General features: G+C 40.9%; 3 protein-coding genes across 3 annotated transcripts; all 3 read left to right on the plus strand.

Moving 5' to 3' along the window:
* The first annotated feature begins 18908 nt into the window (after positions 1 to 18908).
* LOC128735737 (proton-coupled amino acid transporter-like protein pathetic) lies at positions 18909 to 20578 on the plus strand. The gene is made up of 7 exons (XM_053830226.1): positions 18909 to 18940; positions 18994 to 19050; positions 19108 to 19258; positions 19320 to 19441; positions 19504 to 19830; positions 19893 to 20105; positions 20167 to 20578. The coding sequence occupies exons 1-7, from the start codon at positions 18909 to 18911 to the stop codon at positions 20576 to 20578; spliced, it is 1314 nt and encodes a 437-aa protein (XP_053686201.1).
* Positions 20579 to 27361: 6783 nt separating this feature from the next.
* Positions 27362 to 35218, plus strand: LOC128735739 (proton-coupled amino acid transporter-like protein CG1139). Its single transcript, XM_053830227.1, has 8 exons — positions 27362 to 27447; positions 27534 to 27629; positions 33621 to 33677; positions 33736 to 33886; positions 33959 to 34080; positions 34141 to 34467; positions 34532 to 34744; positions 34804 to 35218. Exons 1-8 carry the CDS (start codon positions 27362 to 27364, stop codon positions 35216 to 35218), a joined length of 1467 nt encoding a protein of 488 aa, XP_053686202.1.
* A 7946-nt stretch (positions 35219 to 43164) lies between these two features.
* LOC128735740 (proton-coupled amino acid transporter-like protein CG1139) lies at positions 43165 to 44840 on the plus strand. The gene is made up of 7 exons (XM_053830228.1): positions 43165 to 43190; positions 43256 to 43312; positions 43368 to 43518; positions 43583 to 43704; positions 43764 to 44090; positions 44157 to 44369; positions 44426 to 44840. The coding sequence occupies exons 1-7, from the start codon at positions 43165 to 43167 to the stop codon at positions 44838 to 44840; spliced, it is 1311 nt and encodes a 436-aa protein (XP_053686203.1).
* Positions 44841 to 72089: the final 27249 nt, after the last annotated feature.

Consider the following 72089-nt stretch of genomic DNA (forward strand, 5'->3'; position numbering starts at 1 on the left):
AAATTAACCCTAATAATAATGGCGGAAAACAACTTCATCATGCGGTTGCTTTTTCCAATTACACTTCTCATCAAGAAACCAGCAAACATCGCCCAAGGCGCCACAACGACAATGCGTGTGATGCATGATGCAATATTCAATTTGAAACTCTTGTAATTGATGAAATAAATTACCGAAATTTCTGCATCCGTACAAAATTACAAATCATTACAGACAGACGCGCAAGGCAGTATTTGTTTCAAGCGTTCAGCTAAACCGCGAGCGCCGAACGCCTCCGCTTTACATGGTAGCATAATTACCTTTGAGCAACAATAGCTGACAATTATCTATTCGGATGCCTACAAATTGGTTCATTAGCATAAACGTTGGTTTTTGAAGCTTCATTGGAAGATTGATGAAACTCAACCTTGTTTTATAGTGTATTGCAAAGTTAGGCAACACGTAACAATTCTTGTCTATAAAACACCTCATCACCGCATAATCGTTTTTTTGCAAATCAAAAACTGACCATTCCATACTGGTTGTCAACTTGCCAACCATTTCTCGTTAACTTTTTCATTCAATTAAAAGAATCTTGTGTTTCGAAAGACTAGTGCTTCGAACGATCTTCGAAGGCGAACAGGAGAACGGAGTATGAAGGCGGAGGATAAACGATAAACTCGTACAGTCCTATGGCGAACCCAGTAAAGCTGGCTAAAGCTGGACGGATACAATGGGCAGGGCATGTTGTCAGAATGCCGGACAGCTACCCTGCAAAGATGGTGTTTGCCTGAGGCACAGCGAGCGAGATGGTTAAACCAGGTGGAGTGAGGAATTGGAGAGCGGTAGCCCACAACCGAGTAAATTGAAGAAACTTTGTTCAACGGCCTTTGTCTTAGGAGGTAAGCCAACTAAGTAAATAAGTAAGGAATCTTGTGAAATGGTTACCAAGTTTACGTCCAAATGTCCTAGTAATTCTCCTAGTGTTGTGTGTCTCACAAAGTACCCTACTAGCAAAATTGTTACAAAGTTGTTGTGGTAACCGAAATATGACTAATTTTAGTCGTAATCCAGTTGCTTCAACTAAATGGACCTAAAGTGTGCTAGTTGGGCAACAGCCTAGCTACTTGGAACCGGCTTTGGAGCACTTCTAGGCGAATAGACGCCGCCTTTAGTTTTAGCTCAAAAAATTGATGCGCCTGTTCGCCATTCGAAGAACGGATCAGACAGCGTAAAACACGGGATGGTATTCATAGTATGCTTCTAATTATTTGGCCCACATTCGAGTAATTCACTCGTCTGACACATGATTTCCCATCCCATCCAGCGTCGCACGAATCAGCGTAACTTGTTTCATCGGAAAACTTCTAGCTATATCTACCCCGCTCATTACGTTTGACTGAATCGTACACCACTTTAAAGTTCGCAAACAGATAATGAGCATCTGAGTTGTACTCCCAAAACTCATCTGGTAACTGACGCGAGATAAAGATCCATCGTGGAGCGACGCTCACGAAAACCAGCGTCATACTAGCTAACAGTCTCAGTCTACAGAACAGGCTACGAGAGAGCACATTAGAGTAGGACGGGGCACTGCAATGTTTGAAGTTGTCATCAATTTTCACGAGATATAAACCCGGAAAAAAATAACCATAACACGAAGATAAAAATTATTGTAACAGTAGGATACAAAATACAGTAAAAAAAATAACATTTATCGTCAAAAATATAACCAAACCATCAAACTAATTGTAGTCTACTGTAACTTTCATGATTTTGAAAGATTCTACCATAAAAATAACGGGTTGTTAAGTATCTTAACAATAAAAAAAACATCTATTTTTCGCGAACAATGTTCATTTACCGTAAATGTTATCGTCCTTTTATGGTAATTTTCTGACGGGAAAAAAATAAAATACAATTGAAAAAGGCAGTAAATTTGAAATATGGTCAATTCTATTCCATAAAATAAGAAATAAAAATGTAAATAAAATTTAAATTTGATACACTTTTACAATAAATTTACCATAAATTTCATTGTCCACAATAAAAACTGTTGTAGACGCATTGTTTATACTATAAAATTTATTGTAAATTTTTTTACGGGAAGAAGCTCAGCAATAAAATATATTTCATATTGATGCAATAACTCAATATCCTCACATTATACTACAAATCTTCTGAAGTAATAGTGTTATGTAAAATAAATTCTTCATTTTTCTGATCAAGTGCCGAATCGCACTTTTGCCCCACTAGCGGGGTAAAAGTGCGAATACCACGGGGCAAAAGTTTGAATTCATGAAATTAGCACAGCACTACCATAATTTCTACAATCTGTGATATGTTTTGGTAAGCAATATTCTCAATTTGCACCTTTCCTATTTTCTGCTGATGTACTGCAGCCTCCGTCAGATCGAAACTTTACTAAATGTTTTGTTTTGTTTCACCAGCGAACAGACTGTTCTCCATCAACCAGCATCTGCAGAGCACACAGTTTGCGACAGATCTTCCATTTCTAGTATCTGTAATATAGTACCTAAAACTGTAAATAATTACCCATGCACTTTTGCCCCTTCCGTGAATTGCACTTCTGCTGCCCCGCTAGGCGCTTGACGGGGTTCGATCAAATTTATCGCCATCGCACTTTTGCCCCTCCTTACCCTATTGGCAGATTCGAGCAATACGTCAGTCGAGTCAATGTCTTTTGACGTAGAACTACGTCTTACCGCAGGGTGTCAAATCAAAATTGGGATTCAAGCCAGCGTCACGAATGGATGAAAGATTTTGAACACTAATAGTTCTTCCAATTTAGAACGGATTTTGATGGTTCGCGTACGATTTGATTCATTAAAGATGCAGCAATTGTATGGTATGAAAATCAACGGAAGCTTTCAAGTTAAAATTTCCCCATACATTTTGTATGTCGACGGACGACGATTCACCAAGCTTGTAGTTGTGGCCGGTGCTACTGCTTCAAGATAGAGAAGCAGAATAAACTTGCGGCGGTTGCGTAGTCCTGCGTTCTTGACATGTATAGACTATTGAAGTAACATAAAAAGAAAAGCAAAGCCATCATCGTTTGGCTTTTTGCTAGCTGCATAACGCTGCAAACAGGCGACATGTAGTCATGGATTGGCTAATGTAAATCAATTTTCGTGCCTTGGCAGTTGCGGCAATGGAATGAAAGAGCAGATAAGAGCGAATATGTCCAGATGACAAAGAATAAAATTCAATGGCATCTGCACGGCAAGCTTGCTTTTTGATAATTGTCAGCGCAGAAAAACGTACGCTAAATATAGTATTCTTTGAATTTGGTTGAAGTCAGATCAAGAGTCATATTATTTTAAAAATTTAATTTTTTTCCTAGAATTTTGTTAATAGCTGGGTACATGAGGGAGATTAATATTCTAAAATCCAGCAATGATTCGCTAATTGAAGGTTGGCTAATTGGACGATTCGTTGATTGGGTGTTCGTTAGTTGGGTCATGCCATGAATGTTAAAATTCTATTGAACTTTTGAGTTTAGAAATTTCTAACAACTGTCAGTCGGCCCAATTAGCGAATCAGCTGGAGTGCGTCGTGACCCAATTTACCCAAAAATACAAAATACATACGAAAAATAAGATGCAATTATTTAGCACTATTATTTACTTTACGCTATTTTACACCACACATAGGTCAATTTGGTGTAAAAAGTTTCCTTCAATATTCGAGGTCTCTTCGCAAAATCCCGCCTAACGTAGTTCTACGCCAGCTACGCGATTGTGTGTGGAATACAACCTTTCTGATTTTTTTAAATAAGGAAAATGAGGCCATCCAACCACTTAACCGTCATTTTTTCTTCTGACAACGCTGATGCTGAGCCGGTTGCATACACACCAACCATAAACATGTCGATCAGCTTTTGTAATTCGATACAATCAGCAACTGAGCGAACTGCAAGATAGTTGTTGAGGTCATCAGCGTACACGAGGTAGTATCTTGCAGATATCGTTATAATATAATGATGGGGTTTTATGCTAATTTGAGAATGGTTATAATGCTAATATCAACTCAAATTGGTTTTCCCATTCGCCTCAATAAGACAATGAGTCATATATCAATGACAATAAATAAGTAAATAAACAAGTAAACAAATATAGCGAAAACAGCAAAGGTCCGACGTTGCTGCCCTGAGGTACGCCTGACATACTCCGGAAGTCGCAAGAATCAGTGATCCCAAGTTTCACAGAAAGACAGCAAGGAAGCATCTCAACTATGGCCGGGTTGGTTGTAATCACGAAACAGTAGGTAAAAGTCTAATTGCAGAATCTAATTGACGCTCAACGCACTTCGGGGAAGTAGAAAAAAGAGGGGGAATATAGACAACGTCTAGACAGATAGTTCGGTTACCTCAAGTCACATTAACTCAAAGTTGTTCAATCTCACGATCATCGATGATTGTGGATTCAGAAGAACTGTATCGTTTAGAGACTACCATAAGCAATCCTAGACCTCTGATTTGCTCGAGCCAATGGGATCGCGGCTATTGCGGTAAACATTATATACCGTTCCAAACGGCCATTGAGCCAGGTCTCGATGAGAATCAACACGTCAATTTCAGCATCGCTAATCGAGCTGAAGAAGTTGTCGACTTTAATGCAAAGTCCTCTAACATTTTGATAGTATACGCTGATAGTCAGATTTTAGAATCTCGATAATTTCGAGTTCATTGTCACATATTACCCAGGTAGTCAAAAGCATTACTAATGCAATTCAAATGCAAGCCAATAAGCATTTCAGTCAGCTTACATGCTGCTAAAAACTATACTTACTTTGCTTTAGCGGGGACAATCCGTTATCGTTATCGAGACCTAACTGAATACGGTAACTGGCGTGGCATCACGTTGCTCTGTACTACTCTCAAAGTACTCTGTAAGATAATCCTCAACCGGATCCAGCAGAAGATCGACGCTACTCTCCGGCGGCAGCAAACTGGATTCTGTGCTGACCGATCATGTGTAGACCATATCACAACGCTCCGCATCATATTGGAGCAGATCAACAAATTCCACGACTCTCTTCTGCTTTTGTTTGTTGACTTCGAAAAGGCGTTCGACCGACTCAACCACGAAAACATCTGGGGCGCACTTAGGCGTAGAGGAGTTCCAGATTAGCTACTCCATCTCATCGAGGCTCAGTACGAGGCGTTCTCGTGCAAGGTTTTGCACGACGGCGTCCTGTACGTCCCCATAAGGGTTACTGCTGGCGTGAGACAGAGCTGCATTTTATCACTGCTTTTGTTTCTCATCATTATGGATGAGATATTAGTTGGAGCAATTATATAACATTCGTGCCTGGTGGCCTGACAACTGGATATCCAACGAGGAACTCCATCGTCGGTGTCATCAACGGCCAATAGCAACATAAATTCGTGAACGTAGGTGGAAGTGGATCGGACACACCTTGAAGAAAGGAGCGAACGAGATTTGCAGAGCAGCACTCGACTGGAATCCACAAGGACAGCGTAGAAGAGGCAGATCCAGAGGCTCATGGCGACGCAACTTAGCCAACGACATCCGGGCTGTAGACGAGAACCTGTCCTCCCTGGCGACAGGTAAAAGCCCTGACGGCGACGGGTAATCGTCAGCAGTGGAGATCTCTGATTTCATCCCTTTGTTCTGCCGGACCGGCGGACATGGACACATCAGTGAGTAAGTAAGTATACAATCGAAAAGTTGCAGTACAAATGCCAATCAGTGTTACCAGGTCGATTGCCCATTTTCCCGCTGCCCAGAGGTTGATGTCCCGCTGAAATCCCGCTATCTAGAGTCAATTTCCCGTAAGAAATCCCGCTAAATCAAAAGTCATATTATTCTTTCGTTTCTGGTGCAGAATAAAAAAAATATTCATTTCAGTAAGGCTTGCATTTGAAATTAAGATGGTCTGCTGAAATTGAGAGGTTGCAATTAAATTAATATTATGCAAATTTGCTGCATTCATGTTGACGAAGTTTTTGGCTTCAGGAAACAGAAAAAGAAATATATTGTTATTCCTTATATAATGACAGTTTACTACGAAATTTCGCAAGAATTATAAGATTAAGGAGTCTAAGAACACAGGCGAAAATGTCGAAAGAAACTTTTAGCACAAATTCTTTTTCTATGTCTATGATAGCTAATCATAAAAATCATGCAAAATTTTAGCAACGTTGGCAAATGGTTACAGTTTTTGGTGACATCTTTATAAGCACCCAAAAATCAAAAATATTTGTAAAGCTCATCGGCTCTTTGTTCTCGCTTATATTTTGTTTTAGCACCGATTTGTTTTGGTTTTGTTATCATACAAATGCTGAGGTATATAGCAAACTATGATGTATATAGATACATAAGTGTTCTTTTGTTTCTGTTAGGTACATGCAGAAGATCTTTTTGAACACCTCAATTTAGTACAATTCGAGAGACAGACTTCTCGTTCGATCATCTGATATGCATTTCTTTCCTTATCTTGTATTTGATAGTGTAAGCGAAAGATCACAAAAGCCCTTTTGTTAGCCTTCTTCAGTTTTGTCCTGAGCAGATTATAAATTGAGCTTATCATTGCCAGTCGAATCAGTCTAAATAAAACAATCGAACCATCCGTATCAAACCGTTTTATCGTGTGATAAAAGGCAGAACGAAATCATCCGTATAATATAGTTTCAAACCCTAACACTTTGACTGACCAATTCTAAGAAAAGAAATACAACAGTTTCCAATTCATGAATCAGTTGGATTTTGTCATTGGCATCGAATTAGTTTGTGGAAAAATTAAGAAAAATACGCAAAACGGATTGGTTTGGTAGTCTTCTTTTTTAGTAAGTTCTAATGAGTATTAGTCAGAACTCATCCCATTCTAGACAGAATTTTGTAATCAACAGAATGTACTGAATCATTTGCCAATGCATGAGCAGACATTGGAATGTCAATAAACGAAGTGTTTTGCTGTCAACCTCTCTTTCAGCACGCTTTTCGCCTACCAAATATCGCTAAATGGAGATCCCGCTAAAATCCCGCTGATGCCAATTAAGGGTTGAATTAAGGCTAATGGTAATGCTTATTGGTTAACTAGGTGGATTGAGATAAGGATTCAAGAGTGTAGTGAACAGAAGTATCGGCATGATCTACTGCTGAAAGGTTTAATTTCAAGGAATAGTTTCATAGAATGATACTCAGGCGATCAACGAGTTCACATATTTGGGATTAATGATGACTGCCAACCACAACACTAGCAAGGGGACAACAGGATCCGAACGCCATTGTAGTTTTCGAACGAAAGTTGGTGCAGTGGAATGTAGACGGAAGATGATGAATGGCGAAGATGTATGCACACGTGTTGTTTGGGGAGAGCCCCTTTGCACATATGGCAAAAAATTAACACCGTAAAGTAACCCTAAATCTAGTTAATTGGATATAACTTCTCGGAACAGCTCGAATTACCTCAGTTCTCGCTCACTATGTAAGGCACGCATCTGGAGGAATTCTGCAGCCGCAAAGTTACCCAATCTTGTTTTACAAGCGAGTGGTTGGGTTTGAATCTTAACAGAATCAGACCAGTCGATGTAATTATCAACACCTTACCGTGGCTAGTTAAAAGGTACTAGATTGAGCAGTATATTGGAACCTCTTATTACGCTGGTAAACGCCGCCTACAAGGTACTCTCCCAGATCCTGTTACGCCGGCTGTCAAAGATAGCACAAGGTTTCGTAGGGAATTATCAGGCGGGTTTCATGGGGGCTCGCGCAACTACGGACCAAATTTTTACTATCCGACAGATCTTGCAGAAATGTCGGGAGTACAACGTGCCCACGCATCACATCTTTATTGATTTCAAAGCAGCATACGATACAGTCGATCGAGACAAGCTATGGCAGATAATGCACGAATACGGTTTTCCGGACAAACTGACGCGACTGATCAGAGCTACATTGGATCGAGCGATGTGTTTCGTACGCATCTGTGGGACACTCTCGAGTCCCTTCGAGACGCGACGAGGGTTGAGACAAGGTGACGGTCTATCCTGCATGCTGTTCAACATCGCTCTTGAGGGGGTGATCCGACGAGCGGGCATCGAAACGAGAGGCTCGATTTATACCAAGAGTAGCCAACTTCCAGGCTTTGCAGATGACTTCGATATCATTGTCAGGAACTTTGCGACGGCGGAGGCAATCTACGCCAGACTGAAAGCGGAGTCTAGGAGAATTGGGCTAAAAATAAATGCGTCGAATACCAAATACATGAAAGGAAGAGGCTCAAAGGAAACAAATGCGCGCCTCCCACGGACGGTAACCGTTGACGGCGGCGAACTAGAAGTGGTAGAGGAGTTCGTGTATTTGGGATCGCTGGTGACCGCGGACAACAACACTAGTAAGGAGATCCAGCGGCGCATCCAAGCGGGAAATCGGGCCTACTTTGCCCTTCGTAAAACGCTACGATCAGGAAGCATACGCCGCCGCACGAAGCTAACAATGTACAAAACCATTATTAGACCGGTAGTTCTTTATGGACTTGAAGCCGTGACGCTGCTTACGGAAGACATACGCGCCCTTGTCGTGTTTGAGCGGAAAGTGCTGCGGACGATATTTGGCGGAGAACAAACTGACAGCGGAGAGTGGCGGAGGCGTATGAATCACGACCTACAGGCACTGCTTGGGGAGACTCCATCGTACATCTAGCGAAAGTTAGCAGGCTACGATGGGCCGGACACGTCGTAAGGATGTCGGACGACAGTGCGACGAAAATAGTCCTCTTCAACAACCCCACCGGCACCAGGAACAGGGGGGCACAACGTGCACGATGGCTCGACCAGGTCGAAAGCAATTTGCGACTTCTGAGACGACTAGGAAATTGGCGACGAGTGACCCAAGACCGAATTGAATGGAGACGAGTGCTTGAAACAGCACGAGCCACCCCGGCTCTATGCTGCTGAAGAAGAAGATTGGAACCTCTTGTGTAAAGGCTACATAAATAGTTTCCGGATTCTCTGGCTTTAAGAACAAGATAAATATTGGTAAGTAGCAAAATTATGAGGCAAAAAGGGTGAACACTTTAAGCATGGATAATAAACAGTTCACTTACTCAATAGCGATAGCAAAGAATGAAGTGCGGAATACAGGAAACATCCAATTGATGGCAAAGAGATTAAAAAACTGGTCGCAGTGATTATGTTAAGGAGAACAAAACAAAGAAATAAACGAACAAAAATTTAATTAAGTCACCTTCTTATTTTTATTTATTTCAGTAGAAAGTCGCAAATCGATAAACCTTGTGCCAACCTAGAACAAACGGTCTGCTGGTGACTACACCCAATTCTTTTTTTGCACGATTTTTTTTTACACGGATTTTTTTGCACGACTTTGTTTCCACGGTTTCTCGAAATAACACGGTTTTTCTAAAATTTCGCCAATAACAGTTGTACACCCAATTCTTCTTTTACACGGATTCTTTTACGCGAATTTTTTTTTCACGACATTTTTTGCGCGGTTTTTCGAAATAACACGGATTTTTTTTACACGGTTTCTCTAAATAACATGGTTTATTTTTACACGGTTTTGTTTTACACGGGACGCATCTCCCGTGTAAAAAAAGAATTGGGTGTACTTCTATGCACGGTAGTCATAAGAAACACATGGAAGCTTTAGGAAGAAGTTAAAACTTTATGAATATTGATTTAGTACTTCATTTGGAATGAGATTAATTTTGATACATGTTCACACTGAAGTTAATCGTACTTATCTGCGTTGGAATAAATGGGCCATATTGAGTTGCACACTACCCTGCAGGGTAGCAGAACTATTTTTCTTTTGACCTGTGACTATCAGGACCCGAGAGCGTCACCTTTAGTTAAAAATCGTTACACAACGATGAAGCAATAGCGCTTTAAATTCAATTGAAGCGGTTCAATTCCATTCAAAGCTGAGCCCCGCCTGCGGCAAGGCAATAAGCTTTAATTCATTTTGACGAGTTTTTATCGTTTCGTTTGAATTTTTCTGTCAAATATCTAATCAACAGCTTTGAGTGGAATTAAATTAAAGCTGAATAAGAACCGCCGCAAAGAAACGCATGTTTGAATTAATCAATTTAACATAGATAAATCGAGCGGAATTTTAAATTGTTGTCACATGAAACAGTCATCAATTTCATCTCAAGCTAACTTGTTTCTGTGAAGTCAACTGATGTGACAGTTTTAGGTACCTATCCTCTAGATGCGGAGGTTATGAATGATCGAATAGTCCTAAGAGATTTTTCAGAACCGCATATGCGATTGTTGAACTAATCGATTCTTCGGATGTTACATTATTGACGGATTTGACGCGCAAGTATAAAATATTGTGCGAAGTATAAAACGAAGTAGCCTAAACTCATTCACCGTGTTCATCTTATTTCCACTATGTTCTATTTACCACATCATAGGGGCTGAGTCGCGATAATTGTTTTCCCTGTTCCCAAAATAACGCCAAGTGAATCGAAAAACACCCAACCTTTCCTCACCTTCATCTTTTGGCACTAAGTCAAACATTCCACGAATGCTTTGAACGCAAAACAATCACACACTACGACACTACCGACCGTCATGGAACGTTACCCATTGCTTCGTGCGTTGGATTGAAGAGGATTGTCGGTTGAAGCGAACGCTAAGCTAAGTGCCAAATTTCGTGAGAAAACTCATCATTAGCCCTGATGGAAACTATCATCAACCGACCTCTGGACCTTCTTCTATTCATTTCATCGGGTGGCGAATGAAACCGAGATTTGTGTCAACGATAGACCCATCCATCACAGATTGCGTGATGATGATATTTTAGGCATAACAAACGTAGGTAGAAGGCAATTTGAACCGGAAGAACATAACGTGTTTACCGTGCATTAGTATCACTTCCAGATTTATGAGAAATAACATCAGTTAAATGTTATAAACACTTTCACACACACACACAACTTTCCGGTAATTTAACAACTGTGCATTAAGAAACTTCAGAGAAGAAAACCAACACAATGAACTCGTGACAGACACTTAACTTACAATTGCATAATTAAACGTTTTAGTGTTTGTTCAGTGGATCTGTTTTGGTTATTAGTTTCACAAGGTATGTACATTACATATGTTCAAAATATGTTTTTATGTTTTTTTTTTCAACTTCGATGTTTCCAACATAAATTGCAATCTTACGATGGTAATCGCAAAAAAACTACTCATAATTAAAAGCGGTTTCCTCTGAAGACTCGGGCGCTCCAGTTCTCAGTCCATTACCGGGCGTTTGCATTGTCAGCATGGTTGAATTGGATTGCGAGAGTATAAGCATAGAGCTATTATTTACCACTTTTGTTTTCCACCCACACCGGCCTTGCGGTTTGCGCCCAGACAATCATGGGCATCACCAATTAAGAACAAAGAAAAAAAAACACCGTAACAAAGCTACAACGAAAGCCGGTAGGTAGGAAACTGCAGAAAAAATGTTAATGACCATTTCGAAGCTGAATAAAATTAGCGAAAAGGGACCGTAAAATTAATTTAACTGCTCGGGTGTCATATGCTTTGAATGTTTCAGTTTTCCCAGTCGGAAATATACCGCTCTATTACTTTCAAGTAGGTACCTACTAACTAAATCCGAATAAACACAAAACTAAATAATTGAATCTGAGAAATGAATTTCATACGTGAAGAGCTATGCAAAATAACTGCATTGTTATGGATAACTGCAAATGCGCCCAGACTGGTTCCTTTCACTTATAATAAATATGAAAATTTTACTTTCAGCATAACACAGACAAAGTGAATGACACAACTGGAAACTTTTTTTCATTACGGAACATCGCGTTTTGTGTTGTGGAACAGTAATTGGAGCATGGCAGCAAGCAGTCACTCCGAAGATAATTTGGTTCAATACCGTGTGTAAGCTTATCCAAATGTTTCCAATCCTTACCTTCTTCGGTTTGATACTGAAACAAATCGAAACATTCGAGAATAACGGAGCAACAGCTGGGAGCACTCGAACAACTGTTTACCGAAAGTATAATGCTTAAATAATTTTGCGGCTTTTGAAGTCGCCATAAACTACGATTCTAGACCATGTCATCTGATTTAACTTGGCCGCTCTATTTGGGTTGGAAGCATTGCAGCATCTGGTAGGTACTTTTACCTCAGAAGACCTCTCATAATCGTGTTGTAATTGTAACTATTTTTGTGTGGGATGAAATTCTTCGTTCTATTAAACAAAATATTTAAGCAATAGATTTCAAAATTCATAGCATCACTTGAATCGTTGCTATTGGACTCGAAGAAAAGCTATATTCATCAACAAAAAATCGGTTTGATTTTAAATTGCCAACCCCTAACCGACAACCACCATCGATGAAGCTATTTTGCACCACAATTAACTCTCCATTGCCCTTCGCCAGTAATTTTGTATAGTTTAGATTCTACGCTGCAGTAGAGTAGATTTTTAAAAAGCCGCGAGTTTTCTTTGGCGTTGCCTTGCGTTGCCACTATTTCCTCATCTCATCTTTCACAAAACTGACCGCAACGATAATTCAATTAATCTCAATTGAATAAACGAAGCGATGAGCAGCTGCGGCTCGTGCAGAAAATAAGTAATGCACCATACGGAGGCTATCCAATCCATACATATAGGCTCCGAATTGCGCATTTATAAAACAATTAGAGAATGAAAATCAGTACGGCAGGCAATAAATAATTGTATGTTTTTCGCGCTAGAGCTCTTAACCGATGTGGAGCAATACGTTCGAGAAACGGGTTAACAGGCTTGGGGTTGTGTGACAATTCAGGTTAAGTGAAAGGAGTATGAACCGAAATTGAGGGAAAATTGTGCTCCTTCCGTATTGGAAGTCTATATTCGGCAATGATGGAGCTAATGTGTTTGTTTTTTACAGAAAAACCTATATCATGAATTAAACCACTTTCATGGGTTATTGAACTGATTATAACCACTGATCTACCATCATTACAACATAGTTTATGGCATTACATTTAATTCAAGCTGTCTAAAGACTTGCGGCTAGGGACACGTGTAAGCAAGTCCATTGCAGAAAAGATAAACGTTGGAAATTACATGAGTTACTGCTAAAATAACGGGTGGCAACTAAAATTTTGGAATTTTTTCGCGGCCCCTATACTCAACAACAAACGAGCTCAGAGATAAATGAGAATATGTAGGTGTTAGCTCTCTCTTCTCTTTTTGTCAATATTTTTTGTTTTGTTTGTGCTTACCCAGTTTTGCCGTCGGCGTCGAAACAAGAAGCATGTCGGGAGCGCGTTTTACACTTCTACGAACTGCCACAGAAATCTCGGCAAAAAGTATGCGGTACAACATTTAAAAAGCGAAAATGTTGCGGCTTCAACTTACCATGTCCTAAGATCCCCGATAACTGTTTGCAAGCAAGGTAGAGAAAGACCAGCCAAAATTATGGACGCAGAAGGACATCGTTCTCTTTCTCGTTTCTTCAACAACAAGCCCCCGGGTTTGGCTATCAATGGATGTGCACCAGCGAATGTTTGAAAAAAATTTTGATTCCGTTTCTACGAAAACATCATGTAGTTAGACAATACGTGTTTTGGCCGGATAGTGCATCATCGCATAACGCCATAAAAACACAATCGTTCCTGAATACCCATTCGATCCCGTTTGTACCCAAAAAGCACGTCCCGACAAATCTGTCTCAGTGCGTCCAATCGAGGATTTCTTCGGGATATTGAGTTCCTTGGTGTTATGTTACCGTTCGCAGGGGTAACCCGTTCTTTTTCGTAGAATAAAAATAAACCGACGTAATTACTCTCACTACCGACCAGACGGGTCGGCGTGTCAAAGCGACATCTCCTAATTTATTCAACTTATTTTACAAAGTTATTTCTTACTTGCTAAAAACGCTCTTCGCCCTAAGGAAACTCCTCCTCACGCTGTCCGTCGAGCTTCTCTCTCACGCATACATTTTGGCCCGTGGTTTTAGTACCGAACAGTTCAGCGCTCTATTGTTTACCTTAGTCGGCAAAAATGCAACGGCGCAATTGTTTTGGAAGCTGTTCGTTGCCGCAGGTTAAGAAACATGCGCGTTCGTTCACCTAGAATGTGGTGCAAACGCGACGTTTTTTTTTTCATTTAAGTATTTTGCCCTACCGGCGCCGTCGCTTGATCGAGTCGCCGACCGGCGCGGGCAATCGAATTGAATGTTAAATTTATGTTCTGAGCTGCCCGGGGTTGAGTCGTCCGGGTTCAGCCAAATAAAAATGCGTGCATGCAATGTTACGAGGAAGTGAGGGTCGCTTCAGTGTACAAAATTTACTGGAGAGCCACGAATTGCAGACAGTTGATTGGTAGAATCAAGAGATGCATTTACAAAGTTGACATGACGGCCGTACAACGCTCCTGTTCGGACATCAAACGGAAGCTTCGCCGAACAGCCGATTATGGACCGTTTTCAAATGTTCACTAATTTTTTTTTCAACAATGGCGAATGTATCTTTAATTTTGCTAAATCAGATCTTCTTCATGTATCTTTGTCTTTTTTTGACAGCTTGAGAAAAAAATTCCAAAATTTTAGTTGTCACCCGTTACGAAAACTTTGCATATTGTTCGAATGGAAACCAGCGACGGTTGCTGCGTCAATCTCTCTTTAGGGCAACACAAAACTGAATATCGCAAACAATGTCCATAATTTCTAATGGAAATTTCGTCAGTTGTTGGACCTTACTATCTAACTAACTCGTTTTAACTCTCATAGAAGAGCGAAAAAGTGCCAGGAAAATTAGAGCTAGAAGAAACCACGAAAAGTGTAAATTCCGCTACAATGCAATGAGGAAGTTATTGCCTAGCTCACTATATGGTTGTGCGATGTTCGCTGAGTCTCTTCCGCAGAGATTCTCGTGAAAAAGCTTCGCTCCAAATATATGAGGTGGCACTTGCGGATGGCTACATCTTAAGCAAATTGCGGAGAGAAATAAATTTTCCAGGAACGACCGGAGCCTGCATGGACCCAGAACACCCTGTCCCGTAACCTAAACGGGCTCTGATTGGTTAATTTTTACTTGTTGCAGCAGTAGCATATGAAGAGGAGGACGATAATATAAAAACGTACCGAGAGAAACATCAGAGGGGGTGTCATATGAACTTTTGAGGAACTCCATCGTCGATGTCATCAACGGCCGATAGCAACAGAAATCCGTGAATGTATGTGGAAGTGGATCGGATACAGCTTAAGGAAAGTGTAGAGAAGCACTCGATTGGAACCCGCGAGGGCAGCCTAAAAGAGGACGCATCTTAGCCAACGACATCCGGGTCACCGGATCACACATTTAATAGCAATACAGGACGGTCTGGACAGCCTAGGAAAATATAATACGAAAATAAAATGACGACGCAACGAGATCTTGGAGCACACTTTGAAGGCGGTAGCGTAAGGTCACGGTAATTACAGCAATCGAACTCTTTCGCTGGTTTCTCCGATTCGCAAATCCTAGAAATTATTCAATGAGGTTCCAGGAATAAGTACTTCCGGCGACAGCGCGAATTCTCACCGAATCTCTATGAGATCGGGATTATCACTCCCAGATTTACTTCCGTTATGCTGCCTGCTCTTATATCGCCATTGAAATGCTCATCGAAGAGCTTTTTTCCGTTCCTAAACATATCAGGCTTCGGTAACTTGAGATTTCTTCATCTAGCACCACAGATGTAGTCTCATTAACGGTCGAGCGTATCCTGCTCTATCCGTCGAAGCGACACAGAGGAAAATAGAGCCTCATCCAAGAGGCGTGTGTAGTTCTCAGTAACTCCGAATGTTTAACCAAGGAGCACGACTTTGTCGCGAGTTTTATACCGTCGACAGCTTTGAGAACACTGCTGCTGGTATAATAATCAGAGTCGACATCGCAGTCGCAGCTAAGGGAGAGGGAATCAGAGGTACCCATCGTAACGTAATTTTCTATAATTTCTGGAAGCAAACGCGGCTTTGATGTAATAATCTAGATTCACTATAACAGAGATAACTGGAGTGTACGACCAAACTGTCTAAATGTGCCTCTAATGCTATGTAACTCTGTGAGATGGAACTACGTTCCTGTCTTGGACGTACTTGGTGTACTTGGACGTACTTGTCTTGGATACAATCATGGTAATTGTTTGGGTCTCTGCCTACATTTATATACTAATTTACCATGTCAACATTTACTCATCGACTTCAAATCGGCGTATGACACGATCGATCGAGATCAGCTATAGCAGATTATGCAATGCACTACTACGGATTTCCGGATAAACTAACGCGATTGGTCAAGGCAACGATGGATCGAATAATATGTGTTGTTCGAGTATCAGGGGCAGACTCGAGTCCCTTTGAATCTCGAAGAGGGTTACGGCAAGGTGATGGGCTTTCATGTTTGCTGTTCAACATCGCTTTGGAGGGTGTGATAAGAAGAGCGGGGATAGACACGAGTGGCACGATATTCATGAAGTCCGTCCAGCTTCTTGGTTTCGCTGACGACGTTGACATCATTACACGTACCCTTGAGAGGATGGCGGAAACGTACATCGGACTGAAAGCTGAAGCCAAACGGATCTAAAACAAAATACATGAAAGGAAGAGGTTCTAGAGAAGTGAATGCTGACCTCCCTCCCCGGATTCATTTAGACGGTGATGAAATCGAGGTGGTAGAAGAGTCCGTGTATCTGGGCTCACTGGTTAACGCAGACAACGACACCAGCAGAGAAAAAACAAAGACGCATTATGGCAGGAAATCGCACCTTGGACTCCGTAGGATGCTGCGATCGAAAAATAAATTCGCCACCGCACGAAGTTAACAATCTACAAGACGCTGATTAGACCGGTAGTCCTTTACGGCCATGAGGCATGGACTATGCTCATGGAGGACCAACGCGCATTTAGTGTTTTCGAACGGGCCATCTACGGCGGAGTGCAGATGGAAGACGGAACGTGGAGGAGGCGAACGAACCATGAATTGCATCAGCTGCTTAGGGAACCACCCATCGCTCACACCGCAAAAATCGGTCACCTGCGATGAATTGGGCACGTCGTGAGGATGTCGGACGACAGCCCGGTTAAAAAAGTTCTCAATAATGATCCGACTGGAACCTGACGGCGGGGTGCGCAGCTAGCAAGATGGATCGATCAAGTGCGCAGACTACGTGGCTGGCAAATGGCGGCCATGGACCGAGTGTAATGGAGACGACTTCTTCGTAAAGCAAAGGAAACTACGGCCTGGAGCTGATTAAGTAGTAGTGCCATGTTAACTCGGCGCTAGGTATTTAACCAGGGCACTGACATCTGTACATCGTAATCCCACGAATATTGTTATGTTGTTTGCAGCACAAATTCTGTGTACCTTCTCTTACGGGTTCACAACACATCCTGCCCCTGATGCCAGAGTGTTCATGAGGTACTCGCATGTATTAGTTTAAAGTTTGAATAAAGCATATAGGGAACGAGCTACGATTCTTACCACGACAATATGGGATCCTGTTAGTGGCCTGGTTTTCGTTACAGACAGAAAAAGGTGGTTATAATTATGATGATTAACTTCTTTCCTTCATGCCGAATTCTACATTACCTAGATGAAGCCTGCTTGACAGTGCAAAAGTCGCTTTTATAGTTGTATGTATTAGTCAACCACGTCAGGGATGGCGACTGGAGACAGTACTGGCATCAGGAACGGGGTGAGTAAAATAGAACAAGTAGTGAAGAAACGTTAAATCCAAATACACACAAGCACGCAAAAAGAAATTAAGTAAATCGCTCATTCAATAGCGATTATAGTTAGAATAAATGCAGTACAGGTTGCAGCAAACACCTGGGCGATATAACAATAGATCTACAGTTGGTCGCAGTGATGAGTTCATATAAGAAAAAGATGTTCCAAGTCGAATTATCTTGATTTTTATTAGTAGTTTGGTTTGGGCAGGTTGCTTCAGTAGGGCCACGTTAGGGAGTCTCGCAATGGGGCTGCCATCTTAACCGAAACAACACATTTCTTAATTCAACCGACAACTTCGGATCAAACGCTGTCGTGAGCCGCTCCTAAACTGGAGAACAACCGCTCACCAGGTTGAGGAATCGTCATGCCATCAGAAGCCCATGTCGGTTATACGACCTCAGTTTCCACCGAGGTTGGTTATCTGATCTCCTCTTAGGTCTGACCTCCTCGTATCCTGGCTGGTACCACGAAGAGGCAAGGATAGGAGGTCCTAGATAAGTGGCTGAGAACCACTGTGGGCTTTAATTTAGGTGCGATACGGATAATTCAGTCAAATAGTCAAATTCTGCTTTACGTTATAAATGGAAGATAATGAATGATAACTGACGTAATAGAGGCAATGAGGTACTGTAAGGCTTAATCTTATTGCCACTGATAAGCAGATGTCTAATGTATGCGAAGGCATTAAATTTATCAGCATGTGGAGAGCCAAGGTAAGTAGAGATTGCACAGCTACCTGAAAGTAGACTGTATACAATTACAAGCATTTTTGGGTAAAATGTGTCTGCATTTTCAAAAATTTCCTTAAATTTTTTATTTTTAATTTTTTAATTTGTGTGTATCGTACATGCTATTAGCATTTTAGCTTGCTTAGTTAAAAAAAATTGTTTATTATAAAAAGTTAGTGATGCCCTTAACATGACACTTCGAAGTCGTTCAAAAAAGTTGTACACAATAGTTAGAATAGTAAGAAGGTAGGGATCTGAAAATCTCCACAAACAATCTTTCTCTCAACCAATGACAGTCATCAATTTCAAACGCTGTTTTATGGTCTTTTGTACCATTGTGTTATGATAACGCTTGATAGGCTGCTACTGGTGAACAAGTATAATACATATTTCCAAACAGTATAGCTTCTAGGTTCGAGTTAAGATTGAAATTGCTTTAATAATCCCGGAAGCTGGTCAAAATGACAAACCATCTGGAACTAGTAGACAAAAGGTCTGAGCAAAATTAGTAAACACTTGAGAAATAATTATCACGAAATATTTCAGAGACGACGACGATGAATACGATCCATTTCTCGACCGCAAAATAGCAAAGCCAAATTCGTAAGTATAGAAAACTGATGTAAGCCGCACAGCATTAATGGACACCTTCTTTGCAAGAACGACAGGAACCTTAATTCACTTGATTAAAGGATCCTTGGGAACGGGAATTTTGGCGATGCCATTGGCATTCAAAAACGGTGGACTAGTTTTTGGCTTAATTGGAACCATCGCAATTTGCTTCATTTACGTTCACTGCGTCCAACTGCTGGTACGTTCCTGACTGTACATTACACACGTAATGGAATATAACTTCCATTATTACTTTCAAGGTCGGAACATCACAGAAAGCTTGTAAACGCTGTCGGCTTGCTGTTCTTGGATTCGCCGAAACCGCAGAAGCCGTCTTTGCCAATGGTCCGCCACTATTGAGATCGTACTCAAATTTTGCAAGGTAAAACAATGCATTTAAATTGCTAGTTAAAATATGTTACAAACGCGTTCCTTTCCAACCAGAAACTACATCGATTTTATGATCCTGATCCAAAGTCTGCTGACGTTGTGCCTGTTTCAAATTTTCGTCGCCAGTTCGCTGCGTGACGTTGTCAATAATCAGCAGCAGATAGAATGGAGTACACTTGCCTATATCGCATTAGTAACGATTCCAATTGCCTTCATTACTCAGATACGGGTCTTGAAATATTTGGTACCTTTCTCGGCACTGGCTAATGCACTAATGATAACAGCATTCGGTATCACACTGTACTTCCTGCTGAGCGAACGAATCTCGATAGGCGATAAGAATTTCTGGCCCGAATGGAATAAGTTGCCATTTTTTATGAGGTACATACTTTACTGTCAGCTGTGAATCGATTCATTTTCTGCTATCTTTGTGCTTCTTTTAGCACCGTGCTCTATGCAATCCAAGGGATCCGGTATGTCCTACCCATCGAAAACAACATGAAACATCCGGAGCACTTTTTAGGCATTTGCGGGGTGTTATCGAAGGCGATTGGATTTTTAACCGTCCTTTATGTCGTGACTGGATTTTTCGGTTATGCATGTTATGGTGAAGATACGAAAGGATCTGTTACTTTGAATCTTCCCAAACAGAATGGGTAATTAATGTGAAAGTTGGTTTTTGGAATCGTCCATGTATATAAATTGTATCATTTTTAGATTAGCAGAATCGACTCGCCTATTGGCGGGCATTGCCGCGATGTTTTCGATGGGTCTCAGCTACTATGTCCCGATGGATATCATTTGGCGCCGGATTGAAAATCGGATTCCCAAAGAGCGGAGAAACCTCATACAGATAGCGTTGAGGTTCATCGTGTTAATTCTATTGACTGGTGTAACGATTGGAGTTCCCGAGCTGGAACCGTTTGTCGGACTTGTGGGATCGTTTTGCTCTGGAAATCTGGTAGTTCTGGTACCAGTTGCACTTGATGTCGTTTTTAGATGGCCTGATAATTTCGGAAAATATCAGTGGCGACTGGTTAAGAATTGTCTTTTGGGTTTGTTTGGGCTAGTCGTTTTAGTTTCCGGGACTATTTCAAGCATACAAAATATTATTGCTATATATAAATAGATTAGTTTAGCAAAAGTTAGTCAGGCACTACTGATTGGTGTGATTGTATGTCAAGTAAAAACAAATTAGAGAATAATTTTATGCATTGCAACAAGAAGGAGAAAAATGCAGTACAATTGAATACAAATCGTAGAATACAAAAAGTTGACATTTAATCTCTGCCCATTTTTTAAATGAAAATAGCACATTAGAGATGTAATCATTCTTATTTCCAATGATAATTTAATGTAAAATCTTCTGAAATATTGAAGCTTAAAAATTAAATTCAGAAAGGTGCATTACGCAAAAACATAAATAGGTGCTTTATCGAACAGTAACACAAAAGTATAATTAGTTTAATCGGCATGTTCTCGTCGTGGAGCTATTTGTTGTGGAAATAATATGAGCATGTTGGGAGAAGTAATTCGCCCAGTAAATATTCAAATTATGAATAACGGCTAGTGGTGCATCCACATTGCAGCTGATAATCAGAAGCACTTATTTCCCAGGCAATCAGATGCACAAGCAGGGCTTCGACCGATCCTTTTTACCTTTGTTATACTATAACAAAGGTTTAAAAATTGGTCGAAAAACACGAAATTGATCCGAGGCCCGGAGGGCCAAGTCACATATACCAATCGATAGGGTTCGACGATTTGAGCAATGTCTGTGTGTGTGTGTGTGTGTATGTATGTAATGATTTTTTCTATCGCCTGTTTCTCAGAGATGGCTGAACCGAATGGTTCGCTATTACTTTTGTTTGAAAGGTGTTATTGTCTAGTAGATCACTATTGAGTTGTTTCGTGATACAACGTTTCGTTTAAAAGTTATAAGCAAAAATGTGAAAAATACGTGACACGGGTTTCTTCGGAACTACATGACGGATTTCAACGATCTTAGTTTCAAATGAAAGCCCTTATTAATGCTAAATTGTTCAGAAATTTTTAATTGAAAACAAACAAGTAGTTTAAAAGTAATGCTTAAAAAACCTGTTTTGACAAGGTAATAATTATCGCCTGTTTCTTAGAGATGGCCAAACCGATTTATGCGCTATTAGTCTGATTTGAAAGATAATATATCCTAATAGATCACTATTGAATGGTTTTTTAATTGGACGTTTAATTTGAAAGTTATGAGCAACCGTATACATCACACCAAAATTAACAATAATTTATAATGATTTTAACCAAGATAATTTACCTAATTTCAATTATTTTAATATCAAACGAGAGGTTTTGACACTACGAATATATATGCAAAATTGCATAAAAATTGGTTTCACCGGTTAAAAGAAATTAACCCTCGAACACTCGCGCCAACTTTTATAACACAATTACTCGCGCGCACAATAGCCCCAAACCAAAGAAAACGTGTGCACTAGAGTTTTGACTGGGAAAACTTGGTTTTAGGTTTATCGAATCTTTGGAAGAGTTTCTTGAAATTGAAAGCTCTATGGTCTGGTGGAATTTATATTTTGATTAATCCCCCTAAAAGTGAAATAAAAAAAATATTTTTCTTCAGTGTCAATATAACACATTGATGTGTTCTGCAAAGTTATAGAGCATATTATTACAAGAAATTTTGCTAAAGACAGTAACCTTCTATCTCTGCAGAGAAGATAGAAATATCTTATTTATTGTATATGAATTTGTAAAATCAATTTTTCTATTTTTGCTGTTTTTGTAATTGTTGTATGACTTTTTCATGTACTACAAAATTGTACAAATAGTAAAAATACACAACTTTGCTGAAAATAGTATACCTCTATGTTTGCTTGTTTAGGATCTGTGGAACTTTGATTATAAAAAATACCCTAATTTTGACTCCGCATTACTCGACTACCAGCAGACGGATACATTTTAAACATTTTACATTTGATGATAGTTTTGCTGCATTAATTTTCCCAACAATTTAAATTATTAATGCATTGAATAATTATGATATTTTGCTCACAGTAAGTTTGTTGAAGAATATACGTTAGTTAAACTACGATTTGTAACTTTATAACAATATGGCGTTGAAAAACCTACACGTGTTGTATAAAATACAACAGCGTGAGTTTATAAAAATTGATGAAAATTATTTAAGAATACTCTATTGATGTGATACAAATAGAATGGCATTACAGGAAACTATGCATAGTTCAAAAACCTATAAACTAGATCTTTACTAGACAATGTATATGCTAAAGGATAAGATTTTCACTTACAACTTACTTTTATTTGCATTTACTCAGATTAATAACAACTTACTTATCCTTACTCGGCAATTTCATGAAAAAAGGATCTATCAATATCAAAATCAAAAGTGTTCCTATTTTGTTCAAATTTTGTAAACTTATTCAATTTTCAAAAATTTTATGTAAACCAACGCACTACGCAACGATAACCAATAGATGAATTATGTTTCGAAGACGTGTCGATTTCTATCTCAAATAGCAAGTAAGACCGTATAACAAAGGTTCCTTTCACCACTAGGTGGATTAAATCGGGTTTTTTCTACCGCAGTCACACCAACGCGCATTCAAGTTCACACCGTCCGTTTAATGGAGGAATACGAATGCTATGCATAACACAACTGGCAGTTTGCTCAGTCAAACGCCGATTGCACGCAGTAGAACGAACGCGTTCTAAAGCTTTTTAACATTTTCGTTTCGATCAAGTTGCCTTTACCGTTTGTAACAGTGAATGACTGCAAAACAGTCAAATGACTGGCAGTCACCACGCTAACGAAAAGCAACAGCACAATCGTATGATTTAATAGTACAAAAAAAAAACAACCACTACATGTGCATGGAAGAAGTCGGGCGGACTCCGTCCTATATAAACGAATATTTTGCTTGCGTTGGACCGACGTCCGGGTGACAAACTATTACTGTGAGCAGCCGATTTGGAGACAAAAAGAGAAACGAAAAAATACGTCACCGTATGCTTCCAGTCAGTTTGCAGTTTATATTCTCAAAGCGCAATAAGCAAAACGGGAGATTGACTGTTTGTTTTTACTGAGATGCCGCATGAATTGTAAGACGGCAGCAGCGCAAGCGGCAGATTGACTGGATTCAAAAAACAGTCAAATGATCGTTCAAAAAGCGGAGTTTGAATGCGGAAAGTTCGCATTCACGGCAGTCACATTCAACTTGCGATCCCTTTTCAAGCCCTGTCCACAAGGCCATCTGGAGATTACCTAAACAACGAACAACGGTCCGAATCGATCGCGACTGCTAACAGACCTTAACACACATGGTATAAAAACAGTAGTAGTGCCAATTTATTAAATAATTCTCAGGATTTGAGAGGAGTAAAAACCTCCCAAGGAATAGACGGAAAGAATGGTTTGTAGATGGGACAAACAGACAAACAAGCCAAAAAATCTTTCAGATAGCCCGGGACTATAACGTGTCCACACATCAGTTTCGTCGATTTCAAGGCAGCATACGATTCAATAGAACGGTAACGGCTATGGAAGGTAATGCACGAGTACGAATTTCCAGATATACTGACGCGGCTGACCAAAGCTATTCTCATCAGACTAACAGATGTAACAGTATGAAGTAATTTTCCAGCAAACCAACGTTTGAACGATAGTCCTAAATCTTACAAAATACACTAGCATACCCTATTGCAGTAGAATGGTAGTTTAAATTCAGCTATGCTATAAATTTACCCTTATATTATCTTATGGCAGCACAGGAAAACGCTACGTGCGTGTTTCGAGTACACTCTCGATCTTGTGTCCTTTAGAGTGCTGTAGCAAGGGAACGGACTATCCTGTATATTCAGCAAATAGACATAGAAACTGAGAAACTAGAAACTAACTCCTAGACAAAAGAGCGATCGGTTCGAAAGGATATAAATATCTCGGCATTACGTTGATCAACACCGCCAACAAGGTGCTCTCTCAGATCTTATTACGTCGTCTACCCTGAAAGATTTCGTGGGGCAGTACCAGGCGGGCTTTAGAGGAGCCCGTGGCCGTGCTACTACGAATCAAATTTTCGCACTGGGCCAAATGATCCAGAATTGTGGGCAATACAGCGTGCCCACATGTGATCCGGTGAGTGGCCATTGAAACGAAAGAAACGACTGCTAGCCATCGCAGACGGCCTTGACATTATTACCAGACACCTTGGGACAACGAAGGCAATCTACGCCAGAGTAATACCGGAGGCTAGGCTGATTGGGTTACAAATCGTTGCGTCGAAAACTAAACATATGGAAGAGTCTGCTACGACAATACTACGTGTAAGGTGATTCAACGACGCGTTCAAGCTGACAGTCGGGCCTACTTTTCCCTCCGCAAACACAGTGTATGAACGAGATGCAGCAACTACTTGGCACCAGAAATAGAGGGGCCTAACGGGCTAGATGGGTGAATTGAATTGAAGTCGACTTGCGTGTCGAGACGCTCGCCGATTTGTCGACGAGTAGCCCAAGACCGAGTACAGTGAAGAGAAGTTCTTTATACAGGGATACCTCGATATAAGACAACCTCGTTATAAAACAACCTCAATATAAGACAATTCGATATAAGACAATTTTTACCTCGATATAAGACAAATTGCTTTGACATAGTTGGTAACGACACCTGATCCAATTTTCCAATCCAAAACCGGCGCCATAAAAATGTTCATTTTTTCTAAATAATGCTAAAAATTGTAAAAAACTAATAGTTCAAATAATAAAAAATAGTTCAAAAAATGTAAACACACAACACAGAACAAAATTGGCGACTGCTAATGCAAAAACGTTTGAAAAAATCATGTTTCGATATAAGACAATTTCGATATAAGACAACTTTTTAAAATTATAAATTGTCTTATATCGAGGTATCCCTGTACAGCACAAGCTAGACCGGTTCTATGGTGCTAGAAGAGGAGGAGGCGCTAATACCTTAGATTCACGAATGACTTTGACATTATCACTAGCAATTCTATGACGTTGGAAGCAATCTACGGTAGTTTTAAAACGAAGGCTACAAGGATTGAAAATGTAAGAGAAGTGGAGACTTAAGAGAAGACAATGCCTTCCACGGACGGTACAGACGGAAAGTGAAGACTGTCGCAAGTTCATGAACTTCTTTGAGACAGGCACTTCTTAGAGAGATATCCTCCGTACAACGGAAGGCATGACGTTACGACCACGTCGCGAGGATGGTAGACGACGCAATTCGTTCTCTTCAAGGGCCCCGCCGGCACTAGGAATAGAGGTGCCAAATGTACTAGATAACTAGATGGTTAGACCAGATCGAAGCTGACTTGTGCTCAAGGAATTGATGACGGGCAGCTTATGACCGGGTGGAACGGAGACGAGCTCTTGATTCGCAATGAGCTATTCCGACTATAAGCTGCTGAAGAAGGTGACCGCGTAGGCGTAGCAGCCTCAATCCCTATGAAACCAAGTGGGAGATTCGTACATTGATGCCGTGACTGCCGATAATATGCCCGGTAATGGGATCCTAAGACATTGACTTTGACGTTGATTGTATGACATTACGTCAACCTTTCATGTCGAAAAACACTAAAATCGACTCAAGTGTGGTGCCGCAATTGATGCAATCCTACTGCTCGTTGAGGACTTGGTAGCCCTGGAGAAGTTTTCGAGAGGAACTATCTACGGTGTAGTACAGATTGTAGACCATGAACCATATTCTGTGCATACTGCTTGAAGGAAACCACAGTGCGTATCTGATAAAAATCAACAAACTCAATGAGTCCGGCACTATGCATCCAGGGATCCTGACGACAGACAGTCGAAAAACCGAGTTAAGGGGGCATAGTACTTTTTACACCATATTTTTTGCCTAATTTCAAATATTTTATTCTCGATAACGCGACAAGCGAATCGATTCGGATTTTTTGCATTCCAAACATTGCATTTTATACTAATATTTACAATTTTGTTTGCATACGTGAACCTCTTCCCCTCTCCCCTACGGCTCCTTGAACATGATCGTTCGAAAAAAATATGATTTGCGGTACCATGGATTGGCGCTGGGGGTCTTATCCGAATTGAAAAATTCCAAAACGACATGAAAGTATATTAAATTATCTCGTGTTTGACCCATCCTTTTTTTTTTTTAATTCGAACGCATAACAAAATGGCGGACACTCAAACATAAAAGATAGGTTTTTAGTCGAAAAAATTGACTTTAAACATTTCTAAAAAATACAAAAATAGTAATATCAAAAAAAGGATGGGTCAAACACTAGATAATTTTGTTGGCTTTAAAACAAAAAAAGAATCATGAGTATTGCTTGAGCCGTTCTTGAGATATTTATGGTACCGACTTTCAAAACCTGGTTTCGAGAAAAACGACGTTGAACTTTTTATTCGCCGTGTAATCGCTCCAGACATGCGCGGTACAAATAGCTGTAACTTTGTCAATTTTTGGAATTCATTGAAATGACTTGAAACACATATGGTCAAAATGTTAATCTTTCGAAATAATCAATAAAAAAAAGTTCGATTTTTTTAAGTTGAAAAAGTACTATGCCCCCTTAAAGGAATACGACTTTTTGATACAGTTCGGAGTAAGTGATGGTAAAGCTAAACTGAGATGCGTTCGAGACCGATTTTTGCCGACTGGTGTGACTACACTCTTTATCACTGCTGTACCAAAAGTTACACTATTCACCACCTTCTTGCCGTCCAATGATGGTGTGCAGAACGCTAACGTATGCATTAAAAATGGACTGATTTAAGCAATGAGATTATCCTGTCACCTGGTGGCCTGCATGGCCAATCGTAGCAACTCTGTTGTGTACAGAAAAAAATTGACAGTGTCCTCAGTTGATCTGCAAAAGCAATGGCAAAAAGCGTCAAGCAACTACGCTCGATGCTTAGTTCGTACTGTCAGCATCACCCCGGAGTGAAGAAGCTGGGCATCGTGAGGTATTTCGTGTCCGCCGAATATAGCCAATCTGGCATTTACAACATTATCTTCCTTCTGTTCTGTGGTGTTGAAAAACATCTTTCAGGCGAAGTGTGATGTCATCATCGTGGTCATCGATGTCGTACGTGGTCGTACTCATAACGAATGACGAGACGTTCTTGACACTGGACGTCAACGACTGGTAGGGGACCGCGTACTCTACGTCCCCCACCAAGGTGGAAAGAGATTACGTCAAATATGTCCCCCACGCCATGTTCCCCTTTTGTGCCTAACGATCAGCGAGAACGGTATATCCAAGCCGCTATTCTTTTCTTCGGGGCTTACGGTGAATACCGAAAATATACAGAAGTTGCCGCCTATATTAACAAGTATCACACGAAGAGGATGTAGTATTTTGGCTGGACCTGGCCTCGACGCTTCATGCTAAGAGGTTGCTGGAAAAGATGGATCGGTTAAACTTTGTACCGAAGCCCTCCGATACTTCCAACATCTCCCAGCAGCGACCGATAGACAATTTTTGCGCGAACCTCAAACGGAGGATTTACTTCAAAAATTTCGTTCCCAAAAAGGAGAACCAGCTGATGGCCAAGGCCACGAAAGAGCACAAGAACAAGCTGACATCTATCGTTTCATCGACCGTAAGGCCGCTCGGCAGGGCTTTGAAGCACTGTAGAAGGTTTAATAAACGTAGGATTGAAGAGGATTTGATCCACTGAATTTTGTAGTTTTTCATCGTCATCCGAAAATGGGCCATTGTTAATGCACATCGCCATTTGCATGGGATTGGATCTCTTTCCTTCAACAGCTCGTACATTGCCGAAAAAAATCCCTCAAAATTGAATTTAATCAGCTATAAACAAATCCTAAATAATTATTCAAACCTCCCCTGCCATATCAGTAAAATCATAATAGCTATTCCGATCCATCTTTTTTTTTTTTCTGGAGAGCCCAAATAGCCCAAACACCAAAAATGGTGATAGCAAACCCAGAAATAAACTGACCACGAATATGGAGAAGCTTCCCAGAGACTACTGTCTTCTTAACGCAGCGCACTCTATGGGTAAATCAAAAACTCCCACATAGACGGCTGCTGAATATTATGGGTGTTGTGTAGAGCTACTGAAAACATTCAAATGTTTTCCCTGCTCTAGAGTACGTATGGCGTTTATTAGAATCAAACGAAAACTAGGTTTACTGTGTGGTGCTCCAACGTTCCGCTCCATGCTAACCTAAAGGTTCGTAAAGTAAAGAAGTAATCGTAATTGTTCTGACGGCACTGGCCATCCAGCGCAATTGCGAGTGGGTAAATACAACCCTGCGCGAGATGACAGATTATGATGATGATGATGATGATAGTGGTAGTTTATGTGAAACGTAAACAAAACAGGAATCGAAAGTAAAAATAGCGAGATTGAATAGAAGAAACAAATTGAAGTTGAAAATTACTAGCGAGGTGTTTTTAGAAGTACAGAAGTGAAGAAATAGAAAGTTCGCGATAGTGAAATTAAGTGAGAGTAAACATTCTGCTAAAGTGAACAAAGTTGCTTTGCGGAGAGCTGTTTAGTCACTGTTTCATTGATGAGAAAGGACAACCGAAATTAATAACCAGAGGTACGATTATACTTACCATTGCTAAAAATAACCTGTAAAAATGTAAAACATTATACTTACCGTTGTTATAAAACTTACCCGTAGATTTGCCACACGTTCGTTAGTTGATTGTGGATTATTTCGGATAGTTAAGAAATACGGGAAAAGACTAAAAGTGAGTAATACAATTCCTAAAATATTATAAGAATCTTAAGTTTAAAATAAATATTTCTAGCTTTGAGCTACACAGTAAAAGCTGCAGAGAATCTGTGTACCGCATCGAAAACTATCCGAACAGTAATAAAGATGCGATAAATTTGCAAGCCCTACACATTTGCGGCCTTTTGCAAAATTGCGTGTTTTGAGTGGTTTAATAATTATTTAGAACAATGTATTCTTGTAAAATGCAACTAACAAAAGTTAAGCACGAAAAACTAATTTTACAAACTATCTGTAACTTCGTACCTGATAGAGATAGAAATGTAATTTCTTCAGTAAAATTGTTTGCTTTTACATTTTCTTCACCTTTGTTGACTTTTATCATAGAAAGTCATGACTAAAAAGCTAAAATGAAGGCAAAACGCTTGGAAAAAAGTTCCACTTTTTGCTCATATGGATCGCAATAGTCTTCGGTTCGAGTCCTAATCAGAGCCTTAAATTATCACCGAATTTCAAACAAAACACAAAATCTTTTTTCTCAGCATTGTTTTTTATACCTCTGAGTTTCATATGTACAACTGCACAGTGATTTTCATCATAGTATACAAGTTCAAGATATCGTGAAAATAGAACAGGAGAAAGTGATTTTCAAATCCAGAAGGTGATATTCACTTCAGGTAAAAAATAATTTTAAATGCAGTTAATGAAAAGAAAATTCTTATGCCCAACAGCTGAACGCAATAGATGCTAAACCACAACATAAATTTTTTTTCATTGATTTTCACTGCTCAAACGTGAATATCAGTTTGTTAGAATATCACAGGGCGCTGATATTCTATATTCTCGTGCATGAAGTTCCTGCTTGCTGCTTTTAATTATTATGTACGTTTGATCAAAGCAAGCAGATTTTCAAATCAAGGTAGACTGATAATCCAGAAGTTTGAACGTTATGCTGATGAATATTAACAGCACTGGTCCTAATAAACAAACAACATCTTCGGTTCGAGCTACTTATACAATCATTTAATTTACTAAATCTGTTATTTTATTTCCGGTATCGCTGTCCTTTATTATTTTTTTTGTTTATAGGAGACTAGACCACTGCGACCAGCATTTAAATCTATTGTGGTATGCTCCATCCTTAATCTATGTGCACTGCCTGACATACCACCAGTAATCCGAGCAGTTGTCAGTACTCAGTATGCACAGTTGTCCCAATTAGGCACAGCACTTCTTATGAAGTTGATTACCTTGTTGGGACTTTCAGTCCAAATATTCAAAGGCTCCAATGTTCCTTTACCGAGGACTCTTAATCTGTGTTGTTTTAACGCACCACAGTCGCACAGTAGATGTGCTGATGTTTCAGTGTCGTATCCGCAAAAGAGGCGCGAATCTTCACTGAGAATGCCCATATTCGTGAGATGGTATTTACACGGGCAATGTCCTGTAAGGAATCCTGTCATTATGCTTAGTTCTTTTTTATTTAAGCTAAGCAGCTCCAGGCTTTTCTTACCACTAGGTATAATAAACATCTTCGACTGCCGCAGTCCAGTTGCGGCAAGCCAGTTTTCTTTTATAGTAATGTTTTCCCACTCTTTGAATTCCATTTGGTGGGCACTTGGTGAGACCCCGCAAAATGGTTCTGGACCAATAAAGTTAGTGGATGAACCTTGTCTTGCTAATGTATCAGCTTTCTCGTTTCCTTCTACCCCGCAGTGTCCTGGAACCCAGTACAAATTTATTTGGTTCATTTCAGCCAGCTGTCGAAGAGAACGGGCACATTCCCATACTAATTTGGAACGACATGTGGGTGAACTTAGAGCATTCAGTGCTGCCTGACTATCTGAGAAAATGCAGATATTTGCATACCTATATTGCCTACGTAGACAGATGTATGAGCACTCTAAAATCGCATATATTTCCGCTTGGAACACTGTCGGCCAGTGACCCATAGCTATTGATCTGTTTATTCCTGGTGCAGTAATACCGGCTCCAGTACACCGGTCCATGTTTGAGCCGTCGGTATAGAAAATTACTGACCCTGGACGCACAGGAGGGCCACCGTGTTCCCAGGTTGAGCGTTCGGGCAAGATGATTTTATAAGGAATTTCGAAGTTTGGCGTCGTGCTCCAATGATAATAAAGCACAGGTTAGGCAGATCGTGCAAGCGTATTGGTACCCCGCCTGTATCATACAGTACAAGCAATCGAAGCGCTCGGGAACTACGTCACAACGTTCAATTCGTTGCTGTAGATTGCATTGAAATTTTTCAACCACGTGGTGTAGTTGCCATGAGCACATAGTTTGTTGTATCAGTTTTCCTCACTAATATAATCAAACACGTCTTTCCTCCTAACCTGTCTATTTATTATCATTGGTCGTGCTCACCCAGTCTTCTATTCCGGTAGTTATTTCATTTATACGGACTTCCTTCAAGATCGAAAGATGTCCTGTTAAGTTTCCCTCCAGCAAGGATTTGTTTTGGTTTAATCGCAATGCTGTTTTCTTTGCTTCTAACTGTATCACTTGATGGAGAGGGAGGAGGTGTAACATTGCCTCCAAAGGTTTTAATGTGGTGCTTCGCATGGCTCCTGTTATTGATCCACACGCAAGTCTTTGCAATTTGTTTAGCTTTTTTTTTGGGTTGATGTCTCTCTCGTTTTAGGCCACCAAATAAGCGAGGCATAAGTTATCCTCGGCTTCACTATTGTTACGTAAACCCAGTGGACCATACTAGGTCTAAGCCCCCAATTGTTGCCGATTGTTTTATTGCACAACCAAATAGCACATGTTGCTTTATTTATAACTTGTTCTACGTGGGCGTTCCAGCTTAGCTATGACACCTAAATATTTCACTTCATTGGATAATTGTATTTCGATTCCATCCAGCAAGAGCTTCTGAATAGTATATTTCCTATTACGGGTGAACGGAACTATAATTGTCTTTGAGGGATTAACGTTTAGCCCCTCTTTTTTACACCATGTCAGTGTGTGATTTAATGCTGATTGCATTCGATTTAAAATGACATCGAGGACAACCTTTTGTTGTTTTCATCGATTGAGTTGCATTCCCAAGCGAGGAAGTAATTTCACGATTTACTAGCATCGCCTTTATCCATTTTGTTGTGTAGATGTCAATCCCATGTTTCCTCATAGCTTCTTGCATTGATCTATGAGAAGCGTTGTCAAAAGCTCCCTCTATATCAAGGAAGGCTACCAGTGAGATTTCTTTTGTATCTATAGAACTCTCAAGCTTGCCAACTAACAGGTTTAATGCATCTACTGTAGATTTATTGCTCTGAAATGCGAATTGAAATTTACTCAATGGAGCTTTCTCTAAATATATTGCTTTAATGTAATAGTCGACAATTTTCTCCATAGTTTTTAAGAATATGGAAGTCAGACTGATTGGCCTAAACGCTTTCGGGTGTTTTATCACGCTTTTCAGCTTTCGGTATGAATATTACCCTTGTTTGTCTCCAAGCGGTTGGTACATGATTTAATTTTACCTTTATTAATTTAATTAATTTTACCTTAATTGGAGAAATAATGTAAAACAAAATGTTATGAAATTATCATTGAAGGACATGCAAGAATAGAAGATAAAGACAAGTAAGTTAGAAACAAATGTGAGATCAAATTCAAGTGAAATTAATGTAAAACTTAAACGGCACGGAGATAAAAATTGGTATATCGGTACATAAATGAAATAAATAAATGAAAACAAGGTAAGACCTATAGCTAATTTTGCAACGCCATGTAAGAATTTAACAAAATTCCTCGAAACTAGGCCAAGTTCACAAATTACTCAATCAAAACAAAGATTTCAAAACAGCTAGCGAAAATATATGAAACAAAAAGAATTGAATCTTTCTGAACATAACTGGTTTTACATATATTCTAAATATAACTTAACTAACTAAATTTCCATTTTCAACGATTTTTTTTTCTATTTTTGACACTTTTAATATTGGTAACTTTCTTAACTACTGTTGCAGCTTAATGTGGTTTAATTTGTGCAATTTTTTTTGTCCCGATTATTCTTCAATTTTTAGTAAATTCTCAAAGCAAAGATTGTTGATTCACTAATAAGTGACCACTGCTCGTATCTCTAAGGGTTGAACATCAGCCTGCCAGATCAATAGATACTGTCATATCAAGAACATCCGTTATCAGGACAGCTGATTGTTTCCAAATGGTTCCAATACAACTATTGTACCTACTTTAGCAAGCAATCAAAACAATTTTCCCAAGCAAAGTGCCAACGTTTAGTCCGCATTGTCACGCTGAAGAAGCGAAATAAAAGTTTTTATTAACCAGCCAATCGAGATGGCCTCGAAATCATCTGCACAAGTGTAACTTCACTCAACTGCTGAGCAAATTAAGAAAAATTGCGCTATTAAATAATTTTGTGCATTTTTAGGAAGGACGACAATGACTACGAACCATACAGAAATCGACAAATTACAAATCCGAACAGGTTGCATAATATTGTGAAGGAAATTCGCTACCAAAATACTAACGATAAATTTCCGCAGTACTGTTGGAACCTTGATTCACATGGTTAAGGGGTCTCTTGGAACGGGTATAATGGCTATGCCACTAGCATTCAAGAATGGAGGTCTCATATTCGGATCAATAGGAACCATCGTCATTTGCATAATTTATGTACATTGCGTCCATCTGCTGGTGAGTTCCATCTGTGAAGCATCTCGTGCGGGGTAATATTCTGCTGCAACAAACAGCTTTCGTTATCATCAGGTGAGCACGACATATAAAGCATGTAAGCGAGGTAAAGTCCCATTGATGGGATTCGCCGAGACAGTGCATGACGTATTTTTCAATGGACCGGCAAAGGTGCAGCCACTTACGAAATTAGTCACGTAATTGGAAGTTCGCTTCCCCTGTGAATCAAAAGTAACTTCAGTGCGATCTTCTTTCAGAGGCTACGTAGACGTAATGATTGTTATCCAAAGTTGTTTATCGTTTTGTTTATATCTCGTATTTATCGCCAAATCACTGCGGGATGTTATCTATAATCAGCAGCAGTTCGATTGGGATACGCGTATTTACCTGCTGCTGCTATTGATTCCTATGATGCTGATCACGCAGATTCGTGAACTGAAGTATTTAGTTCTTTTTTCTGCAATAGCAAACTTACTGATTATAGCCGCTATATGCATTATTTTGTACGTAATCTTCAATGAACCGCTAATATTCGTCAATAGAAAAATGTGGCCTCAGTGGAGCACATTACCGTCCTTCGTGAGGTAATTATTTATTATAGACCACAGTGAGAGTTTTGTTTTGGTTTTATTTATATGTTCATTACAGCACAGTGCTTTTTGCAATCCAAGGAATTCGATATGTTCTTCCAATTGAAAACAAGATGCAACACCCAGAACATTTTCTTGGCTCATTTGGAGTGCTGAATATTGCAATTTCATTACTGACAGTACTCTACACTATTACTGGCTTCTTCGGCTACGTAAGTTATGGAGAGAAGACTAAAGGATCTGTTACACTTAATTTGCCAGAAAATAAGGCGTAAGATTACCAACACTGTAAAAAGAATTGCATTCTTTTCTCTCATTAAATCATTCCAGTATTGCTGAAACAACGCGTCTACTGGCAGCGATAGCCATTCTGTTCACCATGGGCTTAAGTTACTACGTCCCAATGGAAATATTATGGCATCATTTGCAGCCCAAAGTATTGGCCAAGCGAGCCAACTTGGTTCAAATTGTCCTTCGCTTTTCGGTCCTAGTTGCATTGCTTGGGATAGCCATAGCCATACCAGAAATTGAGCCCTTCGTTGGATTGGTGGGGTCGTTCGGTTCTGCAACATTGGCGGTACTGATTCCTGTTACCATCGATATCATTTTCCGGTGGCCAGCCGGCGATTTTGGCAGGGCAAAGTGGCAATTGGTGAAGAATGTGGTTCTGCTTGTCTTTGGACTGTTCGTTATGGTATCAGGGACGTACTTTAGTATTCTAGATGTCGTAGCAATCTATAAGTAAGTGAAAAAAGTGAATGGAAACGACTAGGTTTTAATCTTTAATTACAGGAAACATGTATAAAAGGGGTTTCCCGTATATTAACGCAGCTAATATGAGCTAATGGTCAGCACAAACAACTAAATCTGTTGTAGGATGCTGCACACGACAGCAAACCCGTTGTATATGCATTCCATTGTCAATTCTTCAATTTAAAACCTTCAATTGTGGCAGCGAACTGAATATCAAGTAACATCTCTGACTCTGATTAAATTACTGTTTTCCATTACAAAGCGAAGCTCAGCAACTGTCCTATGTATAAATAAATACAGTAGCTTGAACAAGTAAGTCGTACAATTCATCGCATCGACAGACACAGGAGACGCTTACCTCTATATCCGTAGGTGGTTGAGCACTCTTATTTTATATGCTCTGATTGCACCCTTTGTATGCCAGATGGTGGCATATGGCTTGGAAAATCAAAAAAAAAATTATCCTCTAATTCTTATACCTATCTATCACTTCCAATAACATTTCTATTCATCATTAACTCCAGAAACGTTATATTATAACATTTATTATTTACATAATGATTTACACGTGTGAGTTTTACATAAAAAAATCATTAAATATTGGAAATGCATTTTCATATAACAAAACAATGTCATTCAAATTCACATTCTCAACGAGAGCTTTGTATTTATTGTTACATAGTCCAAGTAAGTGCAACGGTTTACCGAAATCAAACCACCGTGGAGAAAGTCCTGATGCAATCCTTGGTTGGCTCGTTACACCCAAATGCAATCCGACGTATTTACGGTAAACCTAGCTGCCGAGCTGTCTTAGCGATAAATAATTTACGATGTAGATTAAACTTCAGTTTAGTGCCCAGAAAGTTACTGGGGCCACTAATTTAGTACACTCTACGCAACTCAATACCATCGACCAATACTCTAATTAAAGCTAACTAGACTGGCCTGGCAATGCGATGAAAACTCATTTCAGCTCATCAACGCACTAATTTACAACTGATACAACTCAGCATAAACGGCAACATCACACTCACTAGGACCGCGTAGTTTGTTACTTTTTACACCAAACTATGGAATCCGCGGGTTGAAGTTGGTTGATAATGGGAGCCAATTTCAATCGAATTCGATCTTTTCCGCTAGGCCCCATGATTCACTGTAATTACGTAACCCTTGAACTATTGAAGAGTGGTAAATGGTATGTGCGCGTATGTCTTCCGTAAGCAAAGTTACACTCGCTAGTCTTTATCGATCTGATTAGCGTTTTTTACATCATCAGCTTTTTACGGCGGTGTAAGCTCATTGATCTAAGCGTCTTGCGAAAGGAAAAGTAGGCCCGACTTCCAGCTTCAATGCGCCGTTGAATCTCCTTACACGTTTTGTTGTCGGCTGTGATCTGAGATCCCATACCTATCCATCAACCACTTCCAGTTCATCGCCATTAACAGTCACTGTCCACCTGGAAGTCGAACGTTGTTTTCTCTGAAGTCTCTTCACACAAAATATTTGGTTTCTGGTCTATTTGTAACCCAATACTCCAAGCCGATTTTAATCTGACGTAGATTGTCTCCACCGTCCCAAGATTTCTAATAATGATATCAAGTTACAACAATGTTAGATAAAGGGTGTCCCACAACAAATTACATCACGATAAAAACGCTGTAGAAATTATCCTATGGGTATTTTCTCTTGAAAATGTGGGTAGAAGTAGTTTAGAGTGTGTTTTATCGCAGTTAGTTTTTTGAAAGGAAGAACGAGATCGCGTGGTGTCGGGTCTCAGACGGTAATCTTCTCACGAACGAACGTGAGGTGATCGAGAGGTGGAAGCAGTATTATGACGAGCAGCTTAGCAGCGATGTAGCTGGTCAATAACCCGAATCATCCCAATATGTCATATGGCATCACTTGACAAACTTTATACTTTTCGCTATAAAATGAAAACAAATCGCTTTTTCCATAATTTGGTAATACTATTTTAAAGGCAAATAGATGTAGTTCGACAAAAAATATCACATTAAGTATTTAAGCTCTGTACCTTGATGCAATAGCATTTCAAAGTTGAAAATTAGACTGATTTTCCGGGTAATTCTGGGTTGGTTCGGGTTAAGGTGATGATATGGCAATAGATCTTGGAGCACGTTCAGAAGACGACAGAATACTAGCCCTCGACCTCCAAGAGGTAGCAGAAGAGATCGGTCGGCTGAAGAACAATAAAGCGGCTGGGGCTGATCAGCTACCCGGCGAGCTGCTGAAATACGGTGGTGACGCACTGGCTAGAGCGCTGCACTGGGTCATTGTTAAGATTTGAAAGGAGGAGCTACTACCGGAGGAGTGGATGGAAGGCATCGTGTGTCCGATCTACAAAAAGGACGACAAGTTGGATTGTTGTAATTACCGCGCAATCACACTGTTGAACGCCGCCTACAAGGTATTCTCCCAACTTTTATGTCGTCGATTATCACCATTTGCAAAGGAGTTCGTGGGGCGTTTTCGCGCCTCGGTAAGTGTTGCAAAAATGTCGCGAATACAACGTACCCACGCATCATTTATTTATCGACTTAAAATCGGCGTATGACACGATCGATCGAGATCAGCTATAGCAGATTATGCACTACAACGGATTTCCGGATAAACTAACGGGATTGGTAAAGGCGACGATGGATCGAATAATGTGTGTTGTTCGAGTATCAGGAGCAGTCTCGAGTCCCTTTGAATCTCGAAGAGGCTTACGATAAGGTGATGGGCTTTCATATTTGCTGTTCAACATCGTTTTGGAGGGTGTGATAAGGATAGCGGGGATAGATATGAGCGGCACGATATTCACGAAGTCCGTCCAGCTTCTTGGTTTCGCTGACGACGTTGACATCATTACACGTACCTGTGAGATGATGGCGGAAACGTACATCGGACTGAAAGCTGAAGCCAAACGGATTGGACTTGTCATGAATGTATCGAGAACAAAATACATGAAAGGAAGAGGTTCTAGAGAAGTGAATGCTGACCTCCCTCCCCGGATTCATCTAGACGGTGATGAAATCGAGGTGGTAGAAGAGTTCGTGTATCTGGGCTCACTGGTTACCGCAGACAACGACACCAGCAGAGAAATACAAAGACGCATTATAGCAGGAAATCGTGCCTAATTTGGACTCCGTAGGACGGTGCGATCGAACAAAATTCGCCACCGCACGAAGTTAACAATCTAAAAGACGCTGATTAGACCGGTAGTCCTTTACGGCCATGAGGCATGGACTATGCTCGTGGAGGACCAACGCGCCCTTAGTGTTTTTGAACGGAAGGTGTTGCGCACCATCTACGGCGGAGTGCAGATGGAAGACGGAACGTGGACCACCCATCGCTCACACCGCAAAAATAGGTCGCCTGCGATGGGCTGGGCATGTCGTGAGGATGTCGGACGACAGCCCGGTTAAAAAGTTCTCAATAATGATCCGACTGGAACGAGACGACGGGGCGCGCAGCGAGCAGGATGAATCGATCAAGTGAAAGGCGACCTGCGGACCCTACGCAGACTACGTGGCTGGCGAATTGTGGCCATGGACCGAGTGGCATGGAGACGACTTCTTCGTACAGCAGAGGAAACTACGGCCTGGGGCTGATTAAGTAAGTAAGTAGTTGTTTTGAAAATTGGAAAACATGGCGTCACCCGAAAAGCAACGTCGCGAATTGATTTTGCGCAAGCACCTGGAAAGTCCTCAATTCTCTCATCGGGATATCGAAAACAACTCGGAATCATGCAGTTAACGATGGGTCGTGTGATCAAACGTTACTATGAAACTCTGAGATCGAACGGAAGGAGAAATGCGGATGGAAAATGGATGTTCTGTTAGTGATCAGGAACACAAGTGTGTTGTGAAATCGTTTAAGCGGAAGCCCAATGCTTCGGCTTAAATATGTGACCAAAAAGTTGAATCTGTCCAAGTAATTTGTTCAAGGACCGAGAAGGACTGTGTTCAGAAGTATACAAAGTGCAAAACGCTCCAAATCGTGACGAACGCAAAAATATGGTGGAAAAAAACACGGGCCCGGAAACGGTACACCCAGATGCTGACGAAGCCTCATTGTCTCATCATGGATGATGAAACTTACGTCAAAACGGACTTCCGGCAACTTCCGAGGCAACTGTTCTTCACCGTCCAGCACAAAAAGCAGGAACTTTCAAAGTTTGCCAAGAAATACACGATTTGGCGAACGATTTGCTCATATAGCAAACGGAGTGCGTCGTTCGTGACTACCGGGACTGCAAACGGGTAGATCTACCTCAAGGAGTGTCTACAGTAGCGTCTGTTTCCTTTGTTGAAGCAACACGAGGGCCCTACAATCTACTGGCCGGATCTAGCTTCATGCCACTATTCAAAGGATGTCACTTTCGTATTCACGGACATGAATCCCCCACCCCGCCCCTCCTTCAACGCACAGGAACTAAGGCCCATCGAGAAATACTGGGTTATTATGCAGCAGGGACTAGGAAAGCATCCCAAGGAGGTCAAATCTGAAGGAAACATGAAGAACAAGTAGGAACAGAAGAACCGTTCCGTACAGAAGAAGCTGCAGCCAGATGTTGCGCAGAACCTTATATATATGGAGTTAAGCGTAAGGTGCGGGCATACGGTTATGGTTTTAAAGTTGAATGAAATAAATATACCAAAAGCTTAATAATGGGTTATATTTTATTGTCTGAAAGTTTGGAAAAGATCGGTCAACTAGGTAATTTTCTACAGTTTTTTCCCCGTGATGCAATTTGATGTGAGACACCCTTGCCGAAAGCCTCTTCGCGGTTAGAAAGATCTCGTGAGACCCCCAAAACAGTTTGTTCGGAAAACCGTTCTCGTGCATTTTCTGCCATGGCTATTTGCGCTCTACTGTTCCGTATGCTGCCCTGAAATCCACGAAAGTGTGATAGGTAGGCACGGTGTACTATCGACCTTTCTGGAGGATTTGTCGGAGTGTAAAATTTTTAAACAAATTCGGCCCGTTGATTCCCTACGAAATCTCTTGCCATTAGGGATTAGACGACGTATCAATATTTGGGAGAGCACCTTGAGGCGGCGTAATCAGCGTTAATCAGCATAACAACGCGGTAATTACGGCAATCGAGCCGATTGCCTTCTTTGTAGATGGCCCAAACCACACCTTCCATCTATTCTTCCGGTGGTTTGTCCTCCGATGTATTAAAAAATTATTCGTATTGAAATTATTCGGTGAAGTGCCTTTTTTGTGAAGTTCTGTTAGGAGGCGGTCTTTTTGGATGACTCAATTGTTCTTCCGGTATCCAATTTCTCGCCGACAGCCGGGAGCCTATTATCATTTGCAGGTACTTTTAGGTTAACTTCCGTTTCACCTTCTTTTGTTATATCGCAAAGTGAGATGCCCATCGAAGAACTGCTTCCACATGTCGACGACCTCGCGCTCATTTGAGATCAGGTTTCTTTCCCCGCCCCTCACATATCAACTTTCGATAGGTATCCTTTACGAAATTGGTTCACCTTCTCATAGAACATGCACTAGTTATTAGCCCGGAACAGTTGTTTTAACTTTTTCAGATCTCTCTTCTTCTTCTGGCGCTTTTTCCTCCTCATGATAGTGGTCAACTCATGATGCGCTCGTCGGTTCACGACCAAATTCTCTCTCTCGTGACAATGCTTAGGTAGCTAGCCAAGCACCATCCGACCTCGAGGATCGACGCACCTAACACCATAGAGAAAGGTATAGTTTCATCCAGCTGGAGCGTGTAGTTCTCGGCAACTTGCGGACTTTTTAATTATCGAGTGTATAACCGAGGAGGACAGTTTTGTCGTTAGGCGATAGCGTCCATAGTTTTGAGGGCACATGTACTGCCACTAGGTAATGATCCGAGTCGAAAGCCACAGCCCGTAGGGAAGGCATGTTGGTAAGGTTCGCGACCAACAACCGGCGATCAAGGAGAATATGTACCTTTTGGTTCAATACCCATGGTTCAATGCTCAATTAATTTCGTGGTACGATGCTGGTCTAGCAAGCCAGTCGTCGTATGTTTGAATCTCGGCTGGACGGTGCTGCTAGTCAGTAGGATCGTTGCACTAGCCCCGTAATTGTCGCCCTGTACTCTAATAACCTATTGGGAAGTCAGTGGATAAGTAAGGTTAATGACTAAAGACGGTTATATCCAAGGCTTTGCTTTTTGGTCAGATGATCTCCTGGTGGATATCTTTGCCGGGAAAGGAAGTACTTCTGATCACCTGGCCTCGGGAAGCTTCTAAGTTGATGTATTACTGGCCGGTATCGTTCGTGTTGGTGTGCAGGTTATCGGGTACGATCACTGGTCTATACATCGCTTCCCTGCCGACCTAGGCGTTCATATCCCTGATGACGATTTTGATGTCCAGTGGCAAACAGTTGTCGTACGTTACGTGGAGCTATACGTAGAACGTTTCCGGACAGTGTCGTGTGGACAGTGTACGTTTATGATGGTGAAGTTGAAGAAACTACCTTTTATCTTCAACAGACCTTCTATCTATCAGACGATGCTGCATTCTGCCCATCACTATGAAATCCATTCCCCAGCATCCTGTCGCCACCCACGAAATTAAGTGATTTGCAGTTTAAGATACAAAGCAACCATTCCATGTTCTTATTTCATCGTCTTTGTCCATGCCAAATGTTCTGAATCGAATTTTCTTGATTGCTCATAGTTAGGAAGGTTTAGGTAAGTTGCCCTACTGGGGGTGGCGTCTTAGCTTTAGTGTCTAGACAACACATTTCATAATTCAACCACCCGGTCCAGATAAAACGTTATTGTGTGCCGCTTCTAACCTGGAGGTTGTACTTCACTTGGTGGAGGCATCGCCAAGTCGTCAGAAGCTGCCTCTGATATGGGACTAGCCGCTCAAAACTGACAAGGCTATTCCTCTTTACTATACCTCAATGTTAGCGGTAACATTTAGGTGTTTTAGTCGCGCTTATCTGTGTTATAGTGTGTAACTGACCGGTGTCGTCACCAGCCAGGTAATTCCTGGGATAATGAGACTCACCAAATCAAGCTCCAGGGCCGGTACACTCGCGATCTATTGCCAAGAAACGCTTAGCTTAGTCTTAGCTTAAGTGAAAATTTGAAATGATCGTTTTTATTGACGATGGAATGAGGCTTCAGTGTTACGTCTGTTAGTCTGTGCTTAATCCATGTCATCTTTGTCCCATTTTCCGCCTCCTGGTGCTAGGTGGATGGAAGCTACTCTGCGTGGCTACGTGCGTCGTCGTGAGATTGGAATAGCTGTTCGCAATAGGGTGTTCTACGTATTGTTTTGGCATTTTAGACATCTTAAATTTCTCGCGCGACAATCTTGGAAATCCATAGCCAGAGACTAAGCCAATGCACTATGGGCAAAACGAGAGAAAAAACGGACGCAATTAAGATACGGCCTGCAGGCTTATAAAATATAGGTGATCTTATGTAAAAGTTTCCGGAGAACTAAGTGGTGCCCACCCCTTTCCTGTTTGTCATCGTGAAGTGCCCCATTTTGCACATTTTCCCCTATTTTTAACATTTTTCACCCTTATTGGATTATTCCAAGCAAGGTTTTGAGATAACAAACCGCAAAAACCTACTAATTTTGTGAAAAAAGTCCGCAGAATCGAATGGAGCTTATCTCATTTAGTTTAGAGCACATTTTTTTTTGGTTGAACTCCCCTTTGGTATGGTCGGTTTGATAACGGGAGCTCAGCAAAAAAAATAATGTGTTCTAAACTAAATGAGATAAGCCCTATTCGATTCTGCGGTCTTTTTTACACAAAATTTTTGGGGTTTTAACTTTTGTTTTGAACTCACCGTGATCAGCACTAAAAATGAATTTTTGCCACTTCAATTATTGTTACATCAATCAAGTAACCATCGCTATTTACCGTTAATTTGCTTGACGTTTAGTTTACGCAAACGTTCTTGAGAAAACAATGGCTTCAGAAATAACATCACAAGAGTAATTATAAAATCAAGTTCTCATTTATGATGAATTATTCTTTTGAGCTTTTTTTTTTATTTTAGGAAAGACGAAAATGACTACGAACCCTACACGAATCGACAGCCTACAAATCCCAATAGGTAGTATAATAACATAACATAAATTAATTGTTCTAATTGTGACCAATTACTACAGTACTTTCGAAACCTTGCTTCATATGCTCAATGGATCTTTGGGAATGGGCATAATGGCTATGCCGCTTGCATTCAAAAATGGGGGTCTCATATTTGGAGCAATCGGAACCGTGGTCATATGTACAATTTATGTCCATTGTGTTCATTTATTGGTGAGCTTGAATGCAATATCTTGGGCAGTACTGCTCAGTTACAATCGACAATTATCATTGTCAGGTTAGTACGACGTACAAATCATGCAAACGTAGTAAAGTTCCATCGATGGGATACGCGGAAACTGTAAAAGATGTATTTTTCAACGGACCAGTAAAGGTGCAATCATACGCGACTTTAGCGACGTAAAAATAATTTCTAAATTTGTCCTGTAAATCAAATGTAAAGTTATTTCGGCTTCCAGAGGCTATGTAGACATAACGCTTGTAATCCAAAGTTCTTTGTCGTCCTGTTCGTATCTTGTATTCATTGCTCAATCTCTGCGAGATGTTATCTACAACCAGCAACAGATCGATTGGGATACACGTGTTTATCTGCTGCTTCTATTGATTCCCATGATCTTCTTCACTCAGATTCGTGAACTGAAGTATTTGGTTATTTTTTCCGCTGCAGCAAACATTCTGATAATATCGGCTATAGGTATTATTCTGTACATTATATTCAATGAATCGTTACTATTTGCCGATAGAAAAATGTGGCCACAGTGGAGCAAGTTACCGTCTTTCTCAAGGTAATAAATTATCAAACTTGAAAATTTCACCGATTTCAAACTGATTTTTCTCCCATTCCTATACAGTACAGTTCTTTTTGCAATCCAAGGAATTCGCTATATTCTTCCAATCGAAAACAAGATGCAACACCCTCAGCACTTTCTAGGTTGGTTTGGGGTTCTGTACGTATCCATGTCAATACTGACAGTACTCTACATCATTACTGGAATTTTCGGTTATGCAAGTTATGGAGAGGAAACTAAAGGATCGGTTACGCTTAACTTGCCTATTGATGATGTGTAAAATTACTATAACTTTACTATACTCTTATAAGTACCATCATTGACCATTTTAGTGCTGCTGAATTAACTCGCGTACTCTCAGCGACGGCCATCCTGTTCTCCATGAATTTAAGCTATTACGTCCCCATAGAAATCCTATGGCAACATCTGCAGACTAGAGTGTCAGACAAGTGGGCCAACTTGGTACAAATTGTACTGCGGTTTTGTCTAATCGTGACATTGATAGGAATAGCCATAGGAATACCGAAAATCGAACCGTTTGTGGGGCTGGTCGGATCGCTCGGCACCGGAACGTTAGCAATACTGTTTCCCGTCACCATAGACACTATCGTTCGATGGCCAACCGGTGATTTCGGCAGAATGCAGTGGCTATTGGTGAAGAATATGGTTTTACTGGTGTTTGGAATATTCATCATCGTGTCCGGAACATATTTTAGCATTTTAGATATTATAGCAATATATGTTTAAGTGGACAAAGTTAATCGCATGCATTTAGAAACTTTCCTTAAGTATGTCTCGTGATGATTATGGCTCGCTTGATTTTTAATGGAGTGTTACCAGAAGTAATTTTTTTTTTAATCTGAGTAGTTTTGCGAAACCAACGAATGATTTTGTGAGTAAACCAGTAGTGATTTTACTCCAGTATTAAACATTTGCATCATTGAAATACAAAGGGCCAAACAGAATACAGAATGCTTCGTCAACGCATCCGTCAGCATCGATTTGACAGTAAAGCCATTGGAAAGAAAACCCCAGACTAACAGACGTAACACTTCGAACAAATTTTCTAACAAAACATCGTTTCAATGACACCCCTAAAACTTGGAAAAAACATTAGCATCACCTGGTGTAGTCTTCGCAGAGCAGGTCGCTATAAATTTAGCAATGCTATTCTATTTTTAATTGTAAATACGTTATAAGATGGGGGAAGGGGGGGGGGGGGGGGGGGAATTTGATGTCATTGAATAAAGTGGTTTTGAGGTTATGAGGTGTGAATGAAAACCTTTAATCAGATATTCCGAGCCATTATACTGTAAATCATTGAATGAATACAATATATTTGGATAGATTTTTCATCAAGTCTGAACGGTTACTGTTTTAAAAATCAGCGATTATGTAAAATAAAGGAATTCGTTCATATGATGTGATATGATTTTTAAAATTACATACTGTTATCTACTCAGCAATACTTCATCGAGACACTTACCTGAAAAGAAACGAAAGAAAAAAATACAATTAGTTTTGATTTTCACTACGATTATAACGTAATATTAAAAACTTCAACCCCGTCTCTATTTACATCATAAATTATATATGAGGACATGCATAATTATAAAATAATTTGTTGTATACTTCGCTTTGACATTCTCTAATAATTATGCAAATCCATTGATAAGCATACGACTTAATGTGTACTTTCTAATACGGTCTTGTGTTATCCGGACAGCACAAACTGTAACACCTCAGCTAAGCAAAAATTGAAAATCTTATGTATGGGGCATTTCCAGTGCTAATTATTATTCAGAATATTGCTGAACTAAGAATTGCTCTATCTTAAGTATTTACGGCACACTCCCAGTTCACCCGCCCGCCCAGTTAGTCGCGGTAAGATGTTGACCTAACACAAGCTAGTCGTCGTATGTTCGCATCTCGAACGGGTGGTGCTACCACAGACTAACAGACGTAACAACGAAGGCTCATTCCATCGTCAATAAAAACGATCATTTCAAATGTTCACTTAAGCCAAGACTCAAACAACAGTCGCTGCGCGAGAACGCCGCTCGCTTGCGCTGGCGCTGTTGTCAGATAATATACAAGTAAATTTATAGTATTGCTAAATTTATAGTGAGCTGCTCTGCGTATCGCGAAGACTGCACCAGGTGATGATAGTGTTTTTTCCAAGTTTTAGGGGTGTCAATGAAACGATGTTTTGTTAGAAAATTTGTTCGAAGTGTTACGTCTGTTAGTCTGTGGTGCTATTATCCAGCTTTCCACGAGCGATAATGGCGGCTATTGAGCACAAGTCGGCACAATATTTTGACATTCATTGCAAGAGCGTCGAGTGCGTCCTGACGGAGTTACTATGGAAATATCCATGGTTGTTTGTTGTCGAGTGTAAATATTGTTCAGTTTTGCAGATCAGCTGAGGTGAAACATAACTCATATAGGAACATAGGTGGAACAACCCTGATTCTGACCATTGCCCAACAGGGTAGGCTGGTCCAACTAGTAAGGGAAGCTAGCCGCTTGAAGCTTGAAATCCTCGGGCTGAACGAAGTCCATTGGCTGGATACTGGCGAACACAAGACATCGTCCGGGCAATTCTTGCTCTATTCTGGCATACGAGGTGAAAATGCTACTCCAGAAAGATGAGTTAGATTCCTACGGAGTAGGTGTACGTGCGACCTTGATTAATTGGGAACCGATAAATATGAAAGAATAATCGTGTCGTGGCTAGAATTTGAATACGTGTTAGAAACCTTACTGTAATCCAATGCAATGCGCCAACAGCTGCTGTCGAGTTACAGGAGCAAGAGAGTTTCTACAGCCAGCTAAATAGTGTGGTTGAAAAAATCCCGAAGGAGGACATCCACAGCCACCTTGGCGATTTCAACGCGAAGATTGGCTCAAACTAAGCAAACCTTGAACGCGCCATGGTCATGGCCTAGGTGAGATGAGTCAAACGGTAATTGTTTACAGAGTTTTGTGGTAATAACATAGTCATTGGTGGATCGCTCTTTCTCCATAAACCAGGACATTAGGTCACGTGGGTTTCCCGCGACGGCCGAACAGGAATTGACCACATCTGCATCAGCCAAAAATGGCGAAAAAGCCTTCTTGAAGTTCGCAACAAGCGCAGCGCCGATATTGCATCCGGCCATCACCTTGTTATCACTGAGACACGCTTGAGCGTCGTACGTGTTCAACGACGAGAAGAGAAAGTTGGGTGTCGTTACGACCATGGTGAATCTAGACATGGTGAAACGGTATGCTAAAAGGCAAAAGCAGTCATTTAAAAAAAAGCTTCAAAAACCTGTGACGTAGGCATCTCGTTTGTAAAAGCTTCCAGTCTAAAACACGTGCATCGAAGATAGCTTTGCAATTTGGACGAAGTAAATCAGTCATCACCTTTGATAGAAGTAAACAATATATTTTCGAACAGGCTAGTGTTAAAAAGTGAAGCGCTTGGAGTTTATATTTATTTAAGCGGTTCTCTTCGGATGAATGGAAGCGATAGAATCAATCTGATGAAAAGCACAACACATCAAGAATTATTCGGACGACCTTGCATAGATACAACTGAAAGTTTTGCTTTGCCAGACGACGCCTGACCGATAATTCTTACCGCGACGGAGTGGATATATTTACAATAAATATTTAAAGTTATCTAATAAACCAGAGTAACAGCATTTACTAATTTACTATTGCAAATACAAAAGTTCCGTTTTTTTGACAATATCGGTTTGATAAGTTGTACTGCTTCAAGAAACAGATATATCTGCGGTTGCGTTAGATTTTTAATCTGATTTATAAATATTAACCAGTTTGGTAATAGTATAGTTATTTAAACATATATATTTGTGGAGTGGCTGTATTTTGCAATACGATTAATAATCGATTTTAGCTCGTGAGAAATTCAGTTGACGCACGTTGCTCCAAAAATATTGCCCCATCAACCAGAGATAAATCATAGTCGCAGTTATGATATACAGCAATACTCCGGCCGGCTCTCTGGAGTTTAATTTGCTATTAATTATTAATATTAATAATTAATATTTTAATTAACAATCGGTAATTCGGAAACAACGCTCTGTATGTCATTTAAGTTATCCTTTAAGCATATCTAAATTCATTCACCGGTATAAATCTTTTTGAAGCACCAAATAATTTTAAATAGACGTAAGGACAAACTTGGATGTTTTTTATTTAATGAGACATGTTGTATTTATTTACATATCTTGTATAAATATACACATATGACCTGATCATATACATTTTATTCAGCCTTATTCTTTTCTGTTGGTCCGATAAAAGTGCTAACTCGTAAAGGCTGCGAACGTATGCACTTTTTGTATGTAAAACGTTTACAAACCGTAGGACGTATCCTCAGCCATCTCAATATCTCCTAAAAGTGGTTCTTGTACTTGATATACCGTTGTATCTTGAAAACTGATATTAAAACGATATTGCTGGAAAGAGTGTTAATTAAAATCTAATCCTCTTCAAATAGTTTTTATGCTACCATTTGCATTCAATGTTCGGCGCAGTTTAGCACCAATTAGTTCGTGTCGCAGTTTATAGCTAATATCATAACTGTTCTCGTTGGAATTACACGAACAAATTCCCTGATTCTTCTGCGGGATCTTCACGACAGCAAAATCGTATCCAGTACCTCAGCCGTTCTGTGTTTCGTGGAAAATGATGATGCGTGACGTCTGGGTTATTACGGGACAGTTTGTTGCCGCACCCCACAACCGCACAGAAAGAAGGCATCTAAACAGAATGCATTAGACTCGCTTAAGAATATGAGTACAATATTACGTACTTACCTTGGTTTTAATTTTTCCAAAACGAAAAAAAAAGTATTCAACATGCGGCAAGCAATGCTTGTTTACAGTTGTCAATATAGCTGCAAAGCTTCTAGATACACCATGGTTACGACGTCCGCCGATTGGAGAATCCCGAGGTGAAAAGGACCTTTGTCGAACAACTTGAATCCCGAGTTTAGGAGTTGCCAGCTGGTGGAACGGACGAAGAGCAATGGACCGGCATTACGAACGCCCTCATCACGACTAATGATAAAAGCCTTGGCAAAATGCGTAGCGGCCGGAGGGAGTGGATTTCGGATGAAACTTGAAGAAAGAACGACGATCGGAGAGAGGCGAAAGTCGGCATTGAACAAGTGCAAACCAGAGTGGCTAGGACAGCTGTCCGTCAACGATACGCCGAATTAGGGTCATATTGCTAAAAGTCCCCAGAAAAGGAGACCTAACTAAATGCGGTAACTGGTAACATCAAGTTACTCCGTATCAGTGTGGAAGTACTCAACTCTGTAAGGTAATCCTTAAACGGATCCAGGAGAAGGTCGATGCGATTCGTTGACTGCGAAAAAGCTTTCGAACGACTCAACCACGAAAACATCTGGGGCGCACCTAGGCGCAAAAGAGTTCCGGATAAGCAAGTTCATCTCAACGAGACTCTGTACGAGGTGTTTCGTGCAAGGTTTTGCACAACGGCGTCTTGTTCAACCCTATATCTGGTTATATATTATCACCGCTTCCGTTTCTCATCATTATGAATGAGATATTAGTTTGAGTAATTGACAGTAGACTAAATCGAGGGCTGCCTTGGAATCCTTTAACGAAGGAGCAGCTAAATGACCTCGACCTAGCCGACGACATTGTCTTGCTCGCACAACGCCTAAAACGATATGCAGAGCAAGTTAGATGACCTCTCCGAGAGCTCCCAGGCAACAAGTCTCACAGTCAATATAGCAAGAACTAAGCCTTTGGTAGTGAACACTGACAATCCCACCAACTTCACAGTAGCGGAACAACAAGTTGAACAGGTAGACGCCTTTCAATATCTTGGAAGTCAGACAACGTCCGATGGTTGTAACAAGACTGATATAGCCACACGGATCAGGAAGACCAGGAGCCAGGAGTTCTTTTGCAGATCTGAGAAACATTTGCCGTTCAAACCAGATCACTCTGTCATACGAAAACCCGGGAGGCCCTGCCAGTTGCTGCCGTCCAACGTCCATTATGACCACGACGTCGTATTTCGCCGGAAAGATATATTTCACCAGCACCTTTAGCAGTTCCTTCTGGGCGATTGCCTGCTAAGGCGCGGAACGATGAGGTCACCTAGCTCTCGGCCTTTCTCTTCAGTTTCTACTGCACTTTACGGTCACTAAGCACCGTCGGGCTGCTGGCATCAGCCTTCCGTTGAACGTTCTCGCTTTTCTCCAACACGGAGAGGATATTGTAAATACCGGATCGTCTATACCAAGCGGACATGAAGTGCCTCACGATGTGCAACTTCTTCGCTCCCGGGTAGAGCTGGTAGTACGAACAAAACATCGAGCGTGGTTGTTTGACTGTGTGTACCATGGTTGCCACGAAGCAACTGATACCGCAATCAAATTTTGTTCTGTACAGGTTTAATAAAAGTAGGATTTAAGAAAAATTCGTTCCATTGAATTATCTTTTGCAGATTTTTTTCATCGCCATCCGAAATCAGTCCATTTTTTTATTGCATAACTTAACTACTGGTAGTCCAAGAACTTTATCGCAATACTTTTAATCAAAATGACGCTAAATGTCAATTTTCGATTTCTGACAACCACCCTCGTGCCGAAAAAGTCCACACTGTAGAGTTTTTCGTGAAATATTCTAAATCACCTTTGGCTCTCATGGATTTCAAAATGATGTTGAACACCGAGTTTTTACATTCAATATCAATTCCCGTGACAAAACAATCGATATAGCAGAGGTTTCCATGTGAAGTGTTAAACCAAGAGGTGCCATATTGAATTTCCACATGGCGCTGAATAATAATTTTTGATTTCGACCAGCTATCTACTAAATGCCTAAAAAGTCAATGTTCTAGAGTATTTCACATAACTTTATAGATTGTAAAACGTTTAATCCTTTCCGTACTTGCAAAACGAAGAAAGAAATGCGGATTTAGCACCGAATTTTTTTCTGGAGGGCCTGGGAGGCACTTTATTTAGCTAACGAGTGTTACACAAAAGGCTAAGCACTATCAAAATGAAATATATGCCGAGAGCAAATGCACTTGCGTGCAGTTCAAATCCTATCGGTAGAGTATATTTTGTCACACTGTTTATTCTATAAAACAAATAGGTATACTGTTTTGTGTGCCGTTGCAGTTACTGCAAACTTAAAATTGTTCTGGATTTAATATTGCTTAGAGTTTGCTGGGCACAGTCAAAGTCTGATCCATCAATGCTTCAATAATCTTGTGAAAAAACATTCTTTAATTGCTCCCATTCCCATGTTAGGAATTCTTATTTGTATAACGATTTCGTGTAAGAAATGCTTGATATTAAAATCGTTTACTGTCACTCTAAGCCGCGTCGATATTTTCAGTAGCGAATACATTGACTCTTGATTGCCATGAACTCCTACAGGAAACTCTACAACACCCTTGAATTATTGCATTTTCGAACCTCGCGTGTGTAAATCCAAACAACAACTTTATACTGCGTTGTGGTTAATCTCCAAACATGGTTCATCGGTCGGTGCAGGTCGCGTCGGTGACACTTATGCACATGGTAACGAAGCGTCAAAGATGAGGCAATGTTTTGAATATTGAAATATCTGGCGACAAACTGTGCTGTGACTCCTCCCGATCCCGTCTGCTTCTAGACATGATCTTCAAAGATCCGAGCCGAGTGTGACGACACGGCTGAAAAGACCGCAACCAAGTCGTATTGTAGAACCAAGAGAAAACTGTGAAGACGGTGTTAAATCATCGTACGCTTTCTTGCGTTGCGTGCATATTGCACGTCTATGAACTATAGCCGTTGGATCTTGGATGCATGTAAAACAAGATTAATCAAAGGTGTGATTAAAATAGAAGTTGATTGCCCGTCTGAGACAAGATATGAGCGACGCACCTACTGTCGAGTGCGTTAGGTTAAATAAGATGCTGGAAAAACTTCTGGGAACAATATTAATAAGATTGTACAATAGGATTAAAAAGTCATGTCATGAGCAGCTAATACGCTTTCGTCATTCGAAATTAGCAACTTTTCACGCCAACCATCGCATCGTTAGGATAGGCTGGCTTTCTCATGCGGTGACCAACTTTTCAATTTACTGAGTAACCTTAGCCCGCATGTTCATGCGACATGGGGTACATATGTATTATGGTCCTATTACTTGCAACCGTAGAATGCGTAACGTAACTCAAGCACATCCAACCGACAAGCAATGCCGTGCCGGCCGGCAGCAGGAAAAAGGGGTTAGCAAATACTTTAGTATGTACGTTCTCATTGGCAACAGTCCATGCTTCGCAGAGCAGAGGGGCTCGAGCCATGCAGCATGTACCGGTACCGGTTCCGAGAAATATTGCGTGTTGATTTATAAAGTGTAAATATTTTCGGTGTAGTTCAGCGGGTGTTAATTTTTAACGAGAATCATTTTTCGCTGCTAAAATTAGAAAAAAAAATCGGGCTTGCATCCGATCCGTAATCAATCATGAATATTTGCTTTATGTTTTTTACTGTTATATTTATGATGCTAACGAGATTTCGGTTATTCGTAATTAATTTTCTATATAGGTAAGTGGTATAGAAACTAATCAAAACCCTAAACGTTTTATCAAAACCAACAAAGTTTCCAGTTAAACGTGTTGATAAATTACAGCACTTAAGATTAAGCATTCATATTCACATTAAAATCTCTTGTTTATTCACCATGTTACTGGTGCTAAACTCACACGAGAAAATAGATGATACTGTATGTACACGATATAACGAAACAGCACAATAGAAATGGCTGGAAAACATCATTCGAAAACTTATTCATCATGAAGCAATCATAGCCATAATTAATATGTTATAAAACAAAACAAGTTTGCTGCGAAGACATGACCCCTGCTGGGGTGCGGCTATAAAAAAGAACGCTCCGAGAGTGAATGATTTTCATACAAAAGAAAATTCCTTTCATTCCGTTTGTGCACTTTGTAACTGGAAACACAACTCGCAATATTTGCATACAACGATACGATTACGATTAAGTATTATTATTTCATCATTTGCCACCGCAAAATAATTTCTGCGCTGCGAACCGTTAGCAGCAAAGATTGTTTAATTGTTATCACAACAAACTAGAGAGAAACAGGGTCGTGCTTTCTTCAGCAGAAGAATGCCATCCACCTATCATCTGCTCGAATAGCCATCTAACGGAACTCAACACCGGAAATAGCCGCGTCCACAGCTTGCAAGATTGCAGCGGAGAATTCGCAACGCAACTGGAACCAATTTGTTATTTTATTCCTTTATTTTTGGCCTGTGGCTAAGGCTAAGCCCAAGAAATCGTAAATCCATTATAAAAAACGGCGGCACATTTTATATTCGGGGCGGCCTTAGTAAATAATTTGCCCAATTGTAGTGAGGGGCCGACTTTTAATGGCCTTTCTGGCGCTACCAGCTAACCGGGATTAGCCGAACGGTCGGCAGCTGTTGTTGGAAAAACAACCAGAGGAAGCATTTTGAACCAAATTGTATAATTAACCGTGTGAACAGCCATCAAATTACGAGCTGTCAAGAAATGGACGCTTGACTATTCGTCAGTTTTGCTTTTGTTCTAAGCAAACAGGCCCCAAAAATCACCGCACGAACTACCGTTACTGACAAGACATGTTTATGGCATTTGATGTCGCATGACTTGTTGGGAAGCATTTTCAGTATCCAGTAACAAGTCACTTTTTTCGCTACATTAATTTTTAATAATTGGTGAGCTTTTAGCGGCCTTTCTCTATTTAGAAAAGTTGAATGGTTTTTGATTTCAAATATCCAAGATAGTTTTAATAAACGAGATCATGGTATCTACTTCTTATTAGTATCTTACTCAAATATATGCATGAGTATGAATTTGTCAATTTCAAAATGAATAGTTATGCCTTTAATAACGCAATGATCATTAATTATCAACAATAGACAAACAAATGAACGCTTTGTTTACGCAAAACAATGACTTACACTATATTATCCAATTACCCTAGCAGTGAAGGGGTTTTTAGTTGTTCCTCTGGTAACGGAAATTTCTAATAGAAAGTGAAATTTTCCCGTTCCTAACCCTTTGTAATGGAGCGACAATGTATGCATGCGACTGTGAAGTCTACAAAAGAGTTATTGCATGAAGACACACTTTATCAGGCAGTCCCCACTATCGGAGCTTAAAACTAGCTTGGAAAAAGGGCGCAACATAAAAGTAGGTATAGTGACAAATGAAGTGCCGCAATCAAAACGGAAAGTTGATATGTAGACATTTTCAGTTCTTCGATGCCTCGATGTCTCGAGGTTAATGTAAACAATGGTGCATTAGACTAAACAATTGAATCAATTCTGCAACAGAAATGTTTGGGGCCAAAATTTTTCCGAATAAATAAACATAAACATGGTCACTAACATTAGCAAATGATGTTTTCACTAAAACTATAGCAGCGTTAAGCAAATTTCACCGTCGGGCCTCTGATCGCTAAGACTACAAGTCTAAGACTACTTTCTCGATCGGCTAATGATAATTGTGTTCGAATTCATTTCATAAGCCCAAGAATACACCCAGCCGCAGTGCTAAAGAATGTTACGATCAAAATTTAGTCAAATATTTAATAATACGTGTAGGGTAGACGCACCATTAGGGGTGGTAGTACCAGTAGTGGTGGCAACTCGAATTATTCCATTATTTTTGCAGATTTTGGTACAAGTTTGATACTTATCAAATAATACTGCTACTGGTAGTTCGATACTTATCAAACTTGTACCAAAATCTGCAAAAATAATGGAATAATTCAAGTTTGCACCATTGCTGGTACTACCACTACTACTGGTGCGTCTACCCTAACATGATTAAATTTTCTATTGAAAATCATCGAAATGACAGCATGCTAAATCTGGCCAAAATCTCACGGAACACTTTATGTTGCTGCCAGCAGGGCAGCAAACATTTTTTCAGACACTCAATTTCCTGGTAATTCACGTAGGACTCCTGGTTGACGGTTCCGGTTGTAATGAAAATGTCGCTTCTCAAGGTACAGGTACGAATAGCCCGCCAAACCAGATAATTCTCAGCAAACTTTAACAGTTGCATACGCTTGAAAATACCCTTGCGATTGCCCCGAGGAAACTGTTTAAAGTTTGCCTTGACGTAAGTGTCATTGATCATTTTACGTCTTACTTCCACCAGTCGAGAACTGGGGTGGCTCTTGCCGTATCATTTCTCTCCGCTGTACTCGGTCCTGGTCTACTCTTCGACAATTAAGCGTTTCAACAGCGCAAGCCGGCTTCAACCTGTTCGAGCCATCTACCACGTTGGGCCCCTCTATTCCCGGTGCCGGTGAGCTTTGTGTGGCGGCGTATGTTTCTTGATCGAAGCTTCTTGCGAAGGGAAAAGTAGGCTCGACTTCCAGCGTCGTTGAATCGGCTTACTCATATTATTGGCGGCGGTGACCAGAGATACCAAATTGACCTTTGATCAGCACTGTGTACAGCCTCCGAGATCGTGTTTTGGCCGACTTGTTTTATTTATCGGCGCAATTTGAAGTCACTATCTTCTTATAAGTTAGTTAAATGGCCTAACGTCTTATGACAAGGCCTGCGCAGTATAATTTCTCCATCTGTTTCGGTCCATGGCAACTGATCTCCAGTTCCGCGGGCACCCAAAGCTCGCCAGATCTCGCTCCACCTGGTCTTGCCACCTCGCTCGCTGTGCCCCTCTTCGTCTTGTTCCTGCCGGATTTGATGCGAAAACCATTTTTGCAGGATAGTTGTCCGGCATTCTAGCAACATGTCCTGCCCAACGTATCCGTCCAGCTTTAACCACTTTCTGATAACTTGGTTCGCCGTAGAGACGCGCGAGCTCGTGATTCATTTTTCGCCTCCATACACCGTTGTCTTGCACTCCGCCAAAGATGGTTCTTAGCACCCGCCGTTCGAAAACTCCGAGTGCTCGTAGGTCCTCTTCTAGCAATGTCCACGTTTCGTTCCCGTAGAGGACAACCGGTCTAATTAGCGTTTTGTACAGTGTGCACTTTGTACGGGGGCTCAAATTGTTCGACCGCAAGTGTTTGTGGAGTCCGTAGTAGGCCCGACTTCCGCTGATAATACGTCTTTTAATCTCACGGCTGGTATTGTTGTCCTCTGTTGCCAGCGAGCCAAGGTATACGAACTCGTCGACTACCTCGAACCCCTCCCCGTCGATTACCACGGTACTGCCCAAGCGAGCCCTGTCACGCTCGGTCCCGCCCGCCAGCATATACTTCGTTTTAGACGTATTTATCTGCAATCCAATCTTCTCTGCTTCGCGTTTCAGTCTGGTGTACTGATCTTCCACCGCCTCAAATGTTCTGCCGACAGCATCCACGTCGTCAGCAAAGCAGATAAATTGACTGGATTTATTGAAAATCGTGCCCCGCATTTCGATCGCCGCTCGCCTTATAACACCTTCAAGCGCAATGTTGAATAGCAGGCAGGAAAGACCATCTCCTTGTTGAAGTCCCCTGCGAGATTCGAATGGGTCCGACAATCCACCCGATATTCTCACACAGCACTGGATCCCATCCATCGTAGCCATGATAAGTCTAGTAAGCTTACCCGGAAAGCCGTTTTCGTCCAAAATTTTCCATAGCTCTTGTCGGTTTACGCTATCATATGCGGCTTTGAAATCGATGAACAGGTGGTGCGTGGGGACTCGGAATTCGCGGCACTTCTGGAGGATCTGCCGCAGGGTGAAGATTTGGTCTGTTGTAGACCGACCCTCCATGAAGCCGGCCTGGTAGCTTCCCACAAATCTATTGGCTATTGGCGATAGTCGATGAAAGAGGACTTGGGACAGCACTTTGTAGGCGGCATTCAGGATAGTGATGGCTCGGTAGTTCTCACAATCCAGCTTATCACCTTTCTTGTAGATAGGGCAGATAACCCCGTCTTTCCACTCCTCCGGTAGTCGTTCCGTATCCCAAATCTTGACAATCAATTGATGCAGACAGCCGGCCAACTTGTCCGGGCCCATTTTAATAAGTTCCGCTCCAATCTTCTTCTATCTTCTTATAAATCGCCTTTTAGTCTCACGGCTGGTATTGTTGTCCTCTGTTGCCAGTGAGCCAAGGTATACGAACTCGTTGACTACCTCAAACTCATTCCCGTCGATTAGCACAGTACTGCCTCAACAGGTCTTGTCGCACTCAGCCCCGCCTGCCAGCGTATACTTCGTTTTAGACGTATTTATCTTCAATCTTCTCTGCTTCGCAGTTTAGTCTAATGTATTTAGATTTACTGATCTTCGAGCGCCTCAAATATTTTACCCACAGCATCTACGTCGTCGACAAAGCAGATAAATTGACTGGATTTATTGAAAATCGTGCTCCGTATTTCGAACGCCGCTCGTCTTATTACACCTTCAAGCGCAATGTTGAATAGCAGACAGGAGAGACCGAATGGGTCCGATAATCCATTCGAAATTGTCACACAGCACTGGATCCTATCCATTGTAGTCATGAAAAATCAGAGGGGTTGTGCACAAGACACAACCGCATAGGTGACATAGGACTATGCAAGTCTCTTTGTAGCGATAGTAGGATGTATCCATGTATGTAATAGTACGATTCTTCTTGTATACAACGCAACGTTTATTAAAGTAGTAACATTGTATAAGTTCAATCCTCAACCGATTTTGGAGTTATATCCATGAATTGATTGAATCTACTTTATTAAAACGAATCGAAGTCACACTAAACCAAACATTAAATAAATTTTCATGATCTGCTTCTACGTTGAATAGTGCTTTTGCTCTGATAATCGGTAGACGGTACGCGCGAGTTTTCAAAAAGTTGAAAATTTTGCCCAACTTTTCTGCGACTTACAAAAAAACACTGATAATAAAGCATTTACAACCTTCAGACGTTTTGGAAGTCGCAGAAAATGTCGCCCATGACCAGAAAACTTATTTCCGTCATTTTTTGGTCGTCCGCAACGGCGAAAAATTCCACTTTTCCCTCGTTGGCTGTGTTATTATGGTACTGGACAAGAAATTATAATAAAATCTTCAACCGTTGTGTGGCCCTTAAAAGGACCGATTGTTTGATAAGCATAACTTTAGCTTGCAATAAACATGCACTAACGCACTTAACCTAATTCTCGGTAAATTGAAGTACCAATAACCGCAAACCAGGCACGGCTTGTTGCAGCGGACCACCGGAAAGCCTCAGCAGCTATGCTATCGACGAAACCGTTCGTGTATGGTCCTGTGTCACGATGAAACACCACTCCAAGTGGCCAGCTGCAAGTGACGTGGTATGATTCTGGTCATTTCGTTGTCGCGAGCAGCATATTTCCTGTCAATTCCAGAACTTCAGCAGCCAGATATTTCATCACGGCAGCGAAAACAGTGATCCAGCTCCAACACGCTCAGTATACTTTCCTTTCCTCAGCAGCCGATGAACACGACCGACCGGGAACTGCAGACGTGCACGAGTCGAGCGTGACTTTCGTTTGCTCTTGATGCTTCTTCCTTTGTCCCGTCCAGACAATAAGGTGCCAATAAGATGTTGGCAGTAGCTCAGCTAGCGTTTGAATAATGCTGTTCGCCGGCTTACCTCGTATTATGCACCAGAGCAAGCGACAAGAATCGGTTCCGCCTATTTTTCATGGTCCTTCATTCTATCATCTACGTTAAATGAAATGGAGCATTTTAATTTCAGTCTGAACAAAAGAGCAAAGTTACCAGTGAGCCGTTCGCCTTTTGCTTCCAAAGAAAAATTACGTTACGTATTATTACTGTAGCATTGGTGATGGATAAATTTGTGTTGCTAAAGAAAACCGAGTGAAAAGCTCTAAGTTACAAGTTTCATCAATTACCGAAAACCGTTCTTTGAAGAACGAACTAATTCTTATATAAAGATGCAAAAGATGTTACTAAAACTATTTCATTTTATTAAACCCATCGTTTTATGCACTTTGACGCTTGACCGAACACATTTACTTGGAGCTGGTATATTTGTTGGCTGCTTTGGTATCTTCTGAGACGGCCAACTCAACCAGCAGCAACAAGCGAACAGAAGCGCGAGAGGTGATCAGTTAAAATTATTTGATAAGGAGCGAACAATTAGAATCAATCGAATTAAATAGAATTAAAATCAGTGAGCGAAAATTCCTTAAATCATGAACATTATGTTTCGTCCTTAAAAGAACATTTTGTCATTTTTCCGGTCTTCTTGGGCAGCAACAAAACAGCTTGGATGTTCGGAAAGAAACTTCTCTGAGCAGTGGTGACACCGGATAGCAATTTGTTCAACTCTGCATCGTTGCGGATGGCCAGCTGCAAGTGACGATGATTCTGATCGTTTTCTTGTCGCGAGCAGCATATTTCCTGCCAATTCCAGAACTTCAGCGGCCAGATATTCCATCACGGCAGCGAAACGAGTACTCCAGCTCCAACACACGTTTAGCATACTTTTCTTTTCTCAGCCACCGATACGAATACGACCGACCGGGAACCGCTCGTGTAGCCGTTGGTGGAGCATCTCAATAAGGAATTTTCAAGCCAATTGGCAATCAACGAGAAAGGGTAGGATTCCATTTAATTCTCTTGTAACTTTGTTATAGTAGAATTAAATGGAACTTTCCATCAACTTTCTCGTTGATTCCTGAATCGTATCAAGACTTGTTCGATAATATTTGGAAATTATTCCAACCAGTCACAAAGCGACAATTTCTAGTACGACGGAGTAAGAGTTATTTTTAATTTTTCAATGACGCGCATTGAAAATCAATAGTTTTCTATATTTTCAATATTTTCCAAATCGATTTTCCGATCAATTGGTGTAAATATCTTGGGAATCTATTGAAAATTGACTAAATTGAGCAAATTATAAGCAGAAGCGTGAAAACGTGTTTCTACAATAATGACGTCATTTCCAACAACCAATCACGAAGCGAAAATTCTGGTAAAACAAAGGTACATTATTTTCAATTTTTTCAATAGTTCAACATCAAGAATCCATACATTTCTTCATTTGGGTCAATTCTTACAATATTTTCCGATCGATTGGTGTAAGAATATTGAAAATCGAGCGGGAAACCATTAAGCTATTAGCGTTCAAAACCAGACCACTTTTCGAGAAAGATTTTTTGGGATGACACCCTGTCCCAAACCTTGCCGTAAGACGTAGTCCTACGTCAAAATCTAGTAAGCTTACCCGGAAAGCAGTGTTCGTCAAGAATTTTCCATAGCTTTTGTCAGTTTACACTATCATATGCGGCTTTGAAATCAATGAACAAGTTATGCGTTTGGACTCGAAATTCGCGGCACTTCTGGAGGATCTGCCGCAGGGTGAAGTTTTAGTCCGTAGTAGACCGACCCTCTATGAAGCCGATCTGATGACTTCCTACGAAACTATTGGCTATTGGTGATAATCGATGGAAGATTACTTCGGACAGCACTTTACAGGCGGCATTCAGGATAGTGATCGCTCGGTAGTTCTCACAATCCAGCTTATTGCCTTTTTTTGTAGATAAGGCAAATAACGCCGTCTTTCCACTCCTCCGTTCATAAGATGGCGTTCATGTGGTGCCGCAGAATTGCTTCAAGAGGCATGATGCGAGAGGCTGGCAAAGGGTGAACATGTGCATTCCATAACCTCTGTTCATTAACTCCTATTCCTACCTCCACGAGGTGCCGGCTGGGGTACGCAACTTCGGTTGTCGTATGCTAACAGGAAAGGGGGCACAGTGGCTCCCGCCCACATTAAGATGGCAGCCCCATCAGCGGGATAAGGACCTTAGGTTAACAGCCTACTGTACCAGAACATACAAAAAGTTACCGAAAATGAAAGAAGAAATCTCTCTGGATTATTGGCAACGACCTTTAGCATGAAAACACGGACACGAATCGGAACGTGGAATATACTGACCCTTGCCCAGCAGGGCAAGCTGGCTCAACTTGCAAGGGAAGCTAGCCGCCTGAAGCTTGAAATCCTGGGGCTGAGCGAGGTCCGCTGGCCGGGTACTGGCGAACACAGGACATCATCCGGGCAAGTCTTGCTGATGAAGTAAGAACCATTAAATGAGCGAATAATCGTGGCCAGATTCAGAACACGGGTTAGGAACCTTACGGCAATCCAGTGCTATGCGCCAACAGATGCTGCCGACCTGCAGGAGAAAGAGAGCTTTTACAGCCAGCTGAACAGCGTGGTTGAGAAAATCCCGAAGGGGGACATCCAAATTCACATGGGCGACTTCAACGCGAAGATTGGCTCAAACAACGCGGACCTTGAACGCGTCATGGGACGCCATGGCCTAGGAGAGATGAGCGAAAACGGGGAGCTGTTTACAGAATTCTATGGTAATAACGAAATGGTCATTGGTGGATCGCTCTTCCCCCATAGACCAGTACATAAAGTCACGTGGGTTTCCCGCGACGGCCGAACAGAAAACCAAATCGACCACATCTGCATCAGCCGGAAATGGAGAAGGAGCCTTCTTGATGTACGCAACAAACGCAGCGCTGACATTGCATCCGACCATCATCTTGTTATCGCTGAGTTACGTCTGCGCGTCGCACGTATCCAACGACGGGAGGAGAAAGCTGGGTGCCGCTACGACGTCCGCCGATTGGAGAATCCTGAGGTGAAAAGGGCCTTTGTTGAACAACTTGAATCTCGAGCCTCGGAGTTGCCACCTGGTGGAACCGTCGAAGAGCAATGGACCGGCATCAAGAACGCCTTCATCACGACCAGTGATGAAACCCTCGGCAAAGCGCGCAGTGGGCGGAGGGAGTGGATTTCGGATGAAACTTGGAGGAAGATCGACGAGCGGAGAGAGGCGAAAGCCGGCATTGAGCGAGCGCGGACCAGATCGGCTAAGACAGCTGCCCGTCAACGATACGCCGAACTGGAGAGGGCTGTTAAACGTGCTTGTAGGCGGGACAAGAGAGCCTGGACTAACTCCCTAGCCGAACAAGGAGAAACCGCCGCCGCCAATGGTGATATCCGTTTGTTGTACGATATTTCTCGCCGCCTTAGTGGTGCCAGGATGAATACAAAGATGCCGCTAAAGGACAGAGCTGGTCAGCTATTGACTGACCGTACAGAACAGCTTAAGCGATGGACTGAACATTTGGAACAACTCTTCCGAGTTTCAAATGTCAAAGACCAACAAAACCAGCAGCGTATGACGCCTACAGTTCGTCGAATTAGTCGCGTCAACTCGGAGGCGCCATCGCTGGATGAAATTGTAGCAGCCATCAAGAGTATGAAATCCAATAGAGCGCCAGGGATAGATCGTATTTCAGCCGAAATGCTCAAAGCTGACCCATCTTTGTCAGCCCAGATGATGCATCAGCTTTTCAGCAATATTTGGGAAACCGCAACTTTTCTGGTGGGCTGGATGCAGGGCATATTGGTCAAAGTCCCTAAGAAAGGAGACCTAACGGAATGCGGTAACTGGCGTGGCATCACGTTGCTCTGTATTACTCTCAAAGTACTCTGTAAGGTAATCCTCAACCAGATCCAGGAGAAGATCGACGCTACTCTCCGGCGGCAGCAAGCTGGATTCCGTGCTGGCCGATCATGTGTAGACCATATCACAACGCTTCGCATTATATTGGAGCAGATCAACGAATTCCAGGACTCTCTTCTGCTGGTGTTTGTTGACTTCGAAAAGGCGTTCGACCGACTCAATCACGAAAACATCTGGGGCGCACTTAGGCGTAGAGGAGTTCCAGATAAGCTAGTCCATCTCATCGAGGCTCAGTACGAGGCGTTCTCGTGCAAGGTTTTGCACGACGGCGTCTTGTCCGACCCCATAAGGGTTACTGCTGGCGTGAGACAGGGCTACATTTTATCACCGCTTCTGTTTCTCATCGTTATGGATGAGATATTAGTTGGAGCAATTGAAAGTAGACCAAATCGAGGATTGCCTTGGAATCCTCTAACGATGGAGCAGCTAAATGTCCTCGACCTAGCCGACGACATTGTCTTGCTCGCGCAACGCCGAAACGATATCCAGAGCAAGTTAGATGACCTCTCCGAGAGCTCCCAGGCAGCAGGTCTCATAGTCAATGTAGCGAAAACTAAGTCTATGGTAGTGAACACTGACAATTCCACCAACTTTACAGTAGCGGGACAACAAGTTGAGCAGGTAGCCGCCTTTCAATATCTTGGTAGCCAAACAACGCCCGATGGTGGTACCAAGGCTGATATAGCCACACGGATCAGGAAGGCCAGGGGTGCCTTTGCAGGTCTGCGAAACATTTGGCGCTCAAACCAGATCACTCTACGTACGAAAACCCGAATCTTTAATTCAAACGTTAAATCCGTACTGCTGTATACCTGCAAAACGTGGTGCGTCTCAGCGGAGACAACGCAAAAACTGCAGGTATTCATTAACCGGTGCCTGCGATATATTATTCGTGCCTGGTGGACTGATAACTGGATATCCAATGAGGAACTCCATCGTCGGTGTAATCAACGGCCGATAGCCACAAAAATTCGTGAGCGTAGGTGGAAGTGGATCGGACACACCTTGAGGAAAGGAGCGAACGAGGTTTGCAGAGCAGCACTCGACTGGAATCCACAAGGACAGCGTAGAAGAGGCAGACCCAGAGGCTCATGGCGACGGAGCTTAGCCAACGACATCCGGGCTGTAGACGAGAACCTGCCTGGCGACAGGTAAAAGCCATGGCGGGTAACCGTCAGCAGTGGAGATCTCTGATTTCATCCCTTTGTTCTGCCGGACCGGCGGACATGGACACATAAGTAAGTAAGTAAGAATGATGCGAGAAACTTCTTTAAAACGATCAACGGAATCAGGTACCGGACCATGCTAACTCTTGTTATGTGCAACAACAAGGACGGGAGCCTGATTACCGGAAAATCGGAGCAGCTAGAGAGCAGAAAAACAGCAAAGCAGCTGAAAAGGATGGCATCGCTGCCGTCCTTTTGAAATTCGGCAGCAAACGGCTGTATTGTTCAATCCATCAGGTTATACTTATGGTATAGGTTTAAGAGGAACTACATACGAACTAATTGGAAGGTCTCATACACCCTATTTACAAAAAGGGTGACCGACTCAAATTGCTGCATTATCGTGACATTACTCTTCTCAAATTTACATACATCATTCTCTCCCACATCCTGTTTCATAGACTAAGGCCGTTGCAGAAAACCTTTGTTTGCGAATACCAGTGCGGTTTTCGAGAGGGACGCTCCACGACGGACCAAATGTTCACCTTGCTTCAAATCCTTGATAAATTCCGAGAATTCAACAGACTCATCATTTTCTTATAGGTTTCAAGGCGGCGTACGATTCAGTCAAATCAAATGAGCTGTGGTAGATTATGCTTGCACATAGTTTTCCAACAAAAAATATGTAATACATAAGATAACTCGTTATAATTTTCGTTCGTGATCCTAGTCAAAATACTACTTTTATAAAACTTTTGAAAGTATCTATTCGATTTTGTTTTTGAAAATAAAAAATATTCGAAACAATTTTTTTTGTTTCCAATATATCTCAGCACAGCACTCAGCAGCAACACTTTTAGGAAATTTCGAAATGTTATTCTCTGTGGATGAAACGAAGAAAACAGTCGAATAGCCTATTATACGTGAACCATACATATAAATTGAAGCACAATTTGATCCACAATATTTTATCTGAATTCTTGCTGGTCAGTGTTGCAATATGATCAGTTTAAATTGTGCTTAGTAAGAAGAACGAGAAACAGAACAAGAGAAGAACGTGCAGAATGCAAAACTACGTACATGGTAGACAGCACACTGCCCACTAGGACTTTTCACAATGAATCGCATCAAGCAAGTTACAAAAGTGTCAATTTACCACCTTGAATTCACTGTCTGATACAATGATCTAAGGTTACGTCTGCAACAAATTCTAGCTCTAATTTCGAACTGTAACGGAAGCAGCAGCCACAGGGTAACATATTAGAATGAAAAAGTTGGCCATTTAGGTCTTTAATCAACGTTATTTAATTTAATAAATTTACTGTCCTATTCCTCAACCAAAAGAATTTTTATTTATTCTTTGTTGATTTACACGCATAGTTGCAATTTTTTTTGATTGAATTCTGTTTTCTGCTTTCTAAAAGAGAACTTGACCAAATTGCTATTGTATGAAGCATTGTTTAAATTCACATTTTTAACAAAATCTAGAGTTTAAGTCTATAAAATATATTTATATCTTGGCATTTTTGCAATTGACATATGATAAACGCTTTTTTCCTAGGTAGAAACGATTGTTATGATACATAAATTGTGCAATCTAGATGTAAATTAGATATGAATCTATGATAGAATATTAGACCCAACATCGAAATCTGAGAAGTGTTTTAGCTGCATTGTCTATAAAGTTTTTTATTTTTATGAACAGAAATAAAATTTTAAACAAACAACCTGGGTTTGAAATTGAATAATTAATGACGACTAGCATCCTCTTAAATGTACCTTATTCATAATATTGTCTGCATGTTTAAATTACCCTAGCAATATTGACAATCATTAATTATTAATTTTAACTCATTAGACCACACACGCAGCGAACCGTTCGCCGTCTTGCTATAGTTTTGCTTTAATATAAATTCTCCAAGCAAATTGCAAAACTCTTGCATTGCGAAACTATATCTACACATCCATTTTTCAGCCGGCTCAGCTGCAGCAACAAATGAAGCGGAAACGCACTCACTGCTAGCAATACCGGAGGAAACGAGGTCGTTGAAAAGTGCGAACGAAATGGAAATTATTCTCGTTTTTTTTTTGCTCATGTGTGGGAGCAAACACAACAAGAGCAATAGGAACGTACTATGCGAGCTGCACATGGAGAGTTTCGCTTGCGAGAAAATTACACCAGCCTGTGGCCGTTTTTCTTTGTTTGATTGCTGTCCGATGCGTTGCGATGATGGTATGCCTACACTGCATATGTGCGCTGGCCGCGGTAAAACTGGACGCTGCGCCGGCACGCCGCGAACGCAGCGAGATGAGTTTTTCTCGCGTGCCTGTGCAGATAGCGTGCGGAAGACACGCTCGATGGAGTTTCCGGCTCCGGCATTTCCTTCGATCGTTAATCGCCGAAGAAAATCATGCAAACATAACGCAAATGTAATCACGCCATGATCACATTGAGGATTGAGCAGATCACTTCTTGAGGGGTTTGCTTCAATAAACACCATTGAAATGGGTATTTCGTTGGTATTTTAATTAGACGATATACCAGTTGCCTCCCAACCCACTTATGACCATACCTAGCGGAAAAGGAGTGTAAGAGTGATCATTCCGTCACGCGTCTGTCTGTAAATGAATGGATCGTTATCGTTTTTATTGGTCTTCTTGGAAGGGTGCAACAAGTTCTGCATTTTATGAATTCTATCACTACGGTACTACCCAGTTGCACGTAGTTGTGAACTTTGCTGCAAGTAATCTACTGTGTGTGATATTCTATTGCATCCGATAGGCGTCGCAAAATAATATGTCATTTGCTGTACGATTTCATACAACTACAATCTACTGTCATCGCAATACTCTCGTTCACTGATGAACTAGTCTGCTGTTGGAAAGCATTTACCACGAATCGGCGAGATCTTGTCGCTCGACAGGCAAATTTGCTGTGCTACCATATATGGACGCAATGGTGGCGGTTTATACACATTGTCGATTTTTATTGGCGTTCCGTTGGTGGCTAAAATGACGTGGGACTACCTTCGCTAAACAGCATTTACGTCCCATTAACGAGTGCCCCTTCAACCGTTTCGCATTCGTTTCGGTCGTATAACACCTGCGAATGGTGGAGAATCGTCACGGGTAGGAATCCGATGAAATGGTTAGACTGACTTTCCAGTCAGTTGAGACGTGAGTAATTACTGACGGTTTCATTACAATAACTTTTTTTGACAAGCAGAGACGCTGCGGAATCGTCAGACCGTTTTATAAACATAGTTTTGGTTCAGCTGATGACCAAGAAGTGTTGTAGTAAGATTTCTCAAGGTCACATTGAAATCACACGGCCAACCACGCTTATTTGCCGTGGGACGACACAATGTTTGAGCTTGCGCTGCTGGAGTGGGATTTATAATTGCATTTTCATACTATACACGGGGTCTGGACGGGGTCCGCTCGAAAAGTAGCAACAAAAAATATGAACAAGCAGAATCAGGTTCATGGTAAGCCAGTGAGCACTATCGACTTCAGAAACGATGATTGGCAGGGAGGCTAGGCTGAATATTTCACATATAGAAGTGCACAGGTGTGTAACGTCACGCCGTGTTATCTGTTCTCTGTATTTCAAAATCAAACCATCATTTTTTATGATCCTGCACTCATTGCATAACAACGAATACAAAGGCACCATATTTGCTTTCACTAGACTACAAGTCATAAACACGTAAAGCGCAAAATTTGCTGTTGATAGCGAAATTCTTTCAATGATGTGGGAGAGCTCGTGACGATATATAGTTTTAAGTATTCTAAGTGAGAAATATAGATTCGTTTTAACCCCAGTACAGTTTTATTGGTTTTTCGAGGTACTTTACTTTATTTACTTCATTGTTATTTCATTTGGCCTTCACAGGCCTCACTGAAATTTGGGGGTGGGGAAAAGCCCACCTGAGCCCGACCTCAGGTGCGCGTAAAAACCACATCATCTTTTGACACCGTTACAATAGTTTTACAATTACAAAACTGTCTTACGAGCTATATACATTTGTAGTAGCTTACATAAAAAATCTGTTTACCATTAATACATATTTAACTCAAAAAACATATTACAACATTCCCTTAAGTCGATTCTTAAAAGTAACACTGGATAAATTAAAGTCAAATAGCTCAAACGCGTTGTTAAAAGCGTCACACATCGCCCTAACGGGTGCTTTTTGACCATAACCGGTTCGGTGAAATGTAAGGCGCAGAAACTTTCGTGATCTTAGTGTTCTGGAAGGCACATTTTTATTGATTTGTGAAAGTCCATGTGGAGCATCTATTTCACCAACTAAAAGTTTTCCTACGAAAACAGCTTTGGCGATATTTCGCCTTTTTTCAAGTGTGTCAATTCAAGATAGTCTACAACGGTCAACATAGGTTGGCAGATGGTTAGGATCACGCCACGAAAGAAACCTGAGAGCGCAACGTAGAAAATACAGTCCACGAACTGTAGTATGACGAAGAATAATTTCAGATCGGCAGCATAGATGAGTTTACAGTTTGACGGGGTAATGAAGCAGACGTCATTGAAAAATACGGAAAATAATAGCGGTCCCAGGTTGCTTCCTTGAGGAACAGCTGACAAGCTAAGGAAGCTATTAGACTCAATGTTTCCTAATTTAACACAAAGTGAACGACCAACTAGGTATGATTTAAGCCATTCAGTAAAATGTATTGTGGCTCCGAGACGTTCGATTTTTGCTAACAGGATAGAGTGATCGACGCGGTCAAACGCTGCTTTTAGGTCGGTATAGTTAGTGTCCACTTGCACGCCTTTTTCCATATTTCGAATGTAGTTTGACGTAAACTGAAGTAAGTTTGTCGTTGTTGATCTACCAGGGCAAAAACCATGCTGATCCGTGGAGATATAAGGCTTGAACTCACGTAGTAGGACATTCCCAACTAAAATCTCAAATAGTTTCGATCCGGCGGATCGGATTATTTCCAACACTCAGGAAATATTTGCTTGTAACAGAGATCGATTAAATATAATTCTTAACGTAATACATAGCGCAATCGCACATTTTTTAAGATATTCGCGGGAATGCCGTCTGGACCAGTTAGTGTAGAGGGTTTCAATTTTTTCATAGCCTCAAATACATCTTCGTCACAGAAACTGAAGCTACCCATGTTTATCACATGTCTGGGGACGTTGCGAAGGGCATTTTCTATCTGAATCGAGTTAGCCGAAAGTGTTTCGCAAACAACGTACAAATGCCTTCAGTTGTATTCGAATTTTCATTCCCTAAGAACATACTGGTAGGAAGACCGCTTTCTTTTCGTTTACTGTTCACGAATGACCAAAATCGTTTTGGGTTCCGACGAAGCTCTGACTGTGTGCGTAAAACATGTTTCGACTAGAGAAAACGATTGTAAATTCTATATTTGTTACTTGCGGTAGTAAAAGCAAGTTTTGTTGATGGATTTCGGCGTCTGGTGTAATTTCGAAGCGCAGCTGCCCTTAAACGCTTTAATTCACGAAGTCATCGGTTGGACCACATCATAAATATAAGAGGCTTATGTCTGTCGCCAAAACGAGGGGCGCGATAAGTATTTTCGTGGTAATAATCGCCCACATTAAGCAAAGACTTAAACCAATCATAGCAGATTACATTCAAGACGAGCATAAGTAACGTAGTTGCACTTCATAGAGTTACATAGCGTTTGCGTTACATAGCGTCCTCCAATTTGCTTTCAATTAGACGCGAGGCGACGCGCGGTGGTTACAGCTAGTATTTATATAAGAGGCTTAGGTCCCGAAAACCAGGTCTCTGACAGGACGTCATAAGAGGCTTATCGGTAACTAAAAACAGGTCCCTGACAGGACGTCATGCTTTCGTCGCAATGGGTTGTATTAGTTTACAGAGTTTGACAGTACCCCCATTAAGATTGACTCCTCAGTATTGTACCCCAAACAACAATGGCCGTCGCATTGATTTTGTATGAAGTGATTTCCCGCCCAGTGTTTTTGACGTTTCAGATTCAGTCACAGAAAAATGGCGGGGGTTTGCTAGATAGGCTAAAGTTACTTAGTTCAGCCTCTCACTAGAATCTGAGAATGGAGCATGTGCAAACTGTACTCCAATCCATAGAAACAGACATTAATGAGGCCTGCAAGTGACAAGTAAAATGAGTGTCCATCAGAATAGTAAAATAAATAGTTTTAAAACGGACAGTTTGAACTTTCTGCAATGCAAAGATAGCTTTTTTTGCTGGTCTTCTCCATTAAACGTAACGATGCCCGATGATAACCTATCTTAAGTAACAATTCTAAAATCGTTTGGGCTTATTTGAATTTTATAAAAGTTTTGTTGCGTCATTAATCAATACCTCTGGTTTGTTTTATTATTGTATTTCGCAATACCAAAGCGATACAAGCCAAACCATATTTATAGCTAACTATAAGGCCAGCGCAAATCATTTTCAAAGTTTTTGTCAACCACCCCCCCCTCCCCCCCCCCCCCCTTGGAAATTGGCTTGAAAAATCGAAAGGCAAAAAAAATAATATGGATATGGAGTAGGATATGAGTTAAATTTTTATATAAAATCAATTGTCTGTGGGCTCTACAACTTGAAAAACTAGAAAAATGAGTGTACGAGTTGAGTTAACGCTTCTAGCACGAAATAGAAATGGAAGTTCAAACAGAAAAAATTTCTTTCGTTTTTGTCTTTTTGTTCGTAGATTTTTGGATGAAAAATAACAACGTATTTATTAAAAGCAAGAATAGATTTGATTTTCTCGTTTAAACTTTAAGTAAAAATGCCTAAAATCCATTTTTTTTGCTCGATTAAAAAATTCTCTTTGTTTTTTTGAACACCCCCCCCCCCCCCCTCCCGCTTCAGTGGCCCAACACCGGAGGGACAAAACCTTTTTTAAATATTTGCAATGGCCTAAAACTATGATAAAACTATTAATAAAGCCAGTTTATTGCAGTTGCTTTGCTTATATTACCATCATAAAGCTATTTGGTTGTGCCACATCTCTTATAAACTTACTATAAGTGGGGCGTAGCAATACAATATGGCGTAGCGAAACAAAATTGATCCTGTTTCGGTTACTTGTCAAACCGCAATAAATAGTTCTATAGTGCTATTGAAATAGCAGAACTCAGATCAAAAAGATTTATTATTATTTATTAAAAGAGTTCAACACCGAGAATATTTTTTTATGTGAGGCCATACTGCCATATACTAGCGTTTTTTTCAGCCCGCAAACAAAAATGTATCAACACAAAGTGTGAATTGTAGAAAGAAATTTATTTTCAATAAGTTTTTATGTCAAATGTTTTCAAAAATTGCTAAATTTCGATGGCGCGTGGACTTTATTCACCTATCATTCCAATACACGATACAATTTAATGCGCATATGCTGCACAACTTCGGAAACTGCTGAAAATTTATTATTTCGAAAATATATTAATTTTATTATTTATTAAAATTTATTATTATAATCGATCAGGATGATTTGACAGTAAAACTTTACTTAACTATTGTATAGTATAATTTTTAGTAGAATAAAACGGAAAACCTTCCTAACTTGACTCGTATTCGAGATTCTGCTAAGACGCTCAACGTAATAACTTTTAATTAGTAAAACTTTAACTTTTCTGCTCACGGATGTCTATTTCCAAGTTGATAAAGCTAGCTGAGCGATTTAGCCTTTTACGATAGCAAGCTTGACGCTTGCTTCAAAAGCTTCATTAAGTTTTGGCGGCAGCTGTCTAGCAGCGAAAAGCATAGTCGGTTTTATTACTGCTTTCAACAGAGCGTGATAAAACTACTTAAAAGCTCAATTGAGGGGGTAAGAAGGAAAGGGGTGTAGGTGACAAAATTGATAAAATCGAGATAATGGTAGGAAACGATACTTTGAGCATGGTTTTATGCATGCTAGAAAATTCACGTCAAAATTTTATTTTATTTTTTTTTTATTTTTTTTTATTATTTTTAAAAAAAGATCAAATTCTTCGCATAACAAATTGAACAAATTAGAGTGCTCTAAGCAGGCTACCACTATGGCCGAAAATAATTGAACAAATTATGTCATATAAACTTATTTCTTAGCCGTTCAGGCGTTCTGAAGTTAGGCCATTACAAATATTTTATGAAGATTTTGTTTTTAAGATGTCATGCCACTGAAGGGGATGAGGGGGGGGGGGGGGGCAGCGAGAAACAAACAATGAGATTGTTTAATCAGGCAAATCAGGGATTACATACAAGTATAATTCTAGGCAAATCAATGTCTAACGATGTTTCCATTTC

The sequence above is a fragment of the Sabethes cyaneus genome, chromosome 2, assembly GCF_943734655.1.
Source record: "Sabethes cyaneus chromosome 2, idSabCyanKW18_F2, whole genome shotgun sequence".
Lineage (NCBI taxonomy): Eukaryota > Metazoa > Arthropoda > Insecta > Diptera > Culicidae > Sabethes > Sabethes cyaneus.

Excerpts from the sequence above, each read along its gene's own strand:
- LOC128735737 (XM_053830226.1), top strand. The coding sequence starts at position 18,909 with ATGACAAACCATCTGGAACTAGTAGACAAAAG. Across the intron at positions 19,051-19,107 it reads AAAATAGCAAAGCCAAATTC|AACGACAGGAACCTTAATTC; the intron begins GTAAGTATAGAA and ends CTTCTTTGCAAG. Across the intron at positions 19,831-19,892 it reads AAGTTGCCATTTTTTATGAG|CACCGTGCTCTATGCAATCC; the intron begins GTACATACTTTA and ends TGCTTCTTTTAG.
- LOC128735739 (XM_053830227.1), top strand. The coding sequence starts at position 27,362 with ATGGCAAAAAGCGTCAAGCAACTACGCTCGATGCTTAGTTCGTACTGT. Across the intron at positions 27,630-33,620 it reads ACACTGGACGTCAACGACTG|GAAGGACGACAATGACTACG; the intron begins GTAGGGGACCGC and ends GTGCATTTTTAG. Across the intron at positions 33,678-33,735 it reads CAAATTACAAATCCGAACAG|TACTGTTGGAACCTTGATTC; the intron begins GTTGCATAATAT and ends AAATTTCCGCAG.
- LOC128735740 (XM_053830228.1), top strand. The coding sequence starts at position 43,165 with ATGGCTTCAGAAATAACATCACAAGA. Across the intron at positions 43,519-43,582 it reads TCCATTGTGTTCATTTATTG|GTTAGTACGACGTACAAATC; the intron begins GTGAGCTTGAAT and ends TATCATTGTCAG. Across the intron at positions 44,091-44,156 it reads AAGTTACCGTCTTTCTCAAG|TACAGTTCTTTTTGCAATCC; the intron begins GTAATAAATTAT and ends ATTCCTATACAG.